We start from the raw sequence: 72,089 nt of genomic DNA on the forward strand, positions 1-72,089 counted from the left end.
TACAAGATTGTTTATAAAAGTTAAACTATTATTATAGTTTAGAGTTATTATATTATTAATATTATCAATAATAATTTTTCCTAAATTATTTATTTATTTTTTCTAGAACTATATATTTGATAAATGTTTTATCTATATCCTTAGTATTAACATTTATGGGTAAATGTTTTGTTTTGCTATCATTAAAACTAAGGCCATATTTCTTCTGAAAGATTTCTATTGCTTTAAAAACAACTAGAAGTGGACTAGTCTATTCATTTAAGGTTAACAGAATATCATCTGCAAACAATTGAATCTTAGATAGTGAATTCTTGCCCACCTGTATACCTTCAGTATTTGGGTTTGATCTTATAAAGTTATCAAATGGTTCTGTAACTAATGTAAAAAGCGAAGGCAAGAGAGGAAATCCTTGTTTAGTTCCTTTGGAGAGCCTAATTGATTTTGAGGCATATGCACCTATTTTAACATAAGCATGAAGGTTTTCATAAAGAAGATTAATAAGATGTATGAAATTGCTTGAGGAAGTAGTTTCTTCTAGTACTAATGACAGATATTTCCAACTAACAGAGTCAAAATGCTATCTATATTTAAACATATTAATGTTAATTTATCATTTGTTCTAGTTACATAATCAATTATCATCAGTATTCTTTTAATGTTATTATAGGAATTCCTGTTTAATATGAATCCAGTTTGGTCATTGTTAATTATAAACTGTAGAAACTGCTTTATTCTATTAGCATGTATAGCCATAAATAATTTATAATCTGTGTTTAATAAAGATATTGGTCTATAAGAGAAACATTTTACTGGATCCTTATCTGCTTTTAGAATTAGAGAGATGAGAGCATACTTCAAGGATGGAGGAACATTTAATAATTCTTTAACTATTGAAAACCTTTTAAGTAAGACAGATGAGGCTTCTTTTGGCATTGATTTATAAAGTTTAGGGATGATATCATCATTACCAGTAGCCTTGTTAGGCTATAGTCTATTGATTTGAGCTTTAAGCTCAGAGAAAGAGATAGGTTTATCAATTATTTTCATCTATTCTTCAGTTAATTTCTTTTAATATGATTTCTAATGAATGTTTTGATTTCTTCCTGAGAGTCCATTAAGGGATTGTTTTTATTAATTATATTAAAATGACTTCTAAGCTCTTTCAGGATGTCTTCAACTTCAGTGATTTTTTTCCTGCTCTTGAAGGAGTATATCGCCTTAATATGATTAGATTTATTAAGGACTTTTGTTCTATTAGCTAAATTATGCATAGATTTAGGATTAACAGAAAAAGTAACCATTTTAATCCTTTTCAAATTAATCATAGTTTTATCATTTAAAATTTCTTGATATTTGCCATTTAACTCATTACAGCCAAGTGACTCCTCCAGGTTCATCTGCAGTTAACTCCTACTGATGCCCCTAGGTGTCAAATATAGCTTGCTAATATTTGCATCAATAATTCCAAAACCATGGTATGTACAAGGTTTTAAAAGATATCATCTTAAAGCTTAAACAATGGCAACCTTAACTGAATTAGTATTTGACATCTGTCTAGTGCAGGTAAAAATAAATTAGCTATTGTTTTCATGATATTAATTTATATAGCTAGAATGTTAAAATTTTTCTGAATATCTCACCAACCAAGTAATGCAGGCATAACTCCTTAGCCTCAAATGAAAGTTCTCAGCTAGATGAATAAAATGCTGCAATATGTGTATAACTTGAATGGTTGTTGAGATATTTAAGTTGTTTACAAAATATTACAACTGTAATAACTATTGTGTTTACTGTGATTTATAAAACTCCATTTAATATCTAGAACCTAAAGAATATTGTCTGTTTATATCTACCTGTAACAAATGTGTCTCCTGTAGAAATATAAACTCAAAATCAACTACTTTTAAAAACCTATTTAAGCTCCCTCTCTTACAACCATTATTTAAACTATTAATACTGACGGAAATGCACTTAATAAATGACATGTAATCGGTTTAGCAAATATACTAGGAATGTTTTCATAATTGCAATAATGACAGTAACATTGAACCACTTTCCAAATCAGGAACTGCATATTAGAAAATATATAATCAGTAGGATTATATAATCAGTAGTATTCAGATTAACTGTATAAATATTAATAACAGTAGCAGACACACACACACACACACACACACACACACACACACACACACACACACACACACACACACACACATAAAATAAAATATTTCCCAAAATATTGAACAGATTTAAAACCCCTTATACCCCACATAGAGTCTAAAACTCCTAGTTTGAATAGAAAAACTACCTAAATATTCTCGCCTATTAGCAAGAGTAAGAGTACTCCCACTCTGCTACTTTTGAAATAAAATTATATATCAGGATATCAGATTAACAAATCAGTCCTCAAATAAAGAATTCTCACTCACTTACAGTCAAATAAATGATTATGGAAACATTTAGTAACTAGTACATTTTAGATTAACATCCTAAAGCAGTTATGCTTATAAATTCGAAGTAGAAATGCTGGGTCACAAACTCTATTAGCCCTATTTCTTCTTGTAGGTTATTATGAACATATGTAGAGAAGCATATATATATATATATATATATATATATATATATAAAATCTAAGTAGTGCCTATAATATCAAAATCAAATCCACACTCTTCTAAAAGTAAAACTCCATGTACTGTTGCAAACTCAAATCATTTAACTGCTTTTTCTTTATATTTCCATATATTTGTAGTAATTTAAATAAATAATTACCATGTATAGCATAGATTTATACATCTTACTAGTAATATATTAAGTTTCAACTTCAGTCAGATATCAAACAATGCAAATGAGAGAACAGTTGTCCAAAATGAAATGGAAAGTTAAATTACATATCCCCTCATTTTCTCCATAAGGATGTCAATCAGAAAACAAATCATATTTAACCTTATCTTGCTCCTAATATTACTTATACTTTAATGAAATCACTTTTATTAAAAAAATGTAATAACACATTATTTTCATTTTTAATATTTAGGTGTATCCTTATGGTCTATATAAAACATTAGACCCACCCCTTGTAGGTTGATTGATTGCTAGAGCACATTAACATATCCAAAGCTCAGCTGTTAGTGTATGGATCTCGTGACCACAGGGAGAAAATTAAATAAGCAAGACAGATAGCGCACCAGAACATCAAACATCCACACTTCTAAAGAGAGCTTGAGTTCACTGGACCTTGGTTGCATTAGACATCCAGTACATCTCACATATACAAAAGAAAGAAGCTCTGAGGCCACAGCCACACTCTCTCCATTTTCCCGCAACAGACACACATGTAAACAAAACAAATACAAAAAAAGAATAAAAGAAAAAAAAATAGAGAAACAACACCATGGCAACAAGCTCAAAATCTCTACAATCAAGTCTCGCAAAACACCCAAACCACACCAAAGCTCACACACAGTCAAAAAGAAAAGGAGTCCCCCAAAGCAAACAACTACCCACATAGAAACCATGCAGCTGTTGTAAGCACACACAAGCACCCAAGCTACATCTAAATTCAATTAACAGACATACAATTAATTTTTTTTGCAGCATCCCTGACTTTTTAACTTTTAACATTCACTCAGTGATCTTGTATCACCAGAAATGAATGCAAACACAACTGAAACAAAGAGAAGTCATGCAGCACCTACGAAAGTAAGGGAAAGAAATAAAAGGCAAACCATATGTTTGAGGTTCTATAGATTAACGCTATAAGCAAATGGACAAGTAGTGTCACTAATAAGCACATCACTGTGGTATATGTTATAATATTATTGAAATTACCTTATTGTAGGGAGGTTCCAGGTCCTCTTTATCTCATATAAAGCTATTGAATGAACTATGCTTACATGCATTAAAGAAAGGAAAAAAATAAGAAAAGTAACCAATATCATGACAAGTTAAATGCAACTAATGTTAAATTATTTGTCCCTTATCTTCTTCTTCTTCTCATTAACCTTCCATCCAGTTCTGTCCACCTTTCTCTTTAAGGGAGATGCTGATCCAATCCATGTCATTTACTTGTTCAAAAATATTATTTGTTTTCAGAAATTATAAAGCTGTATAATTATCGTCAAAAAATTTAGTATTGCCAAGGAAGAACATTTTTAACCTGGCAGGAAACAACAAGTGAACTTTAATCTGTTTTTTTCTTGAGTTCTCTAATTAAAGGTAGGAAACATTTTCATTTAGAAATGACTGCTGGAGAATAAGCTCATAGGTTCATAGATTAGTACTAGGCTAACTGCCCTTGCGAGCCATTTTAAGCCTAGCCAGTTATCCCTTGTGAGACTCAAAACCTGTACCTTGTGTTTGTAAGGCAAACACCTTAACCATTAGGCCACGCTCCCATTGTCAAAATGAGTTGTTCTGTCATCTATTTTGAGAGGAGACCTTGCCCCGGCAGTTTAAAGGATTAATTCCTTGTCTTACAAGGAAAAAAATCTTACTAAGGGAGATCTCGGAGAGGAATTGTTCTTGAGGAAGATGTAGACAAAGACCAATGTACTCTCTTGATACTGTATAACATTGCTTCAGGTAACACTAGAATCTTAGGAAAACAGGATGTCAAGAAGTTTACCATGTTGTTCCCTTCTATTTTTTTTCTGGTAAATCAAACATATGGATCTTGTTTCTACTGGACCTATTCTCTATGTCATTAATATTATTCAGCACAAGAGTGTTTTGTTTTAATAAAAATCCAATGTTGTTTTCATTTTTCATTTAGTCTCCCTTCTATGTCATTTAAAGAGTCCTCAGTATGGGATATTTGTGTCTTCTGCTGATGTAGGGTCTCCTGGATTTGATCCACATGTTTAGTGCATTTTCTTTAAAGTTGTCTAATGCAGTGTCCATTTTATCCATCTTCAAGGATAACTGCTGAATATTTGTAAGGACTGACTAAAACTCCTGTTTAAAAAAAGTTGCTTTTAAATGGCTCAATACCAGACTGAATATATGAATGATCTTCCAGAGAAAGGTTTGACAGGAAAATATTGGAATACTAAAAAATGTCTTTGATACAATACTAGACAGCACTTTAAATTGCTTAAATTAACTTCAAATAATCAACTAGGATAGTTTAGAAATATAATTTTTCCTTTCAGAAATGTATAAAGTAGCAGAGGAAAGGAATTCTGCTGCTACTCAGTCAGTATCCTAGCCTCACCCCCACTTTTAATCTTCTTAAAGTTCTGCTGTCCACATAATCAGCTGACACCCAGTTCTAGACCTGTCTAAGCCTGATATGACATCTTCCACACTAGTTCTGCTGTCCAAATAAACAGCTGACACTGAGTCAAGCTCACTTTAAAGCAAGTAGTATTTCATTTTTTGTGCAGGATTTAAAATTGGGACTTCCTCTCAGCTGATATGGGCATGTGCCAGCAGTGTGGCTACTAGTAGCATATCCAGCAAAGTCAAGATAAGAATTAATTAATTTATAGAACATCCAGCCATGACAAGATTGTAATTAATCATTTTATTGCCAAATGAAAAGGGGCACCTATACTCTTCCTACTCTCGATATAAGATTGATTGAGGCACTAAGCAACTTCAGATCCAATGACATTCTCTTTTTGTTAATATGTTGGTAGAAAAATCTGTACCAAACAACTCATATTATTAACTTTTTCAGTTGCCAGGTGATGCTGACCAACCACAATTAAGGCATCTGAAATGGCAACAGGTTGGACACTGCTCTTGCACAGCTGATTGTTCAGACAATAGTAATATTAATAAGGAGTCTGACAGTCATTGCAAAGCCTTAAGGGTATGATATGATAATAAGTTGCTTATTGTAGAAATCAGTTAACTAGACTGTTCTCCTGTGCTGTAGTGAAAAGAGATATATGGACCAGTGCTCTTCCATGGCAAAAATATACAACTAACTAAAAGTATATATCATATCCTTTTTTTTTTTTTTGAACCTATCGAACACATTTGATATAATCACAAACACTTTGCTAGGAACAAAGACACAAACTACGGAATACAGAAGTCTTCCCGGATGACCAGTGCTCCACTTTATGGTAGTAAAATGATAAAACAATTAAATCCAAGTAAAATGAAATGCTTTTCATTTAGCACAATGGCTAAACTTCATCAAATTTAAAACCATAGTTAAAAATGCACTCTTTTATATTCCTGCATATCAGGTTTGATTACGATTAAATGCTGCACACCCTCCAGGTTTGAACAAAGTGTGTTCTTTAGCATGTGTTCTAAAATTGAAAAGTTTGGAGAGGCGAAACTTGTATGTGTAGGACATTATGTGATTATGACTCCAACAGTCACTGTTATTTGGGTCACTCTTTTCCAACTCTGTTGGAAAAATGTGGAACAAACTACCATCTGATATCTCATCTTTGTCCGCACTACCACTTTTTAAAAGACAACTGAAAATGCATCTCAATAATCACTGGCTTTGCTCCTGTACCAACCCAGATTAACTTTCCTTCTTCCTCTCTCTCTTTTCTCCTACGATAATTGTTTCATTCTCTTCTCCCTGTATCCTTGATAGCTCTCCCTTTACATAACATCTATGTAGATAAATGTTATCTCATATATACTGTATGACCATTGTAATCCATAAAAAACCCCCAAAAAATCAAAAAACTTTTTATTTCATTTTTTTAAGACATATTATTGTTACTCTTTTTTTTTTCTCCTATCATATTTGTATATTACATATATTAACTAACTCTGTTTATAAATTTTAATCTTGTATTGCCTATTTTCTGTTTAAACTTGTAATAACCATTGGAGCTTTTCTCCCCGGGCCTCTACTGAAAATGGACATATATCCAGCTGGACTAGCCCGGTCAACAAATGTAAAATAAATAAATAAAAATAAACTAAATTGACAACTATAATTGTAGCTCATTTTTATTCATTATTACTATTGTACATATATAATTTATTTTTATGCAATATATAAACTTGGTATACACGGTGGTGGTGCTGTGGTAGCGTTGTCGCCTCACAGTAAGACGCTGTCTGGTTCAATTCTCAGCTAGAGCGTCTTGTGCGTTGAGACATGCGTGAATGGGCATACCTTCGTTGAAGGTTGTGCATTAGGCCTGGCAAGCCGGTACATAAAAATCAACTGCCAATCATTAGCAGACCGGAGTTCTGCTGTGGCGACCCCTAACCAGGAAAAGACGAAAGACACAAACAAATATAAACTCGGTATACATTTTATATATTTTGTACACACTATTACATACACATGAACACATTACCTTATGTATGCGCAGTTGAGTACTACATAGTTGTTTGGTTTTAAAAAACTGGGTTTGGTCACGTGTTTAATTGAGTCTAATCAAACCTGATATGCAGGAATATAAAAGAATGCATTTTTAACCATGGTTTTAAATCTGAAGAAGTTTCGCCATTGTGCTAAACAAAAAGTGTTTCATTTTACTTGGATTTAATTGTTTTATCATTTTACTACAATAAAGTGGAGTACTGGTCATCCAGGAAGACTTCTGTATTTTGACATTTGAGAGGGGTGGCATAATGGTTAAGGTGCTTACCTTATAATGACAAGGTGCAGGGTTTGATTCTCAAATGGGGGAAATAGCTAGGCTTCAAATGGCTCACAAGGGCAGTTAGCCTAGTACTAATCTATGAACCTAACCTATGAACCATGAGAAACCCTTGCACTAAGCTTGAACACTAAATAGCTGCTGCTGGTATTAAAGTAATCCTACCTCTTTTACTTCTCATCCACCCCAGCCTTCTTTTATAGCCTAGCATAATTTGATTCTTAGCTGACCTCCTTGTTCCATAATGTCTCTTTCTATCCTTCTCTCATTCCATTTATTTTTTGTATTTTGTCCTTTGATATTTTTATTGTATGTCTCTTATATTGTATGATGCTTTAGTTTATTTAATTTTCACCATTAATTACTATTTGCTTGATATTGCATTGTATTTTGTACTTTATGTAACCTGAAGCTTTACTCCTCGGGTTTCTCTTGAAAAAGGGCATGTTGCCCAGCTAGACTAACCCAGTCAACAAATGTCAAATAAATAAATAATAAACAAAGTGGATCAATGCATTTTTCAGTTTCTGGACTCAAGTAAGTTAATGTTCATTCATTATAATTCCCTAACAATCTGAGTCTAAACCCATTCATAAACATGTACCACAGAGTTCATTTCTTGGCCTTGCATTCCTCAGTGTATATCTCCTCTCATTTCAGGAGGGATGCAGAATTAATATGTTAGCTAGTCTATATCCCCATCTTCACTTTTACTTTCAAATGTTGGGTTTTAACTAATGAAGTTCTTTTTTATGGTATATGTGTTCAGTCTTTGATTCAAAGTGAGTATCTCAGAATATAGCCACTCCTATCTGTTGAAGAGTCAGTTGTGGTGGTTTGGATACATTGTGATTGAGGAGACCCCTGCATGCTTCCTAAGAGAGGTGTACCACATACTGTATGATCTACTGGGAAGATGACTTGTCACAAGTCCTGGACATGTCAGACAGATTGTTTTGTTTTATTTTTATTTTTATTTTACCAAGCAGAAAAACGTCAATGCACTGAACAACACCAGTAACCCAAAATAACACAGTGAGTATTATGGTGCAAAATTGCAAGGCAGCCACACTGGCAAGACAGTACTAGATAAAAATAAAGTTACAATTTTATCAGATTTGTTAAGCACTTTCATTCTGAATTCATTAAACTAGGACTTCATTAGAACTAATACAACCTTAATACTATGTAACTAAAATAACATCTGTCACTGAACATAATCAATTATTTAAAGTGGCAGTGCTCAAAAACTGATGAACTCTAATACATGAATGAGAATGAATAAAATAAATTAATAAATTGTATATCCAATGTCCAAGGAAACATTTTAAAACAACACTTGGTATTTCTTTGGTTGTTATGTACAGCTCTCTTGGCAGTATTCCTTCCTTGTAATTATGGACCTTGAAACCTTGTATGTTTTGAGTTATTTTTATTTTATTTTGTTTCCTTTTTCCCTAGGATGATCTAGCTGAACAAAATAGTCGCTTTTCAGTGGAGTTCTATGGAAAAAGCTCCTTTTACAGTTCACATAAAAGTCATTAAATTTTCAGTGGAATACATAAGTTTAAACATGACAAATACAAGGAAAAAATGAGCATTTATATAACAGACAGAAAGATATTTTATCTTATGTGAACTCTATGTATAAGAAAATAGCTAGTGTCTATAAAGCAACAGTATATAACTAATAACATTTGATTGTCTATAATTATTCAGTAGTCGGTGCTAAATTGTGAAAGGGAGATATCAGTGAGGATATTGGTCGAGTAAACAGAAACAAGAGGAAAATGATATATAGGAAAAAATAAAGTATAGTTAAGAAAAAAAGAGGGGAAAGGGATATTTAATTTAGGGTGACTAAGGTAAACAAGCAATTAAAAGAAGGAATGCATTATGGTGTGCTTGGCTAGTATTGTAGTCTTACTTTTGCATATTGTTTTAGAGAGCTAATAAAAATGTTGTAGTTGATGTCCGTGCTCTAGCTGCTGTGGTTATAGCATTCCATTTATTAGCTATAATGGTAAAGTATAATCAATCACCCTCTATGTTATATGAGCTGGTGGTAATAATTTGATTTTGATTTTTGAGTGAGCACATGTTTCTGGCAGTGTTATATCTAGCAACAAAGGATGGTACAGGTGGACATTTTTTTTGGTTTATCTAATATCGTATGAACAAGATTTAGTTGGTTAGAAGTATTGTATAGTCTTTTGAACTCTAAATTATTTTTGTAATGCCAGATGTGATAAGTATAAATTCTATGGGGAATATTAGCTGCAAACCTTGTTTAATAATTGTAGGAACATTCTAGCATGTTCACTTGATCTGTTTAAAGATCGGTTAGGATTGGAAAGGCATACAGAAATATGGCAGAGCAATGGTTGTACAGTGATGAGTTAAACAAGCTAAGGAATAGACAAAACTTGATGATTTATAAAGCATGCTCATTTTTTGATTTGTTTAGGAAATTATGTAGTCTATATGCTATCTGTAATTTAGCTTATTATTGAAGAGTACTCTCAAATTTTTTTTTATTGGTGAGTGTTTCTATAACTGTGTTACTGAAAGATTTGATGGAATATATAGAATAAGATTAACATTTTTTTGGCATAAGAGCTAAGAATTTAGCAAATACTGTATATTGAATGCTAGCTGTATATTCATAATAAATTCTTATTTGTGTAATCAATACTGTGTAAAAGTTGTATGTACCATTTTTTGTATATTATTGTTCTCATTGGGTATGTGCATTGTTGTACTATGGAAGTTGTTGTTTCTACAAAGTGCGTATCAACATTATATGACATGTTGTATGGTGTTTCATGATGGCTTGGAAATGGTTGATTTTGTTTTCCTAGTTTTGTTATGCTGTAAACAGAATGACAAAGTGTTTTGAATATTGTCCTATGTGAAGTTTCTAGTTTGTTAAAGTAATTCATTTATCTTCATAAACTGTAAAACTAAGTTTGCTTGGGAACACATGGAGATCCCACAGGATGGGCTACACACTGTACTTGGGAATAGGGAGGTTATCAATTTTTTTCCCAGGGGAAAAAAATCACTCAGTCATACACAAAAAAAATCACACTTTCCCCCACATCCCCCTAACTAAATATACCAACTCTGAGATTGCACTACAGTGGGGAAAAAGGGCAAATCCTCAATGATGGCCTCGCAATTTTTTCCCCTGGGGAAAAAATTTGCTGACTAGGCCATTCGGGTTTTTTGACAAGTCGATATTTCCATGTCGATTAAGACGTATTCAGTGAACATGTCTTTCACACTGTAATATAGACCCATAAATACAATTTACATAACAATAGAAAAGCACCTCCTTTGCAGCTTTAGAAATAGTATTCCGGATAATGAAAACAGAGTTTTATCTACAAATTTATACTGTCTATGTGTTTCTTTCCCTGTGATGTATGCATACCATTCACCTGTTTTTTTTCTTCCAAGTCTGTAAATATTTGTATTTCTCATATCATAGGATCATAGGAGGTTACTAGGCTAATGGCTCTGGGACCCTTACAAGCCTAGCCAAGAACTTATCCCCTCAAAAAAATCCTCAGTCAACACTTGTCACTCCTGTCAATGAGGGACACAGGTGGACCCCTGGGACAAATTTGTGGTTTCTCATCTACTCATCAAGGTTGAGCTTGAAGAAGATCAGCAAGGTACTCTGTTTGACGTGTATGGAAAGTCTGTTCCAGAGACGAGGCACCCTCTGGGAGACAAACCTGCCTCTTCAGCAGGTTTTATTAATGTCACATATTAGATTCAGGCCTTTCAAGTGGGTAATGAGAGATGAGTTTGACTTACAGATATGGAGCATCTCTAGTAGGGCAGTGTCCGAGATTGCCTTGTAGGTGAGACACAGATCACCTATGAGCAATCTTTATGATACTGAGTAGAGTGATAGTGATTTGAGCCTGTCCACATAGGACAGATGTTGTAAGCCATGAATTCTCTTTGTGGGGTATTTATGTGGCCTTTCCAGTTGGTGCAGATGTTTGGAGAGGTACATACCAAACATGGCATTATACTTAATTATTGGTCTAATGAGTATAGAGAGGGAATAACCTCCTTTTTTTCTGGATGCAATATCTTCACTAATGAGATGAAACAAGTAAAAACTTTTTTCTGACAACTGCTGCTACATGATGGTTGAATGTGAGATTACTATCAACCAGAGTACCTAGGTCTCTCACCACAGGTTGTGTGTTTAGGGATTCCTGTTGATGTAGTAATCAGTAGGGGCCATGTTTCAGCCAAATGGTATGATGATACATTTTTTTGTGTTTAGCTTGAGGCTATGACTTTGGCACCAGTCATTAGTTGCTGTGAGACCCTCTTGCAGTATGTTAACATCAATTGGGAGTCAATGACAGCACCCAACTTACAGTTGTCCACAAACTTGGTCAGCCACAGGCCTTTTGTCTTTGCCTGGACCTCTGAGAAGTAGATGCCAAACAGTAGAGGTCCCAAGACAGATCCCTGGAGAATTTCACCAGTGACAGGTCTGCTATCAGAGGTGGTGGTGCCTATTTTGACCTTGAGGGTCCTGTTGGTGAGCCAGTTGGCCACACACCTAATATGGTAGGGATTTACATCAAGTTGTGTTAGCTTTTCAATGATGCTCAAGTGGGGGATTGTGTCAAAGGCCTTGGCCAAGTCAAGGTAAGCTGTATGTACTGATTTACCCTCATCCAGGGCCTTGGAACCAGTCTCAAAGAAGTCAACCAGGCTCAACAGGCAGGATCTGCCCTTGACAAATCCAAACTGGGTGGAGTCAAGTGCTTGGAGATTGCCTATGTTCTTCTATATGAAATTCATAATAATATGCTCCATAGCTTTACAGATCAGACTTGTAAAGCTAATGGGGCAATAGTTTCCAGGGTCAGTAGTGGCACCACCTTTGTGCAAGGGGATGACAAATGGCAGTTCTCCACTCTACTGGAATGAAGACTGTACTTAGGCTTTGGTTGAATGGGATGCTCAATGGTGAAGCTAGTTCTTGCTGAAGAAGGTGCAGAATACTGCCTGGGATACTATCAGGTCCCATGGAAGCTGTGTTCTTTGCCTTGGATAGGGCCTTTAACACTTGATCTATGGTGATGTGAAGTGCAGGACAAGTATCAGGGATGTTGAAAGGGCCTTTGAGGGGACAGGGGGTTGAAGTTTGTGCTGAACCTATCTGCTAGCAGGTTGGCTAAGTCAACAGGATCAGTGTAAGTGATACTGATAAGTGCTAATTTGGAACAAACCTGGGGTTTGCCATTGAGGTTCCTGACGTAACTGAAGAAGGCTTTGTGGATTCCCTTTGTTTTGGAGGCTAGTTTTGATTTATAATTGGCTTTGGAGGTTTTCACTAGTGATCTAATTTGCTTGTTGAGGCTAAGGAGGGAGTTTTTGCAATTTGTTCCTTTTTACCATTGGGCAACAGTTTCTTCCTTTTGTTGTAAAGCCTGTTGCTAGAGGATGTTCACCAAACTGGTTTGTATTTCCTTGAGGAGCATGTTTAGTTCTGTTGGGTATGGCTGAGTCCATGCAGTTGTACAGATGCTTGTATACTGTATTGGTGTACTGTTCATGCATACTTGTCTGCATCCTCTGACGAGGGGAAGTGGTGTGAAGCTACAGATACCACCATATAGGAGGCTGTAGTCAGTAAGTGCATTAGTGCAGGAAGAGTTCGACCAGTCTATGGTGGAGGTAGTTGATGTCACCAAGGATCAGGGTGTTAGGGGGTACCTTGATAGAGTCAAGTAGATCCAGATAAGAGAAGTGGGTGTCTTGAGTCATGGAGGGGGCGGTCCTTAGCTAGATATAACTTGGATGGGTGTCTTGCCAAATGTCAGTTGCACCTGGAATAGTTCCAATACATCATGCAGGCAGACCAGTCTGGAGGTATGACTGTCCTTAAGGAAGATAAAGACTCCACCACCCTTAGTCTTCCTGACCTTATTTAGTGGTCAGAATGTGTGGAATGAGGTATAGCCTGGTAAGGCAGGGGTGCTCTCCCCAGCCCTGAACCAGTTTTCCGTAACCGCACAGACATTGGTATCTTCCAGTGCAAGGAGAGCCTCCACTGAGTGCATTTTCAGGTTAAGGCTCCTTGTATTTAGCAGCATGACCTTCAGTTTGTTATTTGACAGATCTTTTATGTTGGAAGATTTGTCTTTGGGACATTGCCTAAAAAAGGCACATATGAGTCTTAACTTTGAATTGCATGTTTATAGTTTATTCTATTTCTTTTTTTCAACTTGGATAACTATCACTTAATATTTTCCCTAGGTTTACAAGGCTTTCTGCCTAACTGGGCTTCAGCTTAACAAATACAAATTATCAATCAGTCAATCAATTAATCAATCAATAAGCAGTATAGAAGTATCCTAGAACAGCATGATTTTTCATTTCATACTAAGTATACATTATATACTTAATCAGCTACAAGCAGAAAATATTAACACCTAAATGCCTGTTATTAATTACTTATCGCACCATAATTTATAACATGACATAAAATATTGTTTTCCTATATGCAAGTTCACTCGATGACCTTTTGCTCTTTCCTGACCAGTTATTTATATGAGCAGGCTTTATTCTTCTTAGGCTTCATGACTATGCTTCTTAGGCTTCACGACTAAAATACAACTGACTTCTGATCAATAAGTGTGATTGCAAAATAGTGAAGCTGATAAAAATGAAGGACTTTCACAAATCCTAAAATTTGGCATTGTTTCATGAGGCGAGCTCCCTGTATGCAATATATGGGTGCTGCACCCACCCCACCTGTGCTGCATATCTATCGATTCTCTGAGATCATTGTATCTGGGGAAAATAGAAACTCCTTTTAAAAGCAAAATCTGGACTTACACACCAGTTGTCACATATCATATTGTCTCCCACTAGTTTTCTGCACTTAAACATGGTAACATTTTTTAATATACACATTTAGTAAAAAAAAATCTTATTACCTCTTATTCAGCTCATTCAAATAGGTGTGTCAGCATTTCTCAAAGCATTAAAGCCACAAGCTTAATCATCGGTTTGATTCCCTCATTCTCCAGTTGCAAAACTTTGATGCTGAGCAAGTCAATTAACTAGAGTAGTACCCTGACTTACCCTTAAAATCACATGTGAATTCACTGGATCTTATTTGGTTAACAAGTGAATAAATAAAATTCAGGATAGTTTATTGTGTTACATTAAAATGTTGGATATGATAAAACTATTCCTACCAATAAAGGGTTAAAAATAAATGTATCATTCCTTATACAAATGTAAAATTAGATTTCTGAAGTGGTGTCTGAAACAATATACACCTATCAGACAAGGTATAAAAATATCAGAACAAAAGAATCTGTATAATTGTATATATTAAACCTAGAAAAAGCTCAAATCAAAATATTATAAATGGTGTGCAGATAAAACTATTCTGGTACAGCTGGTGTAACTGTTATCTTGACATGTTGTCAAACTCATCTTAACAAAAGACATTTCTAAATGCTAAATTAAAATGTTCAAATGTAACATCTGTAAGGCTAGATATAATAAGCTGCTAACAGATGATGAAAAATGAAGCTGTCAGCCTGAAGACAAAAAAAACTTAAATATTAAAACATGATATGAGCCTATATGGAGTACGGAGGGAAGGCAGGGAATATACATTTTCTTCTGGCAAATTTGAAATGATAGAAGTCCAAAGAAAGATTTAAAGAACTTAAAGAAATTCTTATGTGTGTATAATGTAAGTGCCTATTATAGATAACAGACTTAGCTGAATATAATTCTCAAAGGCAATGAAAACATGCACTAGGTTAGAAAACAGAAACACTGTTAAGTAGTCTAAGGCTCAAGAAAGGACTAAACATAACATGAAAAGAATATACACAAATGACTCTGTCAATGCTCTTTAATATGACCATAAATCCAGCCAGGTCTGGTTGTCAGTTCCATAATAGGGATATTATGACTTCTGATTCAATCAATTTATTCTGAAATCTCTTCTAAAAATAAAATTAGTGTATTTTTACTGCACAATAAACAGATATACATTTCATTAAATCATGAGTATACCCTAATCACCAGAAAAATGACCCCAGGTTTTGATGCTGGTTGCTCTATTGTCTCCATCATGCATTGGTGTTTTCTAGTATTAACTTGGTATTGGCTGCCTTTTGTAGCTGGTGCCTTCTTGTATGTAGACAGCTTTTCTTCTTACATCTCTCCCTTACCTGTCATTCCTAAATAACCTATAGTCAGGCACCTCACAGTCTTCCCTACCCACTTGTCCCAGGCCCATGATTCCGGGGTCCAATAATGCTGAAGTTCCCTTCCTGAATAACTGCTTCCAGGTCACCATTTTCCTAACCTGACTTCTTGCACTGCCACACTGATCCATCTTCGTTTGTTCTCTTGTTGTTTTCTGAGTCCATGAATTCCCTTTAGCTTTATTACTTGTTTACCCACCTCCTCGTTCTGCTTCTGTTATATTATGTCTATCCTTTTATGTTAAATTAAATATATGATCATTATTATATACCTTCAAACCTACTTGTTATTATCTTTGTCCCTTCTGTGGTAAGAGGGAGTCTATTACTGGCATTGTGTCCCAACCAGCCATTTTAGTTTGACAGTCTTCCCACCTTATCCACTGCCACAACCAATTATTATATTCCCTAATCCTTTCCTTCCTTAGTGTGCCAACTACTGACACAAATATCACTTTTAAGAATACTCTCACCAACTACAGTGATGACATCTGTCTGCCATCTCCATGACTATGTTTACTAACACACCTATCTATTCTGATGGATGATGGTGGCTATGTGCACTACAAATGCATTCACTACTTACCCTTGATATGCACGTTGATCAACTCTTCCCTAACCTTAGTAAGTCTAGCCCTGTCAACCATTTTCATTGTAATCTAGTAGCTTCTCTCTTCCTTGCCAAACCTCTGTATCTCCTTGGTGAATGATTCTCTGGAGCCCTGAAACTCTTGTCTGTCCTTGTTTCCATCCTCTTCACTTCCTGTCCTATGTCAATACTCACCCAAGCTGACCTTTCCTCCTTCTCCAGTTCCACCACTCTACCCCTTTTAACTACCTGGTTCAGTTGCCTCCTTCTCTTTGTTCCACCTGAAACCTTTCTTTTCCCTGCTCTAGTCTTTCTGCAAAACCTTTCACTATTGTCTCGCTTTCTCTTTTTGTCCCTCTCACATGGCTTACTGAACCCTTTTCACAATCTGTTCCTGCTCTTCATGTTATTTTGCTTCCATTTCCTGCTCTATCTCCTTGTCATCACTTGTTGCTTGTATCTTCATTGACCTTCCAAAGTGTCCTCTTTCTGCTTGTCCTTTCATTTGTGATTGCCTCATCTACTATGTCTCTTCACTTTACCCTCTGCTGGCCTATCTTTTCATACTTCCTTAAGAACTTCTCCTCTTGTTCTCCTCTCCTTAGATCATACCGTTTACCATCCTTTCATGTCTACTAACCACCATTTCCACTTTGCCCTTTCTCACCTTACTGGCCAGACCTCTGTCACTGCTAATGTAAATGCTCTTTCAAGAAATACTCACATTTTCCTGCATTCTCCTACAGATCCACAAGCTCTGTCACTCCAAATCTCACTCAGTCATGCTCTTATCGACATCATCAACATCTTACCTATATCTTTCCCCAATCAAACCTCCAGAGACCTAGAGACTTCAACTGTTTCCATTTTCTCTCTCTGCCTCATACACACACACACACACACACACACACACACACACACACACACACACACACACACACACACACACACACATATCTATATATAAAAAAATGTATATTTGTGCATAAATGTATGTGTGTGTGCGCACATTTATGTGTGTGCGTATGTGCGTGTGTGTGCGTGTGTGCGTGTGTGCGTGTGTGTGTGTGTGTGTGTGTGTGTGCGCATGTGTGCGTGTGTGCTTGTGTGCGTGTGTGCTTGTGTGTGTGTGGTGTGTGTAAATGTGTGTGTGTATGTATGAATATAAAACTAAATATCTGTCTTTGCATATATATAAAATATACATATTCTATATGTGTTTATATTTATATATATCTATGTATATGGTTGCAGTTCATAATATCAGAAGTTTGAAAGAACAAACATTCTTTTTTCCTTGCTTTGCCAACTTAAGATACTAAAGTCTCTTAAGGCAAGCTGCTGTTTGTTCAAGATTGCAGTACGGTGGGAGATGGGAATTTTTCTTTTTCCTCTACTGTTGCATGATCTTGGAGTTGGTATATATGATTAGCAGATGGTATGTAGTGAAGGAGTCAAGATCCCACCACCCCCACCTTCCTGCATAAAACAGCATGTTTTTCTTTCTTTCTTTGTTTCATGCTTCTGTCTTTTCAGACTGATGTTTTTTAAGCACATATAGATATATTTTTATCTACTACTAACTCTCCTCATTTCTTAATATATTATTTATTTATTCATTCATTTATATATTTACTTATTTATTTATTGCCATTTGATTACCAGGAAAGTCCATTGGGCCAGGGTAAGCCGATTTTCAGTGGAGGCCTGGGGATAAAGCTCCAGTCTATGAAAAGCACTTACATAACAGTTACATAAAAGATAAAAAACATGCAACTTGCATAAAATTTTCATACAAGAAAAAATTTACCAGTTAATTAAACATAAGAGATAAAGGTGATAAGACATTTGCTATCAGTTATACATGGTCAAAGTACAGACAATAATGTCATGGCAGAATAGTTCAAATGTTTTACAGATTAAGCACCAAAGTACATATAATTCAAGGCATTGCATAGGATAACAAAACATACATATGTAAAGCATAGGGAGGAAGGCAGGTGGAGACATTTTGTAATATGTAGTAGAGAAGGAAATAGAAACGAAAAGAAAAAAGAGGAAAAGGAGAGAGGTGGGGGAGAGGATAGTAAATGGAATGGGCAGTAAACTAGAGAGAGAGATAGGTAGGAAGAGGAAAGAATGATGGGGATTGACTGAATGAAGGCAGAAAATATAGAAAGTAAAGGGGAAAGAGGTAAGTGTGTTAATGGAAAACAGGAGGTGGAAATAAGAAGTTACATTCAAAGAAATTATCAGAAATACAAAGTGTTGGAGCAGAAGTTAGGATACACAGAATTGGTGTTATTTAATAATTAAGTAATGGCAGAGGAAGGAATTGAGCAGTTACATGACCAGCTTTGGAGGAGATAATTATGCAGTGCAGTTTTAAAACTGTGAGAGCTTTGTTCTGTGAATAATTCCATTTTCTGGCAATGGTCCAAGAGTATAATAATTGGCCTGCACAAAGTTTAGGTTTACAAACTTGAAGAAGGTTGTTCAGATCACAGAGACCTAATGGGGTTGTAAAGTGTGAGTAAGGAGCTAAGTGCAGCAAGGCAGTCCTTGGTTTATAAATACATTTATGAGTAATTGTGAGCTGAAGGATAACTAGATATTGAGGGAATTCAAGCCATTGTAATTTTTTTAGGGCAATAAAGTGGTGAGTAGAATGGTGTCTGTTTGTGGCAAATTTGGCTATCTTACTATAGCATGTTTTTAATTTTGATGTCAAGGAAGACTGCAAGTTGATTAGTAATGGTGCAGCATAGATTAGAGAGGGTAATAGGTAGGATAGTGTTAATGTTTGTTTCATAGGGAGGGAGAGGAATTTAATGTGGCTGTAGAGAAACCTTAGTTTTTTATGGGTCTTATTTAATGTTTTTTACGTGCAGATCGAATTTGAGGTTGTCATTGATTATTACTCCTAACAATTTAGTATGGGTTACTAGCTCAATTTCTGTACAGTTTAGAGCGAATATATCAAGGTCAGCTAAAATGATGAGAGAGTTTCTCTTGGGTGTGAAGATCATAAGTTTAGTTTTTTGGGGTTTACAAAAAGGTTATTATTGTGAAGCCAGATTTCCATTGTGGAAAATGCAGCTTGAGTGTTGTGCTGTAAAAGTTTTGTATTGGGTGCAGAGCAGACTATAGTAGAGTCATCCATATACTGTACTAGGGAGCCATGCTGGATAGCTAGGTGAAGATTGTTGATACAAATGTTAAAGAGTAGTAGGCCTAAAATTGAACCTTAGGGTACTCCTGTTGGGTTGAGAAGGTAAGGGGAAATGGAATTTTGCCATTTTACATCATGCTCTCTATTGGAGAGGTAACTTTTAAACCAATTTAGGGACTGGGGAGATAGTCCTATGCTTGAGAGCTGACAAAGTAGGATAGGGTGAGAAATAGTATCAAATGCTTTTCATAGGTCTAAGAAAAAGGCAGATACAAAGTGTTTTGAGTCATGGGCTTTATTGATTAGGTCTAAGAATGATATTAATGCAGTGGATGTACTGTGTTGGGGAGAGGATTTTGTAGTTTAGCTTAAGAGCTGTTTTTGCCCACATATTTCTAGTATTTTAGAGATGGGGAGAGTATAGCAATGTGCCAGACGTTGTAGATGTCGGTTGAAGGACCACCTTTATGAAGAGGAAGGATAATTGCTTTTTTCCAAAGACTGGGGAGATTGGATTCTTGGATAGATATGTTAATCAGTATGCTAGTGGGGTAAGCCACTGTGTCAGCAGCGATTTTAAGAAACTTGGCAGGAATGCTATCAGCTGAGTTTGGGCAGGGTTTTAATTTCAGATGGAGTTTTTTGAAAAAAGAGATGGAGATGGGGAGAGACTGAATTCTGGCCAAGATGATTGTTGTGTGCTGTAAGGTAGGAGGGTGTTAATGCCTGTCGTAGTATGACTGGGAGTATTTGAGGTATTAAGGTAGTTATGAGGTAAGGAGTGTTGCAAGGGAGAAGGAGAAGAGGAGCTTGTAGGAATAGTATTTGGGAGAGGTAAAGAGCTACAAGCAGTAATTTTAGTAATGGTGTCAATAAAATAAGAATTAAAGATACTGGCTAACTCTTCAGGAGGCATGTCAGGATGTGGACAGGAATTGGGTTTGGTACCAGGGTTTAAGATATTATTGATAGAAGACAACATTTTGGTGTTATTTTTTTCTATTAGTTTGCTGGTTCCAGAAGTATTGCTGTTTGCCTTTATAGATATTTTTTTAGCTTGGTTTCAGAGCAGTTTATAATGAATGAGGTCAGATGCATTATTATATTTAAGACAGAGTTTCCATATTTTGTCCCGTTTAGTCATAATTTTTGGTAGCTTTAGTTAACCAGGGGGCATGGTTGTTTTTGATTTTTTTGGTTCTGGTAGGGGCTAGTCTATCCACAATATTTAAAAAGGTATTTTTAAAGTATAGTAAAGCTTCATCTAAAGGAAGAGTTTTAAGACTATTCCAGTTAAGGCTTTCCAGGAGGCTATTAAATGTAAGGGGGTTGAATTTTGAAATATTTTGAACAGGTTTAATGTTGTGGACTTTAGCAATGGATGAATAAGCATGGATAGCATATGCAGGGAAATGGTCCCCAATGGAGTTTGACATGGTGCCAGTAGCTATGTACTTGGAGGGGTCTAAGACTAGGATCCACTCTAAGATAGAGCCTTTGTTGGTTCTGTTGTTATACCTAGTGGTGGTTGAGCTAAGTTGTGAGAAGTGAAATGAGTTTATGCTGGTGGGTGAATGAAATGGAAGCCCAATCAATATCCATGTCACCAAATATAAGTGTTTCATTATTTATAGTATATGCAATCCAGGAAAGGATATCTTCTAGAACTGTTAAGTTGTCTCCAGGGGGGCTGTATAGGATGATGATAAAAGGTTTTTTGGAGCAGCGATTTCCAGAAAGGAGATTAGAATCTCAGCATTTCGGAACTGAGGGATAGAGTCTTTAAATGCTGAGACATTGAGGATATTGTGGTAGATGATGGCAACACCACCTCCTTTCTTCGTATACCTACCTGCTCTAATTACACTAAAGTTTGGAGGGAGAAATTCAGTCTTGTATAGAGGGTTTTAACCAGGTTTCTTTAGCTGCAAGGATATTAGTTGTGTTTTGGGAATTAGTGTTAGTGGAATTTTGTGGGGAAATTGTACAGTTTGTAATATAGTATGTTTTGGGGGATAGATAACGAGGATTTAGTGTTGTTGCTTGTAAAAGATGTATGAGCAATAGGGGAGAAGGGATAGGGATAACGTTTGTTTAAATGGAAGAAACATATTGTGAAAGCTCTATAAGGGTAGGGAGTAAAAGCTGAGTATCAGAAAGGAAGTGAGGAGGAGGAGGAGGACGTGTGGGAGGGTGAATGGTTGGTGATCATGGGGATGTGGTTATGAGAGTATAAATGTAATGAAAGAGGGGGTGGGTGGTAATGGGGGTAGGGGAGTTGAGTGGAGTGAGCCTGAGCATAGTGAAGGGTGAAAGGAAAGGGTAGGCCCCGGTCTCGACTGGCAGAAAAAAAGAAGCAAAAAACAGTCAATGAAACCCATAAGTATCCAGGCAGGGAAAGACTATGAGTTTGCAGTATCAATGATACAAGAATGAAATCAATAATCAAAATAACACAGCAAATTATAGTCTGAAAGAAATCAGAAGAACAAAAGGTAGTAGAGCAAGTGGTAGAGTAAAAGAGTGAGAGTTTAGTTAGCAACCATTTAAAGTGATAGGGACATGCCAAGACCAATGATACTACAGGCAATAAAAGCAGAGTTTTAATAAAGCTAAGTCAAGGGAAAAGAGGAAAGGAAGTTGGAGGAGGGTATAATTGCTGTAGAGGAAGAGAAAATGTTACACTACAGGGGAAGACAGAAGCAGTAGCTAAAAGCAGAAGGGGGCATGCTGAAACTGGAGGGGAAAGGCAGTCTGGTACAGCTAGGTGTTTTGGGTTTGGTGCAGTGCTTGCTAACAAGTAGGGTAAATTACAAGGCAGGCAAAGTGAATTTTACCAGATACAAAGTATAACATACATTAAAGTTTGGTTGGAAAAATGCTGGAGGCATTGAAGGGCTTGATAAAGGAGGTGCAGCTCAGACTGGGAGGTGCAACATTTCTGGATGCCAATTAAAACCGCAGTGTCAGCCTAGAGAGAAGAAAAGAAAAAAGAAAAAAGGGGAGAGTTACAGAAGATTAGAAGAAGGTAGCCATTACATGAGGTTAAGCACACATGTTTTAGAGGCAGGACTAGAAAGAAATAAAGACAATATTTAATTAGAAATGGAGAAGGGGAAGAAAAGGAAAAAAAGAAAAACAAATGTGGAACAGTGCAGTGAAAGATCAGCCAGAAAGCTGGGAGTGGGGATAGGATAGCAAGACAAGTTAGAAGATAATGAGATGTGCATTCATTGAGGCAGGAATTGGAATAGGTTAAAAGAGATGTATAGAAAAGACAGAGGGCAAACAGAGTATCACCAAGGTCTGACAGAACACAAGAACACTTTAAGTGAACACAGCAAGGCAAAACCTAAAATCTGTATCCACACATGAACGGATAAAAATTAGGTCAAATTGAATCTATGTGGCAGACTCGAAACAAGAATATCTGTTAAACAGCAGCATAAGTGTGCAAGGATCACAATGAAACAATTGCCCAAGTGAGACAAGTGCGCACAAATTAACAATGCATTATTACAATAAAATAGCAAAATTACACTGACCATTCAGTCTTGCTAGAGATATACATACATCAGCCATGCACATTTGAATACAAATAGGTATTTGTAACGAGTTGGGTGTTAAAAATGGGTAATTGCAGTGATGGTTATGCAACAGTATTTGCCCATTAGATAAGTCACTGTCCTAAACATTCCGGGGTGAAAGAGACAAAGCAAATGCAAACCACCAGTTTAATAACCCCTAATGGCCCTTGTGGTAGTATAGTTATATCACAGAGCTACAAGGCCAAAAAAGCCTGAGATACATGAATGTGGCAACACAATGGTACTCTGGCCAAGCAAAATAAAATCCAACACAGAAATATGGCATATCAAAGAGTGATAATCTTTTTTTGTCTCCTCACTTTTCTTTCTACTACTAACTTTTCTTCCTGTATACTTGTCATTATCACATTTTTCTCTGATATATTTACTGAAAGATAAAAAATAATGAATCCATTACATTATAATGAAGTTATCACAGAGCTACAGGGCCAGTAAAGCCTGAGATGCATGAATGTGGCAACACGGCGGTACTCTAAAATAAAAAAATAAAATCAGATACAGAAATATGGCATATCAAAGATTGATAGTTTTTTTTGTCTCCTCACTTTTCTTTGTACTACTAAATAATACTACTTGATAAAGCTTGGTAACAACCGAGCGAAAGAGCTTGTTTTTAACTTCTGTTTGATCATAATAAAGTATCAACTTGCATCCTGGTTCGGCTTCTTCACTTTGGATTTATCCTTCTTCTTGGTTTTGCTTGTTTTTCTTTTGGGTTCTAAGTAATGCTCTTCTCCCATGGCTGACGAAGCTGAACCAGCCAACTTTGCTGAAACCCCTCAGCTGCTGAAAGATAATCGTGAGGATGGTCCAGTGATTCGCACTGAATTTAACCAAGTACTTTCAATGTTAACACAGCTCACTAATCGTTTAAAAGAAAACAATGGCTGTAACACCTCGATACCTGGGAATCAACAGCACGCAATGGATGCAAGGAGGAAATCCCCACCGGTTACTGCATGTGGAACCACTAGCGGCTTGCACTCTTCACTTCCAGTGAACCCGAGCACACTAAGGGCACCTGACCGTGGACACGCTGAAAGTATGCATTGCTCACAGAACAGCAGACTTGATAAACAGCCCAAGGACTTTAATTTTACTACTTGGGCAGGCCGACAATTCACATTTAATCAAGGTACTGTGTCTTCTAATGACTATAATAATATTGAGCAAGACTTCAGCGAATTGAGAGATAAACTTTATGCTTATAAAAACAACCAACTTGAGATCGACTACTTAAGGGAGTGTGCTAATGTGAAACGTGTACCAAAGGGTTTACGCTGTTACAAGTTCCCTAATAATTTCCAACCGGGAACTCTGTATCATAAGAAATTGTGTGAAATTTTTGATAGAGCTGGATTAGAAGTTTTAAATGTGATGATTTCAGAATATGAGGCGAAAGCCGATATTCTTTTAAATGAGTTAAATGTTTTAAATAATTCCTTGGTCTCTGATAGCAATTTTTTGAGTTTGAAGTTTAATTATGACAATGTCTTTGATGAAGTTGATCAATTTTGTGTTAAAATACTTAATCGGAAAATACGGAAATTAGACAGGGATTTAGTTGAATATAGAGAAGGAACAGTTTACCCTCTCCCCAATAGGACCCGGTGGGAATTTAAACACAACAGTAATAAGAACATTCAGATCAAGAGGACTGACAATTATTCTAAAACTTCTTATGAATCTCTCTGTAGAAGTGAGAGGTTAGCTGAGAAAGATAGAAAGAATTTGTCACAGGATTTTCAGCAGTCCCCCGGCAGAACGGGGTCACGGGGACCGAAACAACCCCCTCAGACTTGGAACAACAAATACAGTTAGATGACAGCCATAATGCACTTGAAATAATATCTCCTCTTAATAACAATTTTTTTACTTTACCGGGTAATAACTGTTCTATTACTAAAAAAGAAAATTTTGTCATATACAACTATGCGGATATGCAAGTGACAGACCATACTTTTAATTTATTTATTCGGGGTTTTCAGTTTGTTCCTTCACGTCCTTCTAATTTGCCTAAAACCTTAGTTGAACTTAAACTTTTTGCTAGAAGTTTAAATCTAGCACATTATTTCAAAGGGCAGTCTTACACTAATAATGGACTTTGTAGAACTAGTACATTTAACCCCCCTACACACCCTTTGATTAAGCTTTTTGAAGAATTAGTCGAGAATGACCTTAGAACTTTACATCTTTGGGGAACAAATTCACTCCCCACTAATCTAGATCAGCATGGAGTCTGGCTTATTAACCATCTTAAGAAAGAAAACATCACGGTTATGAAACCAGACAAGGGAGGTGGAGTGGTCTTGAAGTACAACTCTAGTTATGACAGTTATATTTTTGACATGTTACAAGATTCTGAACAATATGAGATTGTTTCCAGGAATGAAGTTAATTTAGCTTTTTCTAAGATCAAATATATGCTTACTGACCATTTGTTACAAGGAGCCATAAATGAAAAATTGTTTAATTATTTACATGTTGAGAAACCCAAAATACCGGTAATTTTTGGAATCCCAAAAACTCACAAAGGGCTAGACCCATTGAGGTTTAGGCCTATTGTTTCACGAGCAGGAAGCATCACTGAACCTTTAGGTAAATTTATTGATCATGCCACAAAACAATTAGGTTCATCTCTGGAACATGTTTGCAGGGATTCATGGGATTTCCTTAAAGGTATTCAACCTTTATTTTTTTCAACCTGAACTTTTCATGATAACTATAGATATTAAAGATCTATTTCCAAGTATACCACACTCCACTAGGCTGGAGTGGTTTAATGAAGTTTTGACCACTGAAACTAGTCTCAGTAATAAAGTGACTGATCTTTTGGTTGAGTTTATGGAAATTTTGTTACAAAACAACTTTATTTATTTTAATGGTGAACTTTTCAGGCAGAAAAAAAGGTGTGGCTATGGGCGCCCCCTGCGCCTCCTTGTATGCCAACGTAGTTTTGCACAAATGGGAACAGATGTTCATTTTTTCTACCACCTGGGTCCAATATTTAACACATTATAAGAGATACCTAGATGACATCTGCATCCTATGGAATGACACCTTAAATCAATTTCTGGATTTCTTTCGCTACATTAACTCTACCACCTCCTTTTTAGTGTTCACCCATAACATTAGTGAAAACGAACTGCACTATTTGGACGTCACCTTGTACAAGGATTATAATAACCAAACATTCCACTCCAAGTTATACAGAAAACCAACATTCTCTAACTCATATTTGCATTTCCAGAGTGGACACCTATTTTATCAGAAAAAAGGCATTGTCAAGGGTCAGTTCATCAGGGCTTCTAAGATGTGCAGTACGTCTGGTGACTTTTTAGATGAAATACATTTTTTGAAGTCCTTGTTTATTGAGAGGGGTTACCCGCTTTCACTTGTCACCTCATTGGCACAGGATGTTATTGACAACAGAGAAACAAAATATCCTCCACTGTTTGGTAAAGGAGGACCTTTTAACACAGTTAATACAACTGTGGTGCCTGATATATCTCAGAGTAGTTTCATTTATACTTATTCTCTTTATTCCTCTGAGATAGAGGAGGCGATTAGGAGGCATTGGCTCGTTTTGACCTTTCATGATGAATTTAAAGACATAATACCAGTACAGCCTAAATTTGTAAGAAAGAGAGATACTAATTTTAAAGAGTTATTTGAAAGGAAATCTCTTTCCTCGGTCAATACCCGCAACTCAAGATTAGGTACTTTTAAGTGCGGGTTTTGTAAACAGTGCCACGCTATTATTAAAGCCTCCACTCTCTTTATTCCTTCTAGGAATTTTAACATTAAATCCTATTGTTCTTATAACTGTGGAAGTAAAGGAGTAGTGTATTTAGGTTTCTGCAACACCTGTTCCAGTTTTTATGTTGGCAAAACCGAGAGGCCACTTAGGAAAAGAATATATGAGCATTTTTACGACATAGGGAAACAAGGAATCTAATGCATTTTATAAACATTCCCTTTCTTGCCCTAATATTGACCTTAAATTTATTGTACTAGAGCAAGTGATGCCAGATGCCAGGGGAGGAGACTGGGAAACAACTCTTTAGTACAAAGAACTCCTTTGGAAACTTAAGTTGGATGCAGGCAGATACCCCGGTCTGAACGACAACATTAACATAAGCAGTGTCCTTAAACTGAGAATGGCCTGATTATAAAGAAACTATTCCTAGTTTTTGAAACAACTCCTTGGGGAACAACAATTAGTAATCTGTTTTTTTTACCCCACTTGCTTTTGCAAGTTATTTGTATTTGTACATACACTTACATTCACTATATATTTAATATTTTGATGTACCTTCATTACATACTTTTTGAGAATTCAATTCTGAGTTTTTTATGAATGCTGTATTTCTATGAATGCTGTATTTGAATGTGTTTTCTATATTAGAATATCTGATTTAATATGTTTTTTAGACTCGTTAGCTATTTTTATTTGTATCAATCTTTGTAGAATTGGTTAAAAGAATATATTTTTATATATTTTTATACACACATTTTTATATACTTTTTTGTGATAGCACATTGATGTTTTTGATTTTAAGTGTTAGAATGCAATATTTACTTCAATGTACTTGGTTTATAATCAGTTATGCTAATTAGTTAATTAGCGACCTACCGGAGCATATTAAACTTTCTGGTGCATTTTTCATCTTAACTTGATAAAGCTTGGTAACAACTGAGCGAAAGCACTTGTTTTTAACTTCTGTTTGTTCATAGTAAAGTATCAACTTGCATCCTGGTTTGGCTTCTTCGCTTTGCATTTATCCTTCTTCTTGGTTTTGCTTGTTTTTCCCTTTTGGTTTCTTTGTACTACTGTTAACTTTTCTTCCTGTATACTATAGCAATAACCCACACCTGGGTGTGGGTAATGCTGGATTTACCCATGGTTGGCATGGTTTGGTCATGAGGGCAAAGCCCGAGTGGCCAAACAAAGCCAACCATGGGTAAATCCAGCATTACCTACACCCAGAAGTGGGTTATTGCTATTGTACAATGACATTATATAAGAAAAAAAAAAATTATTTTTCTTAAATAATGGCATTGTATAATGCCTCCTTGCTGTCCTTCCGCAGCTGTCTGGTATTCTGCGGCAGTTCTGATGTACTGTGCATGCGTATGCCTACACAGTACATCAGAACTGTGGGCAAAAGCAACGAAGAAAGCAAGATCTCTGTTGCTTTTTACAAATTGTTTTCGCTATGTTAAATGGGTGTAACATAGCGAGACAGCTTTAAAAAACGCAACAGAGAATCTCCGTTGCTTTTTTTAAAGCTGTCTCGGTATGTTAAACCCATTTAATATAGCGAGACAGTTTTGAAAAAAGCAACGGAGAAAGCAAGATCTCCGTTGCTTTTTACAAACTGTCTCGCTATGTTAAAGGAGTTTAACATAGCGAGACAGCTTTAAAAAAGCAACGGAGAATCTCTGTTGCTTTTTTTAAAGCTGTCTCACTATGTTAAACTCGTTTAACATAGCGAAACAGTGAGAAAAAAAGAGTTATAGTAATGGAAAAAGTCCGGGCGACCGGACCTTTTTCCATTACTATAACTCTGATTTACAACGTGCACGCTGACCAATTAGCATGCACGTTTTTGAATATTAATGGGGGGGAGTTGTATAATTGTCATTATTCCATTTTCTGTCATATATTTATTGAAAGATAAAAAATTAATCCACTACTTTATAATGAAGTTGTGTGTGTGTGTGTGTGTGTGTGTGTGTGTGTGTGTGTGTGTGTGTGTGTGTGTGTGTGTGTGTGTGTGTGTGTCTATATATATATGTATTATCATTGTGCAACTTTCTGTGATTTAATGTCTTGTTCTGAAGTATTATGTGATCTTTTTTTGTTACTATTGTAATTGTACTTCTACAGAATTTTTCCTGGGGTTTTGTTGAAAAGGAACATTTGTCCATTTGGATTGTACTGGTTCACAAACAGAAATAAATAAAATAAACAACATAAAACTCTAACAGTTACTACAGAGATTGGGAAGGACAAGGGTTCTGGTAAAATTAAGGAAGGAGACTTCCTAAAAATATAAAGACTGAAGGTAGGAGATAACAGTGGAAGTTACTATACAAAGATCCATAAAACACCATAGAGCAAAGCATCAGTAAGTTTTCAGGAAATTAATTTAGTTAAAGTAATGCTAGCTTCACTAATGTTTCAAGGAAGGGGTAGAAAAATGGGAATTCAAACAAAACATAGAACCTGCTATGAAAATGAAATCTATAGTCAAGCTAGCTAGAGCAATGGGACAAAAATTGGGAAGGGTCCCTCAAAAATATGTCAAGAAACAAAATTTTAGAAAATGCTCCAGTGCAAATGTCAAATGCAAATGTTAACTCATGGAAGGGAAAGGTTTTAAATAACTGAGAACAACTAACATAAATGGAGTTGACAATTTAGATAACAGTTTGACATCACTTATGCCTATATAGGCATTACATAAAATTCATTGTTATATATTCAAATGAGTTTTTGATTTGGGAAAATGTCTGTTGGAGTTCTATTTATAATCAAATGTAAGAATACAGTTTTATTAATAAAACTGTTACTGTGTTTGACCCTATTGTGGATTGCTGGTTTAGATTTTTAAAGGAAGTAGGAAAGGAAGGATGAGATGTTTGACCCATAGGGCAGTGTGAAAATGCAGGAAATATGAAAGACAGATGCCAGAAGAGACTGGGACAGAGATACATAAGTAGAACTTCTTTTGGCTTTTCCCGGTTAGGGGTCGCCACAGCAGATCATTTGTCCGCTCATGATTGGCAGTGGAGTTTTACGGTGTCAAGTTGCCAGCCCAGCGCCCAACCTTCCACAGAAGGCACACACAAGCACACACTCACACAGAGGGCCAATTTAGAGTGTCCAATCCACCTACTGCATGTCTTTGGGATGTGGGAGGAAACCGGAGCACCCGGAAGAAACCCAAGCAACCACAGGGAGGACATGCAGACTCCGCACAGAAGGCACCCCAGATGAGAATCGAACTGAAGAAGCTCTTGCTGTGAGGTGACAATGCTAACCGCTGCACCACCGTGGCCACCCAGATACATAAGTAGACCATCGGCTGCTATTCTTGAGTGTGAGGTATTATCATCTGGTGGATAGCAACAGGAATGCTTCCTGTTACAAAGTTACACTGGGTTCTTGGTGTCAAATCTTTGTGCCTGTACAAAGTGCCTCACCTATGTCAAACTTTGTCCAAATATTATCCAAGAGACACAAACACAGATTTGCAGTTCTGTAAGTAAGTATATTACAAATGCAATTATCAATGCCAAGACATGTGGAAATGCAAGGTGTGTCAGAGATTGTTGAATATATTCATCGTACAACTTTTTTTCACAGTTCATAATTGTAGCGGTTGCATTGGTCTCATCCAGCAAGAGGTTCTCCAGTTCAATTCTTGGCTGGAGTGCCTTCTGTGTGGAGTCTGCATGTCATCCCTGTGTTCGTATGGGTTTCCACTGGGTGCTTCAGTTTCCTCTCACATTACAAAGACATGCTTCTGGAGCATTTCTCCCCAGGCATCTGCTGAAAATTGTTTTTTTTCCAAGTCAGTAAACAAATGTTAAATAAATAAATAAGACACAACTATATAGTAACTATGAAAATTGCAGTGACATAATCCACAAATTTAAGCACATAAACTAATTATTTCACTGCTATGTAGTAAATATTAGGATATTAGTCATAATGCCATTTTTTTTATACTTTTAGCTGCTGTATGCCTTATACCCAGCACTGCATTTAGAAATACAAACACGCACACACACACACACACACACACACACACACACACACACACACACACACACACACATACACACACAAACACATATTATATATATGTATGTAGATCGATTCATCTATCTATCTGTCTGTCTATCTATCTATCTAATCTATCTATCTATCTATCTATCTATCTATCTATCTATCTATCTATCTATCTATCTATCTATCTATCTACTCATGATCCATTGCTGTTGATATTCCTGAAGGCACAAAAATTAGCAGTAGCAGTAGTAGAAGTAGTAGTAGTAGTAGTAGTAGTAGTAGCAGTAGTAGTAGTAGTAGTAGTAGTAGTAGTAGTAGTAGTAGTAGTAGTAGTAGTAGTAGTAGTAGTAGTAGTAGTAGTAGTAGTAGTAGTAGTGGTAGTAGTAGTAGTAGTAGTAGTAGTAGTAGTAGCAGTAGTAGTAGTAGAAGTAGTAGTAGTAGTAGAGTAGTAGTAGTAGTAGTAGTAGTAGTAGTAGTAGTAGTAGTAGTAGTAGTAGTAGAAGTAGGAGCAGCAGACATAGTATGACTAGATTATGAGCAGCAGCAGCAGTAGTGTGAGTAGTGGCAGTAGTTGTAGCTGCAGCAATAGTAGTATTGGTAGTATTAGATGTAGTCATAGTAGTAGCAGCAGTAACAGTATGAGTAGCAGCATCAGTAGTAGTGTTAGCAGCAGTAATACCAGTATGAGTAGTGCTACCAGTAATAGTTGCAGTATAATAGTATGGGTAGTAGCATTGTCAACATTAGTAGTATGAATAGTAGTAACTGCAGCAGCGGCAGGAGTAGTATGAATAGTAGTAGCAGTTGCAGCAGTAGTAGTCGTATGAGTAGTATGAGTAGTAAGCTCGTCCATTCAGAATTTGAGTTGTTTTGTTGCTTTTCAGTGATGTTTCAGATACAAAATAATAGTTTATGCAACTATTAAATGGAAGTTAAAAAATATTTTTGTCCTAATATCTCAGGACATTTGCCATTTTTAATATTTTATGTTGACCAAATAGGTGTTAGTAAAGGTTGACTGGTTGTAACCCTAAAATCATACATTCCACTTTTCTGCATGTGACTGGTCTGGGTAGCTTGGGTGTCATATTACAGCTTCCAGGCTTTTTACTTGTGGCTATGTTAGTTAACATGGCATTTAAACAAATAGGGAATGAATGGCATAAGAAGAATATAACTGCCCGTCTTTTTAATCAGGTGCCATGCAAGCTTTGTTAAGGGAATAAAATGTTATGACTTTGTTTACTGAACTGACAAATGTACAATTACATGATGAGATCTCTGTGCATTCTCAAATAAAAGCAACATAGTTCCCAAGCTTCTATCTCCATAATGTGGAAGGCTGCTCTTTCAATGAAGAACAGCTGCATGAACTGTGAAATACTTGGCTAACCCCATACAAGAACTTCAACTACAATGCTCATATGATGGTTGAAATGTGTTACTTTATAATTATAAAGTTTTTTTGAAGAAATAATATGATTCAGTATTATTTAACATGGATGGAGTCTGCACGTCTTCCCTGTGTTCGTGTGGGTTTCCCCTGGGTGCTCCATTTTTTTCCCACCTTCCCAAGACATGCAGCGGGTAGATTGGACACTCTAAATTGTCCCTAGGTGTAAGTGTGTGTATGTGTGTGCCTTCTGTGAATGGTTGTGTGCCAGGCTGGCAACTCAACACTGTAGAACTCCACTGCTAATTGTTCTGTGGTCCAATGTTCCGCTGTGATGACCCCTAATGGGAATAGCTGAAAGAAGAAAAATTATTTACTATAGATATCAGTAAAAAAAAGTCTTAAAACTGAATGAGTGACAAACATTTTTCAATATGGATCAATTGGAATACGGACTTTTTAAGACTCGAAATGAGGAACATCATTCCTCAAAATTAGATTGAAAGGTATACTTGCTAAAATGAAATGGGTAGTATTTTGAAAAAAAAAAAAACATTCAAACATCATGCTATGGAAAATGAATGTAATTTGAACTGCAATGAACTTCATAGCTTGTTTGGGATCTGGAATTCCTCCCACTTAACTCTAACAATAGGAATACTACAAGCAGTGTTTTGTTTCCTGTCCTTGTTTTGTAATGCCTTGATCATTGTACATATACTAACTGCAAGGCAACCAATTACACCTATATGTATTATTTTCTGTAGCTTGGCAGTATCTGTTCTTATTATAGGCTGCTGTGATGTTTTTATAGCAAACCGGAGAGCACCTTTTGTGGAAATGAAGAGACCCTGGTATTGTACACTGTGTTCATTACATCCTTGCTGTCCAGGCTTTACAGCCTGGAAAGTATAGGTGTCAGAAGGTACCCAACATTGCAAATTACATGAAAACCAATTGTAGAATTTCAGTGTCAAATGCTGACTGCTGTTGGTGTCAACTGAACAACTGCAGTTATTCCGGGAGGACTGCCACTCATAGGCTGACACTGCCTATACACAGACAAGTGGTGTAAGTTTTACAGTCCGTTCTGCTCTGACTACTTGCTGTTTATCATCCCCAATTCCACAGTGCTGTACATTTTGCTGTTCTTCTCCCTGCAATGGGTGGTCAAGCGTGGAACACCTACAGAATGGCAGAGATACGAGTTGAAAAGATGAGTGTTGGATGACTGGATGGTTCTGTGCCTCTCTGGCTAGTTGGATGGCTCTGTGGATCACTGGATGGCTAGCTGACTGGGCTGTTGTGGGGGGGGGTGACAAATCTCAGTTTTCATTAGTGGCTATAGAAGCACTAAAAACAAACCACTCTATAGCCACACTCTCTGTATGATTTTTCATGCCCCAATCCCTACCCCCTTCATAAATTGCAACAAATTGCTGCATGATTTAAACCACTAGGACCTAACAGGGAATAGCACTGCCTGCAAGTCTGGGTTAGTGACTGATGTAACTAAATTGCTATGGTAAAAACTGAAGTATTTGTGGCTTTTCCACAGCAACTGAGTGCAATTGGAAAAGCAGGATTAGCAACCATTTCCATAATATATATATATATATATATATATATATATATATATATATATATATAAATGTATATTTTCAAACTGTATACAATGCACACCAAAAGATGATAACCAAATAACCCTTGCTTTAGTGACAGCAACAGGGATATGGGAAATATTATTTTGCCACTCACTTTCCACAGAACAACAATAACTTTGAGATTTTACTGCTTGGATTTCCCTTTTAAAGTGTTATGATATGGATTTTTTTCCTTCTGCATGACCAAATGTAACATTTCTTCTTTTAATATGCATGGGAATTGCTCATGAAGCCACTTTATTTCTGTACAATGTGAAGCTGTAAACAGAAGTTAGCCTTTAAATAAGATGCTACTTGCACGACTAGCAGTATGGCTCTTTATCTGTATATGCTGGGTACTGGTCTTTTGTTCTGACCTAAGAAATGTTACATTGTAGTGGTTGTTTGTTACATTTCCTTTATTCCTTCTATAAAATTCTGAGAGAGACTGCTACACAAGATAAATCTAACACTAAAAGAACCTGAAATAACACAAAAATCATAATGTCTGCATCTTTTAAAGTATTTTGTACTCTGTATTTACTGCCAAATTAATGGATGAAACTGACAAATAAAGCAATGGATATGAAGCTGATCACATAAGTTTCAGGTTATAAAACATAATAGATAGTTCATCTCAAAACCAAATAATAAAACTAGTGTAAATTTAATTAATGAGATGTTATGGAAAAGTGGTTTTAATGAACTGAATAATTAGTGATAAAAGAAAGAGAATGAGAGACAGTGAGTGACAGAAAATAATAGAGAGACAGCTGCTGAAACTATAGTGGAACTTTTTAAATTATCTGATACATGCAAAAGAAACGCCTCTTAAAAATGGTTAAAATGTGGTTAAAGAAATGAGCTGATGAGCACATATTGATTTATTCTGCTTATAACATAAATGGTAATCTAGACAATTAAGATTAGCGATATAAGCACACGGAGATAAAGCCCGGCATGATATCAAATAATGAATAAACAATTTCTGCTAGTATAAAATAAGAGAGTCCAGCATAGAGTATTGTGAACTGCTCCTGGTCTAAATTATATTCTTCATTTATTTCCCAGCAATGATTATGAAAATTAATACATGAGATAACAGAATGATTAAAAAGGTACAACAGTTGTATGAGTATACTAGAGCAGAATCGGGCCTCACATTCTACATTTGCTTGATGTATGCACTCTTTCATCCAACTGTTTTTCCTGCCTTATCCATTCTTACTCTGTTCAACCTTTACATAACACATTGCCTCCTATGACAGAGTGTTCCACTTGCCCAGTACTTACAAAAGGTCTTCCTACTTAAATGAGTAGTATATCTTCTCTCTCCTTTACGAAAGTAGTCATTTATTTTGTTCCCAGTATGAAAGTATTTGATTTGTTTCTCTAAGTTCTCACCAAAGTTTGAGTTGCCCCTTTTTTCAGATACTAAAAAAGGTTGTTTCTCTTCCTTTTCATCAAAATACTTGCAGAATAATAGCTTGTTGAAATGTTCTATGCAGTGTACATTCTTAAATCATTTTCTTTCCCCCAATAATATAAAAGGGATATCTTTCAGGCAGATGCAGAAGTGCTGCATACCTATACACATACTCCATCTCTCCATCTGTGGCATGGCTAAAGGCTCAAGGCCTCATTAAAGGAAGAATTGCACCCCATCTTGGTCTAGGATAAATGATCAGTGTACTGGGCAGGGAGACCAACTTTAATGGTTCACAGTGCAGTAGCTAGGCCATATGGTACCTGGAATGAAGTCCTCATTTGGTGTTCCCCACCTCCTCTTAGTTAAGGAATCCAAAAAAAAGGGTCAGTACTTTCTTAGACAACTTATTTTGAAAGTTGTTTCCTTCTCACTTTCTACTTTTACCCAACAAAAGAGCCAGAAAGAAGTGTTGTCCTTCATCACAAGTTTCCTGTGTTCTGACTGTGTCTTTCTCCCTGGAAACCACTTTCTACCTCATTGAATTTTCATTTGTTTTGAATCCATACATAGTTTCAGAGTATCTCCCATGTCTTGCAGAAAATGCATGCCAGTTCAGCAAATACATAAATAAACATCTAATTCTAGCAACTTTCCACACACACACACACACACACACACACACACACACACACACACACACACACACACACACACACACACACACACACATACATCAATACTTAAAAGCAGTTATGATTCTTTTTTTAAATAAAAACATCTTTATTGACTTATCAGTTATGACATAGACAATCATACATTTATATAAATAAAAACAAATGATATTGAAATATTTCCAGTTGCAAACATTATACATCACGTATAGTCTTCTCAACATTATCAGTCAAACAATACATAGCTTATTCTATTCTTGCCTTCCCTCAAACCACATTCCTCCTTCAAAACTATATTCTGCATGCATTGCTCTCACAATTCTCATTTTTTTCTATGCAGTTTGCTCCTACTATTTTTTTCTAACAATCCCACATCCAGTTCTTTTATCTCTATTGCTATAGTCACTATTTCTAGTATAGTTGGTTTAAACTTTTTTTTTTTTTTTTTACAGAGAAGAATACTCTTCTTTATTCTAGAGAGCACATGTACATGTGAGAAAAAGCAATCAAGGTCACCCCAAACACCAGAAACTTCATTCTTCCAGTTATAAAAACATTATACTTTTAAGGGTACATACACTAAATACATTTATCTAACCAATCCCTTGCCTGCAAAACTGGCTTTATGGAGATAGAAAACTTAAAGAACGCATGCGACAGCATATATATGACATCTCTAGGGGTGCAGAAAACAATGCGTTAGCCAAACATGTTGCATTAAATGATGCTACACACAAGTTTAAATTTATGGTAATTGAGAAAATACTGCCTAGTGAAAGAAGGGGGGGGCATCAAAAATAGAACAGAAACAGTTGAACTTGAGTGGTTAATTAGAATGAGAGCCACCATGGGTAAAGGGCTCAGTGATAAACTCTCCATAAAGCCAGTTTTTCAGGCAAGCGGTATGGTTAGATAAATGTATTTAGTGTATGTACCTTTAAAAGTATAATGTTTTTATAATTGGTTTTATAATTGATTGTATAATTGGGTTGGAATTTTTATTGGTATCTTTGTTTTTAAATACCTTGTGATGTGATTCTTGTATTGTCTGATGAAGCGGCAAAATCAGTCGTGAAAGCGGTTACCATTAAAAGAACTTTTTATCTGTTCACTGGCTGTGGTTTGGTTCTACTATTGTTTGGTTTTTATTGACTTTTACTTGTTAGTGGAACCATTTGCTTACACCACACTCTATTTTTACATTAAGTATTGAGTAATCTTTACTTATCATTTTTTCTAAATCTTTTCCAAATCAATGTGTTTATTGTAGAAATACTATATTTGTTTTATTCATTTTAATATATTTAAATAATTTTCTCTATTTATAGGATTATTAAATAATTTACATTCAGTGAAATGCACTTCATTATAAATGCAGCGTAAGTCTAGCAAGTTAAAGTAAAGATATTAATATATTGTTTTGTATTTATATATAAAATCTTTTGTTATGGACATAAATAAATATGCATTCAAAAATAATATATCAAAAATTTTTATGACTCCCACCATGGAATATATCATTCCTGGTTTGATGGTAAAATCATTCAAACCAACCTCTATCATTTACAATTCTTCCCCATCAAATTCTCTGCTTCTGCCTTCAAATTTGTTTATTAATAAAGAAAATATGTTAGTTTAAATAGCTTCCTATTAATATTAAAATATGACTAATAACTAACATGGATAGTATAGTGGTATAGCGGTTAGTGCTGTTGCCTTACAGCAAGAGGTTCTGTGGTTCAATTCATGGCTTCTGTTTGGAGTCTGCATATCCTCCCTGTGTTCAGGTAGATTTCCTCTGGGTGCTCCAGTTTCCTCCCACATTCCAAAGACTGGCAGCAGATAGATTGGACACTCTAAATTGGCCCTAGGTGTGAGTGTGTGGTGCACACTCTGAGGAGGTTTGGCCATTGGGCTAGCAACCTGATCCTGTAAAACCTGTACCTGCTACAGAAACAATGGGTGCTGAAGGGCACTCATTGCCCAATGTGCTGAATGCATGGGAGCAGATCCAGGAATAACTAACACAAAGACTTTCATATAACCACAGTTCATTAAACTACTTATAATACAAACTAATTATATTTAAACTGTAATTAGTAGAATGAATCATTTAAAAAATCCAGACTCAATAATTTGCCTCCTCTCTCCTTAAAAAAAAAAAAAAAAAAAAAATATATATATATATATATATATATATATATATATATATATATATATATATACACACACACACACACACACACACACATTTATATATATATATATATATATATATATATATATGGGTCCGTATCAAATGATAGAAAGGTCATTTGATAGAAACTCATTTAACTGACACCATAAGATGGAAAGCTCAAAACACTGAAAACTCATTTGACTAGAAACTCAAAACACTGAAAATGCTATATGCCCTTTTCCTCATGGTAGTGCGATACTGGAGTTAGTATATATAGTTGGGGGGATGGGGGGCACAGCCCCCCATAATGGGGGGGTGTGGAGCGTAGCCCCCCACATAGTTTATGTAAAAATTGTTTTCTCCAAACAGTTATTCATTGTGGTTATAAGTATCCACGTGTAGCATTTGAAATGTATGAAGTATGTGGGAGGCTATGCCACCCACCCCCATTGTGGGGGGCTGTGCCCCCACACCCCCTAACTATATATACTAATTCCAGGATCGTACTACTGTGGAGAAAAGGGCATACAGAATTTTCAGTTTTTTGAGTTTCAGTCAAATGAGTTTTCAGTGTTTTGAGCTTTCTTTCTTTTGGTTTCAGCCAAATGATTTTCCATCAAATGAGTTTTCTATCATTTGATAGGGACCCATAGATATATATATATATATATATATATATATATATATATATATATATATGCATACATATATACATACACATACCACATATGCACATATGAACATATATACATATACACATGTACATACATCCCAAATACCCTATAATTCTACCACTTATCTAGCATTTAAAATTTAAAACCATTAATATCATTCGGAAAAATCAATAAATTGACTATTAATCAATAAATTGACTATTAAATTGTATGTAAATAAACATATCTGTTTTCATACTTTATATATTATTTTATAGCACAAAATCAACAGGCAGTAATATTTTTTAACTAATGAACTGTTAATCTAATTATGTTTTATCATTTAACACTTACATGAATATATATTTTTCCTTCCCTCCACTTCCCCTCCTTTCTTCATCCATTTTTTCCCCTTTTCTCCTTTATTATCCTTTTATTTCCCATTTTTCTCCTCCTTCTTTCTTTATTTTTTTATATAATGAAGCCTTCAGTGCATATTACTTTCAGCTTTATCTTGCATTCATTCAGTTGTACTTATAAATATGAATGAATTGCTAACTGTTAACAATATTTCAATATTTTTTCATATGACTACAATTATTGCTTGAAGTCTTGCAGTATTAAAAAGGAGTTTTAGATGAATCATAGTGTAAACAGAGTTAAATTGCAATGTGTATGATATGTAATAAAAATGCATGGCAACTCTAGTAAAACACTTCAAAGACTAACAAAGAAAATTGTTACTGAGGAATTTTATCACCTGCAGTCATTTGTGGGTGACAAGATCCTTCTATTTTGAGATGTGTATAGTATTTATAATTATTGTATTAAAGTGTATTACAAGCATCCATAAGTTAATACATAATTTGTATTTCTTTCAATGACATTGTAGTATAGATGGTGTTGCTGTCTTTGCACAGTGTGCATTAGTAATATTCTAGTAACACGTGTTCCTCCATGCTTCCAACACACGCCTGTGTTACTGTTGTCCCTTTACAGTGTGCAGTACTAGTATTCCAATAACAGATGTGATGCATATCCAGCCAACTATCATCCTTTCTACATGAATGGTTCCCTGGTTCTTACTCTCTGTGCAGTACTGGCATTAATATGGCCCATATAGTGTGTTTCTGCTGCTATCATTTCTGTACATATGGTATTTTTGTCCTTAAACAATGTGCATCAAGTTCAATTGTGAATCCTACATCTACCTAATTATCAAAATAAGTATTCATGCATCTGCATAGCATGTGTTATACAACTAGGCATCTCTGTTGGTGTACTTTACGTGTTACCAACTATTTTCCATACTGTATAGCATCTCTATCAGTGTACAGCATATGCTATCAACTGTTTTATACAGTGTATGTTACTATATTGATGCACTCTGTGTTTGTGTGTTTGTCAGTTATTGGTTGTTTTACACAATGTATGGTAACTACATTGGTGCACTCTGTGTTTGTCAGTTATTGGTTGTTTTACAGAGTGTATGGTAACTATATTGGTGCACCCTGTGTTTTTCAGTTATTGGTTGTTTTACACAGTGTATAGTAACTATATTGGTGCACTCTGTATTTGTTTGTTTGTCAGTTATTGGTTGTTTTATATAGTGTATGGTAACTGTATTGGTGCACTCTGTGTTTGTGTGTTTGTCATTTACTGGTTGTTTTACACAGTGTATGGTAACTATATTGGTGAAATCTGTGTTTGCGTGTTTGTCAGTTTTTGGTTGTTTTTTAAAGTGTATGGTAACTATATTGGTGCACTCTGTGTTTGTGTGTTTGTCAGGTATTGGTTGTTTTACACAGTGTATGGCATTGCTATCTGAGGACAGTATGTTTTACCAATCATTTTGCACATTACATGCCATTACTGTCAGTGCACAGCATGTGTTACCAATTACTTCACACAGTGCATGGCATCTCTGGCAGTGCACAACACATACTTCCACTGTTTTGGCACCAGCTATAATGCCTATGTTCCATTAAAGTATATTTTTCCACCCTGTTGAAACAATGATGTCAATATGTTTGCTAATGACTCTGAAGCTTATGCTGTATGCATGAATTCCTTTGCAGTGCATTCTATGTATATATGAACCCATTAAAAGGTACCATTGAGTGTTTCCCTTTAAATACTTACATTATATTTCAGAGCAACATTAAATACTATTCCTTTCCATCCTTAAATTAGGTATGGTTTAAAATATTTTTAAAATCTATTATAAGATTTGAGAGAAAAAGTACATATTTAACATTTTGACTACTAGATTTCCTTTATCTAGTATTACTGTATAACAATAAAGCCTTTTCTGAGCTTTCTCTCATAATATTACAATTCCAGGCTGCCCTTACAGGTTCAAAGTTCATCTTCAGGCTTCTGGCTTTCCCAGCTGCTCGCATCAATGCACGTCATTTTTCTCTGTCTGTCTGTATGGCTTGCAATTTTACAAACAACCATGGAAAAGGTAAAATTCTTTAGTCTAAGGGCAGGAAACATTGTTTGAAGAAAATGTATAAGTGTAAAAATTACTCGTGGCTGCAATCCAGTGAGCTAGAGTTTAAAATCCACAATGGACATTACTAAAGGCTTGCAAACATTATATGAAATACTAAATGACATCTCATTTTGAGCAGGCTAAATTATCAGAAAATGTTACATCCTCAAAATATTAAATTAACATTGTTCATATATTTTTTCATGAAGGAGAAGGAAGAGAAAAGAAAGAAAAAAAATAACAGCCAGATTACCCAGTAGCGGTTCTATTATAACGTCCCTGTAATCACTGTCACATGTTTCAAATAAAATCACTGGTACTGTTTTATTGTGATATGACTAAAAGGAATTTAGTGCATTAATACTAATTAAATAAAAGGGCAGCCACGGTGGTGCAGTGGTTAACGTTGTCACCTCACAGCAAGAAGTTCTCCAGTTCGATTCTTAGCTGGGGTGCGGAGTCTGCATGTCCTCCCTGTGTCACGTGGATTTCCTCTGGGTGCTCTGGTTTCCTCCCACAGACATGCAGTCTAAATTGGCCTTAGGTGTGCGTGTGTGTAAAACTCCACTGCCAATCATGAGCAGAGAGAGGATCCGCTGTGGAGACCCCTAACCAGGAAAAGCCAGAAGAAGAATACTAATTAAATAAAAACTTCTTTCCAGTTTTTAATATACTCATATTTGAATCAATTATAGCAAGAGACATACATTTTACTTAAGCACTATGAACACATAAAACATTCTGCTTTTTATTTTACTATCAATTTGAACTATTATTTTAATAGGTTAGTTAGGAAGGGAAAGAAAAAGGGGGTTTACCTTTGAAGTACTGTGATCTTCCATAACCTTTCAAGTGATGTGTATATGTTATACACATTTTTTATATAAAAAGTCATTACAGAATCAGAAATAGCACCAATAGAAGTTGTTGTTGGTCTTTCGGCTTTTTCCCGGTTAGGGGTCACCACAGCGGAATTCCGGTCCGCTAATGATTGGCAGTTGTTTTTTTATGGTGTCGAGTTGCCAGCCCGATGCCCAACCTTCAGCGAAGGCACACCCATTCAATGCATGTCTTTCAAATGCCCACTCGACTGCGGGGAGGACATGCAGACTCCACACAGAAGGCACTCCCAACCCAAGCTGAGAATCAAACAGGAAAACCTCTTGCTGTGAGGCAGCAGTGCTACAGCTGCACCACCGCCAATAGAAGTAAACAAATAAAAAAGGTTCATTGTTACTTTTCTTTAAGCTTCTTGCTTTTATTTCTTTTTGTAAACCTTCCGTTTTTATTTGCATGACTTTTTTAAACTAATTGTAGACCAATCCATTTCTTCTTGCTTATCCAGAAGTTAGTTTTTTTGTACATAGTCCATTGCTTTTTTCAATGAGTTAAAATGTATTTGTCTCTTATTTTCTTGTTTTATTGTATCAGTCTTATTGTCCAACTTGTTCATTTTAATTGATATTTTTTTCATACAGGCAATAAGAGTCTCCAGTTCTTTTTTCATTCAATTTTTCTGTGTGGAAGCTTTCAGTTGACTCATGACTCCACTTGTTTAGATGAACTTCTGACAGGATTATAACAAGAAATCTTTAAAACTCAATTTTCTTTCAGACTTTTCTTCTCTTTCTATTCCTTATTATATAAACTTTTGTTTTGAATATGATTTGTCAGATAAACATTAAATAATCATGTCAAGAATACTGAAAAAAGGTAGAGCAGAATTCTTAAGCTGGTAATTGCTTGGCATCCTGGCCACCATTTGGGTTAAACACTGATTTCCATTCTCTAGAAATTTCTTTTTTTGCATCCGCCAAAATTAAACTCAGCAAGGCCTCACTATTTCTAGACAATTCTGATTCTGTATCATAGCTCAATAAATAATTTCCTTGGTTATACCAATTTACCCACCCAGTATTTCTGACAGAGTAGTCTGCAGGGAATATGTAAAGTCTGCTACTCCTTACACTACCAAAACTATGTTCCAAATTACATCTTTCTTCTCATCACACCTCCAGCATTTGCAATCTACTTGTGAAAAGACATTTCAGACTCTGCTTGAGGTAGAAAAATACATATACAAACACTTCTATGCAAAAATCCAAAATCTTCTAGACTTTTCTGCACATTTGGGAGGCATACATATATTCTTCCATTGTTTCTTTGTAAATTGCTTATCCAGTCTCTCTTCCTAATCCATTCTAACCTCTTCTGATTGACTTCTATTGATTCTTTGTACTCCTAATTACAGTTATTCCAATTGGCAGAATCTCTTTTCTCCATTTCTGTGTTGGCTTATTTCTTATATTTCTGTTATTTATAAATATAATATTCTGTATGATTATTGTTTTCTTTTAAAGATTTGCATTCAAAATCGCAGTCTATCCTTATTTCTTTTTTTCCTCAAAACAATTTTTTTTTATTTTTCAAACACATTTGAATGAATTTCATAGTATTTATACATAGCATCTTAAATAACTATGTCACTATTTACATTAGCCTGACACTATAACAGATCTTAATGTATACAGTTAGTTTACAAGTATGTCCAATCCATTATCAGAGTGTCTGATCAATTATTGTATAGTGTCAATGATAAGACTTTTCCCCAAAGGTTGTTGATAAATGGCTTTGAATAAATTCTTAGTTCTTTAATTTTAATTTCCAATAATGCTGTGGTCTTCAGTAGGCTGTAGAAGTCTTTAAAAGTTGGTATTGTGTTTGTATTCCATCTTCTTGTTATACACTTCCTTGAAATTGCAAGTATAGTCCATACTAGATACATGTTTGAGCTATTCAAACGAGGACCTTCGTTCATATTTAATAATACAAGAGCTTTAGTTAAATAAAGTGATTCATTAAATAAAGCTTGTAGAAAGTTATTAATACCATTCCAAAATGGCTTAATTTTAATACAATCAAAGAAAATGTGGTTCCAATCTGCATTGTGTACCTGCTCACATCTCCAACATATTCATTTTATGGAAGAACTAATTTTGCTGATTCTGTCTGGGGTAAGAATGCTCTGTGCAAGCATTTCCAATTAAAAACTTTCCAGTATTGTGTAAAGGATTTATATTTTATTGATAATAAAATATTTGTTTTAATATCTTCAGTTAAATGTATTCAGTGCCCTTTTGTTATATATTTCCAATATGAGGTTTTGGGAGTTGTTTTATAGTTTATCAATATTTTGTAAAATTTTCAGGTACCATTTCCCATGTCAAAGTCATTATATATGATTTCATATGTGTATTTTTAAATGTAGGTATTTCTTTAAATGAAGAATTGTTAAGTATTCTACTTAAATCTTGCGAATATGACATAATACTCTGTAAAGTTAGCCAGTCCTGTTGTAGAATTTTGTATGTTGTTTTTATTACTTGCATATCAAAAACTTTTAGTTCTCTGATACATTGGAGCCAACAAAAAATTCCTTTCTGTTCCCAGGAATTAATAATTTCTCTATATATTTTATGTGGAAAGTTCTTTGTGACTATAAATGATGTTAAAAGATCAAACCAGATTTTTAAATCTATATTAGCATTAATGATTTTCCTAAATGAGTCAATATAATACTTAATCATACAACTTTTAGTGGGTTTAGTTATGTTATATTACATACTAATACATAATATCTGCTATGGAAAATAGTTTTTATCTGTTATTTGATTTTTTTTGTAAATCAAATTCATTTATTGATATTACAGTTAATAATTCATTCCAATTTGCAGAGTAATTTGGACTTATCCAATCTGAGATTGTTTTAGATATTGATGCTTTTATATATGTTTCTATATCAGGAAAGTTTAATCCTCCTGGTTTCCGTGGTCTGATATGATGTATTAAAGCTATTCTGTTTCTTATGGGAAACCATAAAAATGTTATTATGCATGAATTTATTTCTTTAAGTATATTCCTTTCTGGTAACAGTTGTATTGCCAAAGCTATATATTGGATCTTGGGCAGTAAAACCATTTTTATTAACTGTAGTCTATCTTCAAATGTTAATATTATATTGTTCCAGTTTTCCACAGAGATTTTAATTGTATTCATGATATTATTGCAGCTTTTTAGACTAATTCATTATTATCCTTGCATAACTCAATTCCTAGTTATTTTAAGGTAGATTCTTGTTTCCCTATGATGTGATTCCCCCTTAGTCTGCAGATCTTTTTTTTATTTAAAAATAAAAATTTAGATTTTGATTTGCTGAAGTCATGTGAAATTTGTCAATTAATGTATATCATTTTTTAATTTCTCTTTTGTATTAGATAATGTTAGTAATATGTCATCAGCAAATAGCATTGCTTTAGAATTGTATTGTTTATAAACATCTATTCCTTTGATTTTTATATCGTTACAAATGAAATCTGCCAATATTTCAATAGCCAGAGCAAATAGAATTGGTGAAATGGGACATCCTTGTTTAGTGCCTTTTGTTATTCATATATATATATATATATATATATATATATATATATATATATAGTCATAGGTAAAAGGACCTAACTTGACATACGCTAAATTATTTGTATATATATTCTTTAGGAGATAACAAAGGATGCAGGAAATTCAAATAGTATTAGGATTTTGAATAAATAGTCCCAATTTAGGGAATCAAAGGCTTTCTCTAGATCTAAGTCAATTATGAGTGTATCTTTATTTTCTTTATTAACATAATCTATAAGAGAAAATATCCTTTTAATATTGTCATGTATACATTCAGTTTTATCATTATATATGACTTTGAATAGTGGTATTTTCATTCTGTTAGTTAATATTGTCATAAATATCTTATAGTCATTATTTAATAATGATAAATGTCTATATGAGGTACAGAGATTTGGGGAATTGTTTTCCTTTAGGGTTGGTGTGATTAAGGAATATCTCCAAGAAGGTGGTATTAAAGCTTGTGACTGAATTCCTAATAGAGTTTTATGGAAGAGGGATAGCATCTTTGAAGGAAAAAGTTTATATATTTCGATAATTATGCCATCTATACCTGGAGCTTTATTATTTTTTACCCTCTTTTATTGTATCTATAGTTTTTTTGTAGGATATGGGTTCTTGCAGATCTAGTTTTACTTTTTCTGGTATTTTTTATATTAGGAATTTTTAACTAGATTTAATTGATTGATATGTATATTTTCTTTTTGGAAATGTTCCATAATGTGATTTCTATAGGCATCGAGAATGTCACCTATATCCAAGACATTTTTCCCTTTCTTTTCATGGAAGATACTTTTAATGTTATTAGCTTTTGATTGTATTTTGATTCTTGTGAATAAATTATGTAGATATTTTGGAGAAGTGACCAATGTATTCATTTTTATTTTTTCTAAAGCTAAAATAGTTTTATGTGTTAGAATTTCATTGTATTTATTGTTTAATACTTCTATTTTCTTTTTCATTTCCAAATGATTTTGATTTTTTCAGCTTTTACTGATAACAGTTTGGATTGTAGAGCTAATAATTCAGAATCCCATTCTCTGATTTTTTTATACCAAGTTAGGGTTTTACTATATAAGCAAGCTTTTAATGAGTCCCATATCATTATTTTATTTATCTCTGTGGTGTAATTAATATCAAAGAAGAACTGTAATTCAGATAATAACCAGGGTTTGAACTCTTTAATTTTAGTTATATATGCTGGAATTCTGGATTAAAGATTAATGGTTTGTACCCCCTTTGAAATTTTAGTATCAATGAATTCTGGTCTGAAAATGAGCAGGGAGTGATTGAGAAACTAATGATTTTAGAGTGTAAGTCATGGGCAGCAAATATTTTATCTATTCTAGTTTGGGTACCAAATCTGTGATCTTGATGGGAAAACAAAGATTTATCTTCTTTAAATTTGAAAGTATCTACAAGATGAAATGATTCTACCCACTTGTTTAAAGCTTTTGATACAGCAGATGTATGCAGCAGTATTTTATTTGTAGTTTCAGAAATATCAAATATACAGTTAAAATCTCCTCCTAATATTAAGTTGTCTTTATAATTATTGGAAATGAAATCCAAGTGTTTTTTAACAGTTCCTGTGCCAATGCCTGGGAACCAGTATAGATTGACTAGGGTCCATATTCTGTTATTATATTTAACTATTAGTAATGCCATAAGGCCTTCTTTATCTTCATACTTATAAATGATTTCTGGGTTAATCACATTTGTTTTCCATAAAATTGTTACCCCTTTTGTCTTTGTCTTATAAGTGGCTTGCACTAATATCATATATTCCTTAGGATTCCATTTGTAATTGTCATTTGTTTTGAAATGAGTTTCTTGAAGGAAGACAATTTGTAATTTGTTCAGTTTTAAATATCTCAGTGGATTTGATCTCTTGCAAGGATTGCTTAAGGCATTGGTATTTAAAGATAATAAAGTTAAATCCATTTTAGGTTATTTAGACTAGGACTTTTTTGTTTTATTGTGACTATTAAACATTTTCCTCTGATAACTATAAAGTATATGTTGAGCTTTTAAAGGAAATTATCAGTTTTATACTTTGAGTGTTTACCAATAAAGTAATGTTTTGGTCAGGCATACTAAAAATGTTTTGTGAAATAACAAATTTAAATTAATAAATGTTAACAAAACTAAGAGCCACACTAGCCATGACATGAAAATCATCCCTAATCTGATGGATAAAGCTAAGTCCATCAGATTATCACTCATACTTTGACAATCCAGAACATCTGAGCTCCATAAATTGAATTATCATATGGAGAATATTTGTAATAGGAATAAGCAATATTTATATTATTTTGAACAGATATAGTACTATTGTGGATTAGACAGAATTCTAATACAATGTAAATGTCTACTTATTGTATAAGCAATTAATATTTACATGAAAGATGACAAACAATTTAAACATAGTGAAGTAGGATGTATCATATATAAAACTACAGTAAAAGATTATAGCACAGTTATTTAACATATTCACCCTTATTGATGAAGTCTTTCAAAACATATTACTTAATATAAATAGATGGTAATAATATTTTTACCTAATGTTTATAATACAATGTATTTTACTGGATATATCATAAGTTATATTTCATTGTTTGCCAGCATTTAAGTAATCATTTTGTTGCTAACTTTCTTAAAGAATCAAGTTTGTTTTATGTGAACATTGATGAAAATTAGTGCATTTTAATTATCAGTGCATCCCTCTTTCCCCATTTCCTAAACATAAGGATTTTCATATATGTCATTTCTTATTATAAAATTTGCGAAATTATAGGTTACAAACAACAAATTCACTTATTGTGATTAATGATTACAAGTTCCCTTTCCATATTCATAAACTGCGTTTTATGGCATATACTGAAAGCTTTTAAATGTAAATGGCAACATTCTATTTTGTATATCAAAGGCAAGAAAAAACAAACTGCTACTAAACCAGCACAGCTCCTAATGCCAAACAGCAGGAATAAACGCATCCCAAACACATGTATGCTTGTTCTGGAAGTCAAAGGCAAAAGCAACAAGCTGCTACTAAGCCAACACAGTTCCTAATTCCAAAGATCCAAGATTCATGGAGGTATTTGGGCCATTTGAAGGGGTAGGAACTCCGCCTTCTCGCCCCTTAAAGTTGCCTTGCGATTTAGGAGGTTTAGGGTAAGCTACCCCCTCTCTGTAAGTCTTGATATCTCGATGTAATTTTTTTAATCTTGGTTGAGGTAATTTTGGAAATATGCTCATCAATACTGGAGTATATCCTCTCATAGTCAAATTTATATCTAGGAAAATTATTGTCTGACTTAATAACCTCATCCAAGTCCACAATTTCTCTAGTTAGGGACGAGATTGCTTCCTGGTAGTGTGTACTAATAAAGTCTACCATCACCCCGGCCTCAATAATATGTTATCTATCAGCTGTGTCCTTAAGCTGAGGAGTTTGGAAAGATGATGCATGGAGGGGGTATAACATCGGGTGTGATTTGGACATAGGACTGGCTGAGCGATCTTGATATATATATATATATATATATATATATATATATATATATATATATATATATATATATATATATATATATATATTTTATACCATGTTTGGTAGATGGAATGTCTTTTTATCAACATATGAAATATTATGGCATTTTTTTTTACTTATTTTAATGTGTCAGTATTATTATGTGTATTTGGTTCAAAGTAAGTGTGCTTTTATAATATTATTAACTGCGATTGCATTATTTAAGTGTTATGTAAGGAACAGTACTAGTTTTATTGTTGTACATTTTATATCCCATACAACTTTTTATATTGTGTGTTTATGGGATAGGAACATTTTAGTTAGATTGAAGCTACTTGTGCCTGTTCCTTTAAGGTAATTGGAGGGTGTGTTTTGTAATAGACTTTGCTTGCAATGGCTTTAAATGTAGCAGTACTTAAGTGTGAGTTGTTATTTTTCAACGTCTGAAGAAGTTGGTGCAGGGCGCCGACGAAAAGCAGTATTGTGGTGCTTAATAAAATTTAAGTAGTTCGTTTATTGGCGTCTTGTTTGCTTATCCCTTTGGAATTTAAAAATACCTGCTTCAGTGAGTTTGGCTATCTGGCTGTGTTTATCTTTGATGAGTTTCACCTCTCTGACTGTGCTTATTGGAGGTGTTTAGTTCTGCTGCTTGGAATTAGGAACTGTGTTGGCTTAGTAGCAGCTTGTTGCTTTTGCCTTTGACTTCCAGAGCAAGCATACGTGTGTTTGGGAGGCGTTTAGTCCTGCTGTTTGGCATCAGGAGGTGTGCTGGTTTAGTAGCAATCTATTTTGTATAATCAGCAAGGGTTCAACTGAGTGATTATTGTCAATTTAATACTATTTGTTCAGAATGTGATTGTTACATTCTGTGACATTCCTAGTTCAGGCTTCTATTGTTTTCCTTGAACAACTTTGTCAGTTTGATGTCATGTATAAAACATTAGTTACCTTGGTAACAGCTTAAGTATTATGTATGGTCAAGATGGGTTACAAAACCACAATTCTAGTTAAAACAATTATATGACTTGTTATGCACATTTACTTATATGAGAAAATCATCATGCTTCCCCCTTGATGTTCAATATAGTATATGTCATTTATGACAAGTTAAAACAGTAGTGTTATTATACACAAACCCATATTTTAAACTTTCTGGACTAGCCTTACTACACTATATATCCCTAGCTTAAGAATTTGTAAATATTTATTGTTCTTGTGGGTATACTGCTATATTTAAACTTTTGGAAGAAACTTACTACACTATATATTCCTAGCTTAGGAATTATAAGGTATCCCCCTGTGTTTCCTAATAAGTTATTCTGACTATTCCTATCTATTGACTTCCCAATTATTAAAGCGTTTTGAAAACATATGAACTGACCTGGCTAGAGTGTATATGTGCCTACTATCCTGTACTACTTTACACTCTATGTGTGAACCCCTTATAACTTTAACAGTTGATACAGGAATTTTAAGTAGCATTTCAATGTGAACAGTTGATACAGGAATTTTAAGTAGCATTTCAATGTATATATTTGTTGCAGTGAACTGAAGTTGTGTATCATTTCACTACTGCTATAATTGTCACAATTAAACCAAATGAGCATTTTATAACATACCACTATTACATTGCTTAGAAGATTTTTATGTATAATTGTCTCATATGTTTTATCTGACTTGACCTTTAATTTTACCTTAGCTGTTTAATCTGTTTTCCTTACTACTTTCTTTTCTATCTCCCTTTTGTGTATTCAGCTAGTCAACCTACCTGTTCCGGATTAGGGTTTGGGAACCTGCCTTACCTGAAGACCTCAAAACAGTAGTTTAAGTAAAACTCCTGCTGTCTCTTCCTAAGAAAGGAATAAAGGCTAACTTCTCCCTGAACTCTCCCCCTCAAGGATACAAGAAAGTATGTTATTTATTGTATGCTAATCTATCTGTTGTACATAATAGGTGCATATGTACCGTTCCCTGCCAGGAAAACCAGCAGCCTACTCCTCTCTACTGTTTTACCTCCATCCCCTCCCTCTTGAAGCCTCTGTACTTGACTGCACTATTTCCCTCCCTTACTCCTTGTCCTCCTATCTCCCTCCAGGAGTTACCATAGCAGTATAGATTTTATTTACTAGATGGTACCCTTCTCTGGTTACTTTCCTTGTACATCCACCTACTGCTTCATATTAGAAACTCTCAGTGAATTAGTGTTTCCTTACTTTCTTTTTTGTAGCCCCACTGTAGCCCTTCTAACTCACCACCACAATTCACTTAGCTACCTTCCTCCTCACACATCCACATATGTCTACTCCCACCTTTACTCTCCTCTATCTTCACTTACCCTCATTAGTCAGCATTTCACTGATTGTTTTCACTGAATTCTCTTTTTTCATCCTTCACCTGGTTCTTCCCGCTCCGTTCACCCTGCGGGCTCACTCCTCTCCCCTACCCTACCCCCAAATTCCACCCACCCCCATTGTACCTAGCCTTATACCTCTCTAACCACTCCCACCTCCCCATGATCCAATCCCATCCCACATCTCGTTAAGTATCTCCTATCTTACAATACTCTTTCTAATAAACTTTATACTCTTGCCTACTTCCTCTTCACCCTTTACTTCTTCAGCACTATGCCTACTTATCCTATATGAACTCACCTTAAACTCCTACCACTACTCTTACTTCTGCCTTTCCTTTTTCTTCCTTATATCCTAACTGCCTACGAACATCTTAGCTTCACTAACTTCCAGCTGTACACAAAAGATACTAACCCATTATCCTCATCACCTACTCTTAAACACATCAACATTACTTCTGTAACTAATTACCTCCTCTCAAAGTATCATAGAGTCATCCACATTAAAACTACACCAAGTCAAAAAAGCACATAACATATTGAATCTTACTCTAATTCACAAACTAAGACTACACCTTCACCTCCTACTTGATGGTGACATTCATCCCAATCCTGGCCCATCCTCTTTTAGACCAGCTAACCCAGAGGAGCCCTCTCCCTCTCCCTTTCATACCCCTACTAGGCCTCCTAACTACCTCTTCATATCTCATTTAAACATACAAAGTGTCAATAACAAAGTGACTTACCTTCATGCCCTACTGGATGTATATAACTTTGACATTCTCTGCCTATCTGAAACATGGTTAAAACCAGCAACCCAAGACTATGAAATCACCCCTCCTGGGTATAGCATTATAAGAATGGATCACCCTAACAAAAAGGGTGGGGAAGAGGCCGTATTATACAAAGCAGGCCTTCAAGTTACACCACTTGATTCACACCCACCTTCTGATAGCAATGCTGAAGTTCTTATTACTAAGCTTCAGCTTAATATTAGTAAGGCCATCTACATTATATGCTCATACATTTCCCCAGGTAATAACATCACCTCCCTTGAATATATCCTTAGCTGGCTATCCACTAACTACCCATAAGAAACCATTCTCCTAGGCGACTTTAATATAGACTGGAATACCTGTAATTCCAATAACCCATCTAACCACTTAAACCTTTATGGCTTCTCCAAAACTATCACTTCACCTACTCATAAACCTAATAACAAAGAATCCACCCTAGATTGGATCCTTATAAATACTCTATCCACATCATATATGACAGGTATCCTACCAGCAGACATTAGTGATCACTCACTAACTTACATAATTTGACATAAGACCAATATTAACAATCCCTCAACTTTTAAAATATCTTGTTGCAATATACATTTTAACCCAGAACACTTCCAGAATGAACTGAGTGTATGCAACTGGTCATCTTTAAAACACATGCAACTAGATGAAGCAGTGGCATACTTCAACTCTAAGCTCCTTGAAATCTTGGATTTCCATGCCCCTTTTCATACTCGAAGGAGCACTACCAAAACTGCACCTTGGCTTACAAAGGAAACTAAGCAAAAGATTCTACTAAGAAACAAATTTTGGGCCAAATGACATTCCTCTAAAACCCCATCAGATCAGCTAAAATTTAAACAACTTAGAAACTCATCTAAAACATCTATACTACTGGACAAAAAAAACTTCTTCTTTCACGTCCAACACTCCAACCAACAGAGTCCACAAAAAGTCTGGTCAGGAATCAATAGACTACTACATCCCAGCAACTCTAAAATACCAACCCACTCTGGAATATGCAACAATACTCCCAAACTAATTGTTGATTCCTTCAATACCTTCTTCACTGAAGCTATCCAGTCACTTGCTAACTCTCTACCTCCTGTATCCTCTAATCTTTCTTCATCCTTAAAGAACCCACCACCCACTTTCCAACTCCAACCTGTGCCTACATCCCTTATCTGTACTCTCCTTCAAAAACTGAAAACCCTCTACCCCCTCTGCTGACCTCTTACCTGCTAAGTATCTTCAAATAGCAGCAAAATTAATTGCTTACCCTATCTCTATCCTAATTAATAGAACCATCACTGAAGGCACCATCCCATTCATCTGGAAAATCTCACATATAATTCCCTTACACAAAGGTGGCAACTCAACAGAACTTTCTAACTACCGTCAAATTGCCCTACTCTCTCCCATAGCTAAAATCTTGGAAAAGTGCATCCATTGTCAACTGCTAGACCATCTCCTCCAAAATAACCTTTTAGCTAACTTGCAACATGGCTTTCGACCTTACTACAGCACCACTACAGCCTTCTTATCATTCTCTGACCATATTAACAAGAACCATAACCATAACACCCTGTCCTCTGCTATCTTCATAGATCTTTCAAAAGCATTTGATATGGTTAACCATCACCTTCTACTGAATATACTTAAGTCCCTTTCACTTGATAGTCAAGCTCTATAAAGGTTCAAGTCCTACTTACACAACAGGCAGTACTCTGGAACAAAACTCTATCTTCCCACCAACCTGTCTCTCTTGGTGTACCCCAAGGTTCTATTCTGGGCCCTTTTCTATTCTCTATCTTTACAAATGATCTGTCTACTAGCATCCCACATGCTGTATCCATTCAATACGCAGATGACTTTACCTTAATTTCCTCAGCTACTGAACCATCTGAACTACAGTCACTCACCCAAAATGTCTTTGAACTTGTTGAGGATTGGTTTTTACAGTGTTGCCTCCTCCTTAACCCTAAAAAGACTAAACTTATACTGTTTACTCCCACACTCAAGTCCCCCCCATTTTAATTCACGATTAAATCTAAAAATAGTACAGTTATATCCCCTGGCACTACCACTAAACTCTTGGGAGTGACAATTGACCACAGCCTTAACTTTGATACTCATATTAACACCACAATAAAATCAGTTAACCGAAAACTAGGCTCCCTCTACAGAATTAAACCTTTCCTTACTCCCATAGCAAGAACTTCTGTTGCCCACACCCACCTCATCTCAACACTATTTTATGCATCCCCTGTATATATATATATATATATATATATATATATATATATATATATATATATATATACTAATCTATCAAAAAGCAACCTTAACAAGCTGTCAATCGCCTACAACAACATTGCCAGATTTGCTACAGGCTCCCCTGTTAGATCCCACCACTGCCAAAATCTGAAACAACTGGGTTGGCTGGAACTACAGAACCATATTCTACTTCACCAACTAACTATTACCCATAAAACCCTGTATCATCCAAGTAACACACCAATTTTCAAAAGACTAATCTGCCCATATAAAAATCTTACAAACCTACGCTCTGCAGACAAACTACTCATCTCTACTCAAAAATCTAACAATAAAGCAGGAGAATCCCTCTTCACTAACACTGTACGCAAAAGTTGGAACCTACTTCCTGGTGAACTTACATCTCTTTCTTCAACTTCACTATTGAAAAAGAAACTTAAATCATACCTTGCAACTCACTGGCTATGTCCCTGTACTAACCCTGACTAAAATATCTCTCACTGTTAGCCTTGCCCAACATCTTTTTTTTTTTTTTTTATTACATTTCTCTTTCTGCAACTTTAAGTCCACAACCATTTAGGCTGACTTACTGTAACTAGGAACAAGTGAATTGGCCATCTTACTGTCTTATCAACAACTTACTACCCTACACCTAATTCTTCCAATCCCATTTTTAACTACTTTGTTCTCTTATTCCTGTTCACCACTTTGTTTTGGGTGTCTACCACATACTTCTAAATCCTTCACCCTCTTCTCATAGTAAAAAAAAAAAAAGAAAAAAAAAGTTATATGTTTTTGTTACCTTGGAACACATGTTATCATCTCAAAAGGTTCTTGTAATTAATGTTTAATGTACTGTTTGTGTAAGTCTTCTATGTGGAGCTTTTATACCCGGGCCTCTACTGAAAATGGACATATATCCAGCTAGACTAGCCTGGTCAACAAATGTAAAATAAAATAAATAAATAAATAAATAAATAAATAAATGTTATTAAACTGAGTGTCTATTGTCAATTTAATACTATTTGTTCAGAATATGATTGTTACATTCTGTGACATTTCAGGTTCAGGCTTTTATTGTTTCTCTTGAACAGCTTTGTCAGTTTGATGTCACGTATAAACATTAGTTATCTTGGTAACCGCTTAAGTATTATATATGGTCAAGATGGGTTACAAAAACTACAGTTCTAGTTAAAGCAATTACATGACTTGTTATGCTTATTCACTTATATAAGAAAATCATCATGCTTCACCTTGATGTTCAATGTAGTGTAGTATATGTCATTTATGACAAGTTAAGACAGTAGTGTTATTATACACAAACCCATGTAATTAAATCATGTCTTTAATATCTAAATTCAGCAGACTCCTATATGACGATTATATATTTTATGTCTAGATTTACTAAAATCATACATTACATAACTATTGTGTGTGTGTTTTTTTTTTTTTTGGCTGTTGCTTAGTTATTTGAGAGACCACAAGCTGTAATGCTTATTCTTATTATTAGCTCCTTCCAAGCATGTTTATACAGTCCATAGACTTTAAATTATGAGACCCTTCTAGTTTCTTCTTTGTTACAGTATATTTCTAACCTTGTATACACACATATCAGTACTTCAAGCTTGGGCAACAATGCCCATCCAGTTTTGCCAGAATACCATTAACTAGTTCATGTAGTGTGTTTCCAGGCTGTTCTTAAAATATCCAAACCAATATTTGTCCTGTTCCATTTTATTAGCCTGTGTCATGCAGTGGCCACTCTGCCAGTGAACCACTCAACACCCCTTCCATTCCCACAGATATTTCCACAAAGGAAATCTGATAACTCTATAGCACTTCCTGGCAGCCCCTAGAATCAGCTATCCCCATATGCCCAACACGTCCGAGCAAACTCACCTCCCAGACCACTGCAATGGGTACTGCAAAAGAGCAAGTGCTCTTAGTCTTTCACAATATCTCAGACTTACACTCTGTGTTTGGACCAAACTACATTTTAAATATCAAATTGCACTTTTATTTTTATTTATTTATTTTTTTATCAAGAATCAATTTAATGAGCTAAACAAAGTGTTGGGAGACCACCAATATGTGTATATGTGGTTTAAAACAACCCCTTTATTTGATATATATATATATATATATATATATATATATATATATATATATTATATGTATATATTTTTTTTAAAACCAAAAACTTCATTGCTGAGAATCATCTTGGAGGCTCCTCAGAGCTGTTAAGCATTATTATCACTCTGACTCCATTACCATAGCAACCTAGGAGCATCTGTTTCTGTTAGTGTGTCTGTGTACTGCATACCAGAGGCCCGCGATGCATCTGAAGCAAAGCTTCACTTCACTGCAACTTCAAGCCTAAATTCCCTCCCTTTCAGTGAGGCAGCAGCCAGGAAAAGAACAGAGAGCAACCAGAAAAAAAAAAAACTCTCAACAAGCCGCCACAACAAGAGATAACACATTCTTCCAGCCTTCCCACCTCTCACGCAGCAGATGTATAAATAAACTATTCTGGGCCAAAATATTCCATATCACAGTTTTATCCATCCCCTTCCCCTGGATCCAGGCTAAAACACCAAATACCTCTTCTTAATACACAAGCATCAGTAAACCTCGATCACAAGCTGCAACCCACAGCTTCCTGGAGATGAAAATGGCAGCATACAACAGCTGCCAGACACAGCTGCATCCACACACACACCATGTCAGGCTTAATCAAACAGTTTTCAAAGCTATGACACCTGCCATAATTGATATTAACTATATTTAGACAGAATTAGAAGTTATGTACCTACCATAACGTTCCATGTTAGTTGTCTTCTTCTCGCCTTCTTTCTTGCTGGATGGGTTCGAGCCAACCCTCCAACTCGCCACTGTAAAGCTCGAGAGCTAGTTCCACCGCCTCACGCCTCCCCTATATCCCATAATGCTAGGTGGTAACTCCTCAGATCTCGCTTGTAAGCTAAAAATTCCATAATATGGAAAAGGGTAACCCACCTCTATAGGCTGACTGTGAGGTGTCCTAAACCGAACAGAGGAATATATAGATATATATATATATATATATATATATATATATATATATATATATATATATATATATATTATAGAGGTGGTAACGCGTGGGAGAAAGGATAGAAAGGTCACAAAACAACCTCCTCTAGGTCTGTCCAGGCTAGGGGAAGGAGGGTGGGACCAAGAAAGAGAAGACAACTAACATGGAACGGGTACATAACTTCTAAATGTTAAGTTGTCTATCTCACCTTCATTCTTGCTGGATGGGACCGCGTCTCTAGCACCTTGTCCCGGGTGGCCTATCGGAACAGACTCTTGAGTACAGTGGAACCAAAGTTGGCTCGGTCCCTAGAGGTTAAGTCCAACTTATAATGAGAAATGAAAGTATGGGGAGAAGCCCAAGTAGCTGCAGAACAAATCGAATCAAGAGGCAGTCTGTCTTGGAAAGCTATAGATGTGGCTAAAGCTCTAGTTGAATGAGCCCTGGGTTTGGTTGGCAACTGCTGATGTCTGATCTCATACACAAGGGTAATCAACGAAGTAAGCCATCTAGAGAGAGATACCTTAGAAACTGAAAGGCCCATTCTACCTTCTGCATAAGAAACAAACAGTTGATCAGACTTCCTGAATTGTTTGGTCCTGTCTAAATAGTACCTAAGTTGGCGATGAACATCTAAGCAATGTAATTTTTGTTCTGATCTGTTCGAATAGTTAGGAAAGAACACAGGAAGATCAATGGTTTGATTCAAATTTGCCGGTGAAGCTACCTTAGGCAAAAAGGACGGGTTAATATGTAAGGACACCCTATCCTTATTAAACAAAAGATAAGGGGGTCGACTACACAGTGCATGGAGTTCAGAGACTCTTCTAGCTGAAGTAATAGCTACCAAAAAGAGTGTTTTCCAAGACAGTAACTTCATTGAGCATGAAGCCGCAGGTTCAAAGGGGGGAAGAATTAAGGACGCCAGAACCAAGTTGAGATCCCATTGAGGAGGAGGATCCCTGATAGGTGGTTTGAGGAGAAAAACTCCCTTTAAAAAGGCTTTGCAGAGTTTGTGAGACATAATGGAAGACTCTGAGACTCCAACATGAAAGTTAGATATTGCTGCCAATTGAACTTTGATGGCAGACGGAGACGAACTTGAGTGGAAAAGTTTGGCTAGAAAGTCCAAAACTGATTGAATGGAAGCAGTGAAAGGATCTATATCCTTTGAGTTGATAAATCTTCCGAGTGGAAGATTTATGAGAGGCTATCAAAATATCTCAAACTGAGTGAGATATTAGAGGAAGCCGGGCTAGAGTTGGAATTGGAGGAACCACGCTGTGAGGTTCAGAGAAGGGAGGGAGTGGTGCAACTGACCCGACTGATGGATCAAGAGGTCTGGAACCGGGTCCAGATGCCAGGGTTGCTCCAACAGATAACAGTGAAGAAATGGGAACCAAACCTGTCGAGGGCAGTAAGGGGCAATGAGGATCATGGAAGCTTTCTGAGCGATGGCTTTCTGTATTAGTTGAGATATCAGTGGGAAGGGAGGAAAGGCATACAGAAGTCCCCGGGGCCAATCATGGACTAGAGCATCTCTGCTGGGGTGGCCTGGTTGGGGAAAGAGGGTGACTTGCTGTTTTGGGGAGTAGTGAAAAGGTCACAGCAAGGCCGGCCCCACTTTTGAAAAACTTTCTCCAACACTGAATTCTTCAAAGACCACTCGTGAGGCATGAGAATAGCTCTGCTCAATTTGTCCGCAATCACATTGGACTTCCCAAGAATGTGTGTTGCTAACAGAAACCGCTGAGAAGAAATCGCCCATTGCCACAGTCTGAGTGCCTTCGTAAGATCTGGTTCCACCTTGTTTGTTGATGTACCACACTACAGACATATTGTCTGTCTGAATTGCTATAGTTCCTTTGGGAAGAGAGTCTTGTAGGGCTTGCAATGCTAGAAGCACTGCTCTCATCTCTAGGACATTTATGTGCAAGTGGCGCTCGAAAGGTTGCCACATGCCTTGGACCGTCCTGCCCTGGTAGTGCCCCCCCACCCGATCAGGGAGGCGTCCGTTGTCAATGTAGCAACCGGAGGGGGAGGAACAAAGGGTCTCCCTAGGAAGAGCTGGGGGGATGTGATCCACCAAGAAAGATGATTCCTGCACGATTGTGTTATCGCAATGGAATGGGACATTGGGAGTTGCTGGTATGACCATTGTGTGAAGAGCATCCGTTGTAAGATTCTCATGTGGAATCGGGCTAAAGAGAGGAGAGGGATAGCCGCCATTATCCCTAAGACCTTCAGGATCAGTCTGACTTTGATCTTGTTGCTCTGCAAGACAAGAGAGACTTGTCTGTGTATGTCTGCTACTCTCTGCTCTGTGAGTCTGGCTGACATGTTGACTGTGTCTAGATTTATGAAGGTAATAACACGACAAGGCGACAAGACAGACTTTTCGTAATTTATTGAAATGCCTAGTGTTTGACATGTGTGTAAGGTGTATTCTCTGGCAAGAAGGAGAAGATGCTTGGTGGGGGCTGTAAGGAGCCAGTCGTCTAAATATGGAAACACTTGGAATCCTTGTCGTCTCAGATGAGAGGCAACCACTGCCATGCATTTGGTAAACATTCGGGGGGCTGTAGTGAGTCCAAAGGGCAGGTCCCTGAATTGGAAATGACTGGTTCCCAGCCTGAAGCGGAGGAATCTCCTGCTCATTCTGATGTGATAATTCTGGAGATCTATAGAGCACATCCAGTTGTCCCGGCCCAAAAGGGGCAGAATGGACTGCAGCGTGACCATCCAAAATTTTGTTTTCTTGACAAACTTGTTCAAGTTGCTGAGATCCAAAATGGGTCTCCAGTCCCCTGTTTTCTTTGGAACCAAAAAGAATTTGGAGTAGATTCCGGATCCTTGTTGGTCTGCTGGAACTGGTTGAATGGCTCTTTTTGCCAGCAGCTTTGAAATTTCTAGTGCTGCTTGCTCCCTTTGACTGGGTGGAACGTCTGGAAGGGATTTTCCGGACTGCTTTGGAATGCGAAAGAAAGGGATTCTGTAGCCTTTGGAAATTATAGATTGTACCCATTTGTCTTGAGTGAGGGAAAGCCAGGCTTTTGGATACAGAGATAATCTTCCCCCGACTGCCTCTGAAGGTGGACAGCCGGGCAACACCTCAGGGATGCTGAAAGGGCTTGTCAGAGAAGGATTCTCGACTGCCCTGATTCTGTGGGCCCCCTCTGCCTCTAGGACGGTGTCTACCATTATTGTTCCCCCCTCTGCCTCTGGAGGGGAATCAACTCTGTGCATCAGGCAAAACTCCCTGTGGTTGCTTATGAACCACTCTGGCCTTTGGGGTAAGGCCTAGAAGGAGTAGAAAAATGGACTCCCACGGCAGAGAGAGTCTTGCCTTCAGTCTCGCACCTAGTCAGGGACCAAAGAGGGATGATCCATCAAAAGGGGAGTTAGTGAAGGACGCCTTGAAAGGGTCCGCAAATTTACATAGCTGCATCCAGGTGTGTCGACATAAGACCACACCTGTACCATCCGCCGCATATGAAAGGAGGCGCATGGAGGAGTTAACTATTGAGTTAAGGGTCACCAGCTGAGAGTTCATCCTATCCTGAAAACCCGCAGCTGTTGGATCCTTTAACATTTCACTCGCTTCTTTGAGCAAATCCCTCTGAAGATGAGTGAAATGGCACAGGTAATTCAGCAAAGGTCGCTGATGAGATCATCCGCCTGCGCACTGTCCATAGTCCTAGACACCTTGTTAGGAGGATGAACAGGCACTGAAGGATCAGCTAGCTCCTTCTTGGTGGCCGCAGCCACCACCATAGCATCAACAGAGATGCCTTTGGTCAAGAATTCTTTGTCCTTGGGGGCAGTGATAAATTTTGATGGTGTACTGGGGGTGGGCTCCACTGAGTCAGGAGCCATCCAGGCCTTCTTTGCCACCACTTGCATGAGGGGGTCAAAAGGAGGGGACACCCAGGAGGTGGAAGGGCAAGAGCCAAATGCCTCAAGATACACTGATTCATCCTCTGAAGGGTTAAGGGCTGGCCAATTCCTCCTCTGTTTTAAGATTTTGAGGATGTCTGCAAAGGAGACATCTTCAGAGGGGGAACGAGGGGAACCTTCAGAATCCTCTAAATCAGTGTCAGAGGTGACAGACTCATGCACTGCCTCTTCCTAGGGGGCACTCCTACTGGGTCAGGAGAGGCCTCGGAAGAGGAGGAGATTCCCCACTGAGGAAATTTGAGGAGCTGGCTGGAGCCAACTGTGGGGTTGAACCAGGCCCTGTCAGGCAGAGCCAGAGGTCTCCGCTCCCCCTGAAAAAACCTCCCCGCACCGACAGTAATGGCTCGGAGCTGAACTCACGAGAGCAGGGTCGGACAAGGGTCCGATGCCACTCGCCCTAGCGACGAGGGAAGTCCGGCACCGAGATTCCTCCAGAGAAGACATCGGAGCAGACGATGGTACTGAAGACAAAGGTATCGGTTCCGATGCAGCCAGAGTCTCAAGGAGTCAGAGGAGGAACATTCTGAGTGACGGGATTAGCCATCGACTGTTGAGTCAGGCTCTGAAGCATTTGGGCCAGTGCCTCAGACTTGAGAAGTCGACTCACCACCCTCTGAAGGTCATGATCTGACAGTCTCGATGACCTAGAGGAGTGAGATCTATGGCTCCGTTCAGACAACAATGGCGATGCTGGAGCCAAATGAATGGAGCCGATAGATGGTGACCTTGACCTCTTCCTGGTTCGACCCATAACTTTATCGGAGCCGACTCAGCGAGCAAGCACCTCTCCCGCCGGAGCCAAGGAAACAGTAGAAATATGTGTTTGAGAATCATCGGCCCGCTGGAGCCATGTTCCAACAGACTTTGAAGCCCAGGGATGACTCAGACACTGGAGCCGACGGTCTGTAGGGGCTTTGAGGTTTAAATGAGCTTACTGCAGGACTCTAGGGCTGAAACCATGGCAAACAGCACATGAGTCAGTGTGACCGTCTGTCAGAGACATCTTCTGACAGCACGAGTCACACTTCTTAAAGCCTGAGACCTTTGATTCTTTAGACATTTCTAAAGAAGGAAGTGTAATCACTCACACTCACACACACACAGATTACACTAATTGAAAATTAAATTAAACTAATTAAATCAAATAATTAAATCAATAATTCTCTACAGAAACACAGTCACTCCAACTACTAGGAAGGGAGGGACGGGGCCTAAGGACCTAAGGGAAGAACTCTTGAAAGTTCTTGGAAAAGAAGGGGAGAATTTGGAAGGGGATGATAAAGAAACTACCTAATTTAGTAAATAATAAAGAAAAATTAACTTAAAGGGGTCTATCTTAGTTAAAACTTAGCTTTAAAGCAACTAACCTGAAGAGCCGGTTGGAAGAGCACCTCGATCGCTATAGCGGCAAACGAGATCTGAGGAGTTACCGCCTAGCATTATGGGATATATACCATCCAGCAAGAATGAAGGCGAGATAGACAACTTAACATTAATAATTACATTTGTACTAGCTGCCAAACACAGCTGCATCCATGCTCACCATATCAGGATTGATCAAGCAGCACTCCTAGCTGTGATATCTGCCATAATTGATATTAACAATATTTAGACAGAATAATGATGACATTTGTACTAAGAGCTCGCTACTATTATTTAACCAGGATATACATGACATTTCTAAATCATACTTTAACTGAAGAAGGCATTAGTCTCCATGACATAATTTTTTTTTCAAAATACTCTACTGTTACTGCTATTATATATGATATTAGTTTGTTACATTTGAGTCTGAACTCTGATGAATGGAACCTTGTTGAATTAGTTAATTAATTACTTAAATTATTATAAGTAAAATCAATGAAAAATGAACAAAATAAATATTCATTGGGTTCAAGAAGGGGAATAGAAACTATGTTTGTATTATGTGTTGCTTTGTTTGGCTTATATATTATGTAAATAGTAACCCATCTTGACCTACCTTTGGGAAGAATTATTGGACTCTGAACATTCTGAATAAATCATTACTGTTTCTCAGTTGTTTAAGAAACCCAATGACAAGTGATGTACCATATCAATTGATACTTTGAGAGATGTAGTTGTAAGAGTTATTTTTTTTTGGGACAGCTATCTTGGAATCTGTTTTTGTTTCTTCTTTCTAGCATCAGTCCAAGGATTTGTTTCTTTTATTCTTTTCAGTGTAGGGCCATCCATTCCATTTCTTCTGGTTTAGACACTATGTTGTTCTTTTTGATGAATATAGTAGCTTCTTCTAAGTCACTAAAGGTTCTCATCTCATTGGCAAAAAGTATTTTTATCTTGGTTAGAAAGGCCAGCTGTGCTTTAATGTTGTTTTGTTTCAACAGTTTTATTATTGGCCAGACTTTTTTCCTTTGTTCTAGTATTCTGGAAGAATAACCGCTGTCAGACCTTATCAGGCTTTGATTGTATTTTAAGGGTGATTTTCTCCAAGCAGATTTTAATATTAGTTCCTTGTCCAGAAATGAAAGAAATTGTATAATTATGGATCTAGGTGGAGTATTTGTTGAGTTAAAAGCAAGTTTCCTCAGTGCTTTATGCACCCTTTAAATTCCAAATGAAAGTCCCTCTTTCAAGTCTAAAAATTCAGGAATCCAGGTTTTTAAGAATGAAATAATGTCTTCTCCTTCAGTGTTTTCAGGCAGACCAAAGATCCTTATGTTGTTTCTCCTTTCCCTGTTTTCTAATCATTTATTTTGTTAAGCAGCCATGTATTCTGTTTAAGCAGAAATATTTTTGGAATTCTCCCTCTTTGTGTCTCCCTTCAATGTCATTTAGAGAAGTCTCTATATTTATTATTTTTGTATGGTGTTGCTGTAATAGTTCCTTAAGAGTATCAGTCTGTTTTTGAGAATTTAATTTGAGGTTTTCTAAGTCATTTTTAAAGCCATCCATCTTCAAAGATAGTTCCTGTAAGGTAGATATTATCAATTGCAGTTCTTTTTTCAAAGCAGCATCTGGATGAGAATACCTTGAGTTGTTCATATTCAGTAACTCAATATATTTCCAAGTTACTTGATGATAAAACTTTTGTATAACTCCACCAAAACTGATATTTATGTAGTTTAATAGGTTATCTATAGATTTCTGACATTTTAAACTTGAACATAACATTTTCTTATATTATTATACTAGTTTATGGAGCTTTCAAAGTTCACTGCTCTCAGTTGGCCATCTAGCTCTCCTTCATTCTTGAGCTTCTCCCCATTTTATCACCATCCTTTTCACTTTGAATTACAGCTTTTGCTTATGCTATGCATAGAAGCCTTAATTATGTAGCTCTTAAATACTCTTTCAATTCAGATAATCTCAAACCATCTGGTTCTTTCAGAAGGATCAACTTACCACTTGACTCTTGCCCTCTTCCCCTCCTAGGTAAAATCCTTTGGCTCTTTATTAATTGCTATCCACAACTTCTCTGGTTGACAAAATATTCCTGATCTACACATAACACTAAAGGGACTAAAACATTTTTGCTGATTATATCTTGCTGTCCACATCCACAAAATAGAGCTTCCAGTTTCTCGGTTTTTGTATTATCTCCTGTTTAGTCTCTTCTCACATATCTTTAGCTGCCATAACTGCATCCTTTTTAACTCATACTCCTAAATACTTCATTTTGTCATGTCCTCATAAATATGAGTATTGGTAAGCCAATTTGTACCTACATAATTTACAGCTATTGCCTTTGTTTTATCTTCATTAGTTTTGTATCCCCAAAAGTCTGAAATCTGTCTCAGAATGTCCCACAACACTGAAATGTCCTTTTCTGGTTTAATCAGGTGTAAATAAAGTCAGCTTTTTATTGATTACCATACCAATTATATCCTTGAATTTCTTTGTTCTTTATTTTCTTTGCCAGTGGTTCTAAGCATAATGCAAATAACAAAGGGGAAAGAAGACACCCCTGCCTGGTTCCTCTGTTCAAACAGAAATTATCAGAGAGGAACCATCCCCACTTTCATTTTTGCCTCCAATCCTTCATATATCCATCTAATTAACCTTATTATTGTGTCAGGGGAATGCAAATGCTTCCATTGACCTACTCATGAAAACTGTGCTTATTCTGTCAAATGTTTTCTCTGCTTCAAGACTCATCAACAACAGTGGTGTTTTCTTACATCCTGCTTCCCTCTGAATCATCATTGTTCTATTAATGTTGTCAAATGTTTGCCTCCCCTCCACAAAACCACACTGATCCATATCTAACCATTTTGGCATTACCTTTTCCATTCTTTTAGCCATTATAGACATCAGCACTTTATAATCATGGTTTAGAATTGAAATGGGCCTCTATGAAGCTAGATCTGATGGGTCTTTACCATCTTTATGTATTACAGACTTCACAGCTTTCTTCCAGTTTGTTGGTGCTCCCCCAACATTACAGATCTTTTATCACTTGCCTCCGTCCTATCTTCCAAAGGAATACCCTCCATTCCTGGAGACTTTCACATAGATTGGTTATACATCACCATTTTCATTACATTGCTTCCTATCTTAACTGTTAATAATTGAGGCTCGTCTACCTCGAACCTTGGCATATTTAATTTTTTTTATAAACATTTCCATTTGTACTTTTTCTTGATTTTCAGATCTCTTTTTGCTTTATACAAATTAAAAAAAAAATCAGAATATTTGTAAAACCTGTAAAGGATCCCTTGTTGTTTTCTTTGTTATAGGCTCCCTAAGATTGGCAACAACCCTTTCTGCTTTCTGTTGCTTGAGCCATTGTGCTAAAAGATTTTGTGCTCTGGAGTTATTATCAAAAAACAGTTGCTTAACAGCAATTGTTCTAAAGTCATGCATATTATCCAGGTAGTCCCTTATTTTCTCTTTAGCACTCTTGTATTCGAGCTTCTTGTTGTTCTGTGAGATTCCCCCATTCTGCATTACTTCAGTATTTGTCTGTCTCTCTAAATAATAGTTGTTACTTCTTAGCCATATCTCTTTTTCTTTTATTTCTACCCTAATTTTAAACTCCACATCATTTTCTCCCCTCTCCCTAGCTATATTTTCTGAAGAAATTCCTATCCTAACCAATAAATCCCCAAATATTTCCACAACCCATTCCTTAAATTCCTCTCTGTTTAACATATGAGTGGCAAAGTGCCTGTGTCTCATTTTTATTTTATTACCCTGCATTTTTATTTTAGTTATTATTGGTGCATGTTCTGAAATAGTTATTGGATGTGTATCAAATCTTTCAATTAAATGCATATGTTCCTGTGAAATACAATTTATGTCTAGCTTAGTCAAGCTTTTGTACTCATAGCTGGCCTTAGGCATAGGCCAACTAGGCAGCTGCCTAGGGTGCCAGTGTAGCAGGCACACTTTTCCAGTATTTATTTGGTGTAGATGTACCAGGATGGGGGCACTGGATGGTGTGGGGGGTGCCATGGAGCCCTTTTGCCTAGGGCAGCAGTTGACCTAAGGCTGCTCCTGTTTGCACCTAGGGGAATAATATGCAAATTCTCTCCATGCTCCTACTACTGAAATCCCACCTTCCATACTAAATATTTTCATAAATTTCTTCATAAATCTACCCTCTTTTGTCATATTTTCCCTTCTAGGCTCCACAGATGCATCTTCACTGTTGCCAAGCAAATTCCACTCCCCACCTATAAGTAATATTCCCTACAGAAAGCTGATTATTTCTCTCAGAATTTTCTTAAGCTCCATTGTAGTAGTTTTAGGTAGAATATAAATCCATGGCTGCATAATCTTCCTCTCTGGCCAGTAGCCCCTAACTACTACACATCTACCATTATTATCTTTTTTCCCTTTCTGTCACTATTGGAGTTCCACTAGCAATTAATATAAGTACTTGCCTTTTCCTTTGATCCAGATATTCTGGTGAATAACTGCACTGAAATCCTTTCTTTATCAAATTAACATGCTCAGTTCTTTCCAAATGTGTTTCGTGTAGTATAGCTATTCGCACTGTGCATTTCCTAATATGGTTAACTACTCTTTCTTTTTTGTATATACCTTATGGCTGCAGTGGTGCAGCTGTTAGCATTGTAGCCTCACAGCAAGAGGTTCTCCTGTTTGATTCTTGGCTGGAGCACCTTCTGTGTGAAGTCTGCATGTCCTCCCCGCAGTCAAGTGACGTATAAAGACATGCAGGTATGTGCATATGTAAATGGGTGTGCCTTTTTTGAAGGTTGGGAATTGAGCTGGCAACTCGGCACTGTAAAAATCCACTGCCAATCATTAGCGGAACGGAATTCCATTGTGGCGACCCCTAACCGGGAAAAGCCAAAAGACATTACTTTTTACCTGTGACACCATTCATGTTCAAGATGGAAAATGTTGTCATTCTGATAAGAGGTTATTAATCTCACCTATTATGTATAGCAGCTTTTTAAATGTCTAGTTTCATCTTTTGTGTCACATGAATACACTAATAGGTTCATAGGTGTTTACTAGGCTAACAACTACAAGGGTCTTTTTAAGCCTAGCCATGCATCTCAGATCTCTCAAGCTCAGAGGCTTGGGAAATTAAATATTTATACATGGGGGGCCTAGGACACACTAGTCATAGATGACTCTATAGTCAGGCACAATGATGTCCCACTCACCAGGCTAAACAAGGAGAAGGTTACTGTAAGGTGCTAGGATCTGCCACATAACCCACACACTCAGGTCACTCCACAACAAGTACAAATATGACTCTGTCATTGTCCATGTTGGCGTGAATCACCTGAGATGTACCTCCCTGGACTACATGAAAAGAGACATGGAAGAGCTCTCCGATCTTGTAGCCCAGGCAGGTATGACCCTAGCCCTGAGTAGCATCCTGCCATTGCCCAGAATGATACCACAGTATAAGGACAAAATGATCGACTTCAACAATTGGCTAAGCTTCTGGTGTCATTCCAAGGGAATCCACTATCTGTCTGCCTGGGATGACATGGTCGACAGACCACGATGCTTTGCCAGAGATGGCCTGCACCTGTCACCCCTGGGATTCTGAATACTGGCTAAGGCTCTTGCTGCCCCTATAGGCAAGGTTCAAATGACAAGTTCACCACTGTAACAGGAACAGGCAAGCAAAAACTGAGGGTAATGCTACTCAATGCTAGAAGTCTAAACCTCAAAATGCACTCCCTCAAGGCACTCCTTAAAATGGAGAACATCGATATCTGTGCAGTGACTGAGACCTGGTTCTAGGGTCCAGAGAGCAGCCCTGCATTACCAGGCTATAACTCATACCACACTTTTCAGCCACCTAACCTGGACCAGAACACCCAAGGTGGAGGTGTATCACTATTCATTTAGGATATCCACACCTCCAGGCTAGTTGCTCAGCATAACGCATCCGAGGTTATCCAAGTGCAACTAGCTCTGGGCAAAACTGCAATCCAAATTGTAGCTTGCTACAGATCCGCCACCATGCCCCAGGATTCACACTCCTCTTTTCTTGATATACTGGAAAGTATTAGAGTTCAAGCAAACACCCTAATAATGGGCAATTTCAACTACCCTACCATTAACTGGGAAAACTACTCATGTACCAACTCCTTTGCTCAACGCTTTCTGGAATTCATAAATTCCAATGCCATGGATCAACTTTTCCACCGCCCCACCAGGGGCAACAGTATCCTAGACCTAGTCATTACCAACATGAGTGACCAGTGTTCCACACCTGAAGTCAACTCCTTGTTGGTCAGATCCAACCATAAGCTAATCACCCTAGATATCCACATCCCGCCCCCAGCCCCCATTAAAGAAATCACAGTAAAAAATTTCTCTAAAGCCAACTTCATGCTTCTTAACTCATTCATGAAGTTTGCACTGTAACTTCCAATAGACGGAGTCTAAGCCTTTTGACAGAATCAAATTAAGTTGTCACATTTCAAACAAATGCTCATATTTCTGGAACCATAGGAGTTATGAAAAAAGTATAAATGGCAAACTCTTCAACACAAATTATTTTTATAGTGGTAGTATTCTTTAGGTTCTAAGTCTTAAACTGAATTTTATTAGTGACAGTAAACACAGTAACTATTATGCTTTTAATATTTTGTAAACAACTTACAATGTCTCAGTAACCACTCAAGTTACACACATACTGTCAGCAGCATTTTATTCATCTAGCCAAGAGCTTTCATATGAGGCTAATGAGTTCTATCTGTGTTACTTGGTTGTTGAGATATTTAGAAAAATGTGAAAATTAGTTCTATATAAATTACTATCATAAAAACAACAGTTAATGTCTATTTACCTGCATTAGACAGATGTCAACTATTAATGCATTTCAGTTTGCCATTGTGTAAGCATTAAAATGAAATCTTTAAAAACCTTGTACATAGCATGGTTTTGGAATTATTGATGCAAATATGAACAGACAATATTTGACACCTGGAGGCATCACTAGGAGTTAACTGCAGGTGCACCTGGAGGTGTCACTTGGATGTAATGGGTTAAGACAGAAGTGGCGGACTTCATGACACCCATGCAGATGGACAATACAGTTACGACTGTTGAATCCTACACAAATGCACTCTATAAGCACTTACACGAGTGCATGGATCGTGCTATCCCAAACAGAACCAAGATGCTATCCTCCAAAAAAGGAAGCCAATCTGGTGGTCCCCTGCCATAAACAAACTCTACAACAGAAGGAAGAAATTGTTCAAAAGAGAGTAAAATCCCATGAGTGGAGGAGTTCCCTGGTCAGCCTCAGTAAGAAGCTGAGATCCCTTATAGGATCCTCCAAAGCTAGCAATGAAAACAAAATCACAACTGATTCTAGGGACAACCACAAAGCATTCTATAGCTATGTCAAGAATCTCAATGGCAACACCCAGATCTGCTCTGAGTTACAGCACAACGGCATGAAAATTACAGAACCAACTGATATTGCCAACATCCTGGCAGATAGGCTCAGTGCCAACTTTACCCCCCTGTCACCCCCTAAAGGGCCCATATCTATACAGGAAGAATGCAGAGTCCTTGTAATCACAACTATGCAGGTAAAAGCTGCACTCTCTAAAGCCAGAAACACAGCATCCATGGGACCGGACAACATCCCAGGCTGAGTTTTACATGAACCTCAGAATGAACTGGCTCCCCACCTAAGCACCATGTTCAGTCATAGTCTCACATCAGGCTTTGTGCCCACTGAATGGTTCACAGCAACAGTTATTCCACTCCACAAAGGGGGAGTCACCACTGATCCCAGGAACTATCTCCCTATTAGCCTGACGAGCCTGGTCTGTAAGGCCATGGAGCGTATCATCATGGAACTCATAAACAAAGACATTGGTAACCTCCAAACTCTGGACCCCACCCAGTTTGGGTTTGTGAAAGGCAGATCATGCCTCCTGAACCTGATCAACTTCTTTGAGGCAGTCACCAAAGCTGTAGACAAGGGTAAGCTGGTTCACACAGCCTGTCTTGACCTTGCCAAGGATTTCGGCACCATCTCCCATTCTCAGATTATAGCTAAACTCACTAAACTAGGTATAAATCCCTATGTCACAAGATGGGTTGCCAATTGGCGCACTGACAGAACCCACATTGTAAAAGTTGCAGACTCCAAATCTGACTTCAAACCAGTGACAAGTGGAGTACCACAGCGTTCAGTCCTGGGACCTCTCCTGTTTGGTATCTACATCTCTGAAGTACAGGCTAACACAGAAGGCCTTTGGCTAATGAAGTTCACAGATGACTGCAAACTAGGAGCCATAGCTGAGTCCCCAAATGATGTGGACATCCTACAGAAGGTCCTCACTGAGACAAATGCCTGGTGTCAAAGCCATGACCTCAAGCTCAATGCCAAAAAGCGCATTGTCATCCCTTTTGGTAAAAACTCTGTATCCATGAACTACCACATAGGCAATAGTCTACTTAACACCGAAAGTGTGATAAGAGACCTTGGGACACAGGTGGACAGTAGTCTCTCCTTTGATAATAACATCGCCACAGTAGTCAGGAAATCCTTCTGTGTGGCACACCTCATTACAAAAGGTTTCTCATCCAGGAAAAAAGAGGTCATTGTTCCCCTCTACTCATCACTCATTAGATCCATTATAGAGTACAATGCCCCTTTTGGTATGTACCTCACAAGGCATCTACAACAACTGCAAAGGCCACAGAAATAC

The sequence above is a fragment of the Protopterus annectens genome, chromosome 10.part0, assembly GCF_019279795.1.
Source record: "Protopterus annectens isolate FY-2018-M chromosome 10.part0, PAN1.0, whole genome shotgun sequence".
Classification (NCBI taxonomy): Eukaryota; Metazoa; Chordata; order Ceratodontiformes; family Protopteridae; genus Protopterus; species Protopterus annectens.